Source organism: Enhydra lutris, unplaced genomic scaffold, assembly GCF_002288905.1.
Source record: "Enhydra lutris kenyoni isolate GAN:26980312 unplaced genomic scaffold, ASM228890v2 scaffoldscaffold85, whole genome shotgun sequence".
NCBI classification, from domain to species: domain Eukaryota; kingdom Metazoa; phylum Chordata; class Mammalia; order Carnivora; family Mustelidae; genus Enhydra; species Enhydra lutris.
Genome location: NW_019154169.1, coordinates 4,688,737 through 4,755,999, shown reverse-complemented (window position 1 = coordinate 4,755,999; position 67,263 = coordinate 4,688,737). Strand labels below are relative to the sequence as shown.

Here is a 67,263-nt window from a genome sequence, read left to right as displayed (position 1 = left end):
TACCCACGGTCAGTATTTAGTTTCAGTATATGGAGTTTCTACATCAGATAGTTAGAGCTAGTTCCTCCACAACTTCCTCCCCATCCAGTTCTCAGGAAACGCTGATAATTCAAGCCAGGCCGTCAGAACTGCCAGCCTGCTCCTAAAAGGCACAGGGCAATCTGAAAATATTTGTAGTTTAGTGCTACCATCCAGTTATTCTCATTCCCATGCTTTTCCTCCAAAGGCAAGAATGGTGGGGCATCTGGTCACTTATCTGGGTGCTTCAGCAGCTCCCAAGGGTTGAGGGAAGAGCACACAAATATCAGGAAGAAGAAAGGTAACTTACATGAAGTGTTAGTGAATGGGCAAGTCATGAGACTGGAACTTTTCTATGTGGTCAGGCTTCTAGTCAGTGTCTTGAGACCAGAACCAGACATCAGGCAGAGCCGTCCAGATCCTATAGGGATTTGAATAGGTAAGTCTCTGAGGAATCTGCATCCTGACATCACCAAGCTCTACTGACTGCCGCCATTGAGAAGGAAAAGGGAAAGGACAGCTTGTTCAAAAAACAGTAATGTTCTAGGAAGGTGTGTTCTTCCCTATTTCTTTTGCTCAGAAAAACTAAAACTCTGGATTTTATAAAACAAGCATAAGAAAACATTGAAAGTTTGAGAGAAGACACACTGGTTAGGAACCTTGGGACCTGAGGAATGATAGGATGGTGAATTCCCAGGCTTTCACTGGATACTAAAGAAGAAAGAAACTAGAAATGCCAATGGGCACAGACAAAAAGAGTTCAGCAAAACTCTGATCTTCTAGCCAAAGAACCAAGAAAGGGGAAACCCAGAAAGACAGAAGTCTTTCAGGCAGTAACTGCTCTGCCTCAGCTAAATATCACAGAAAAACCTTCTGCTTCACTCCCACCCCTGAGAGCAAAGGCTGTGTGGGACCCTAGACTTCCAACTTTGCTAGGCTGTAATGAACCCAGGCCAGTCCCCCATACCACATCTGAGTGGTGCCAGAGAAGGCTGAGTGAGTGTGAAGCTGGGCCCTCCATCCCCACTGAACTATTCCTCCCCACAGGGTCAGTGGAGACCACATGGGGAGCCTGAACATCCACACACACACACACCCCAGTAGTGATGAGGCACCATTTCCTTACTAGAGTGGTGTAAGAGGAGGTCTGGAGGAGGGTCAGCGCTTTCACCGTCACTCAGTGGTCATAAGCCCACCTCCTACTGTGGAATCTACATGGAAGCAGTGTGGAAAACAGCAACGGATTGACCCTCCCTCTCCCAGCCAGGGTGGTATTAGTGAATGCATAATGGGGAACCTGTTCTTCTATCCCTGCCTAGCAATGATAAGAAAGTTACACACACACACACACACACACACACACACACCAGATGTCAGGAGGGGCTGAGTGGTGAACCTGAACTTCTACTCGGACTTGGCAATAATGAGGCAGTGCCCCATTCATTTCATTGGAGCAGTGAAAAACTAAAGCATAGTTGTTGTTGTTTTTTTAAAGATTTTATTTTTTTATTTGACAGAGACACAGCGAGAGAGGGAACACTAGCACAGGAAGTGGGAGAGGGAGAACTAGGCTTCCTGCCGAGCAGGGAGCCCAATGTGGGGCTCGATCCCAGGACCCTGGGATCATGACCCGAGCCAAAGGCAGACGCTTAACAACTGAGCCACCCAGGCGCCCCTAAATAGCACAAATTTAAATAAGATCCAGTCCCATAAATAATACCCCAAATGTCCAGGTTTCAATTGTAAATCACTTGGCACACTAAGAACCAGGAAGTTCTCAAACTGAATGTGGGAATATAATCAACAGACACAAACACCAAGATGACACAGATGTTGGAATTATCTGACAAAGATTTTAAAGCAGCCATTATAAAAATGCTTCAGTGAGCAATTACAAACATACTTGAAACAAGTGAAAGAGAGTCAGCAAAGAAAGAAGATATAAAGAAGAATCAAAAGGAAATTTTAGAACTAAAAAAATACGAGTGAAATTAAAACCTTAACGAATGGGCTCTTCAGCAGAATGGGGATTATAGAAATAACATCAGTGAAATGGGACATAGAACAATAGGATTTAACCAATTTGAACAGGAGAGAGAAAATAAACTAAAAAAAAAAAAAATAAATGAACAGAGCCTCAGGGGCATGTGTGGCTAGTATGACAGAAGATCTAACATTAAAGTCATTGGAATCTCAGAAGGAGAGGAGAAAGAGGGTGAGGCTGAGAAAACATTTGAAGAACTAATATCCCTCATTTGATGAAACAAACAAACAAACAAACCCATACATCAGATTCAAGAAGCTGAATTAATCTCAAACAAGATAAACCCAAGAAATCTATGACAAGACACATAATAGTCAATATGTATGTAGGGATAGAAACAAAAATTTAAAAATTTTGAAATAATTAAAATCTTGTAGAGTATATTCTTTAACTACAATGGAATCAAACTAGAAATCAATAAGAGGAAAATCTCCAAAGAGTTGGAAACTAAACAGCACAATTCTAAATAATCTATGGGTCAAAGAGGAAATCTCAAGAGAAATGTAAGAAAAAAATACATTGAACTGAAAGAAAACGAAAATAGAACTTATCAAATTTTGTGAGGCACAGCTAAATTCAGGAGGGAAATTTATAGCATCGAATGCTTACATTAAAAGACGAAAAGCTTCAGGGGCACCTGCTTAAGTAGGCTCAGTAGGTTAAGCTTCTGAATCTTGATATCATTTCAAGTCATGATCTCAGGGTCATGGTATTGAACCTACGTCAGGCTCCACACTCAGCAGGGAGTTTGGTTCAGATTCTCTCTCTACCTCTCCCTTTGCCCCTCCTCTAGCTCGCATGCTCTCTCTCTCAAATAAATAAATCTTTTTAAAAAAGAAGAAGAAAAGCCTCAAATGAACAATATAAGGTTCCATCTCTAGAAGCTAGGAAATAAGAGAAAAATAAACCCAAAGCAAGCATAAGGAAGGAAATAATAACTACAAAGGCAGAAATCAATGAAACAGAAAACAGAGAAATAATAGAGATAATTAAATGTCTATTTCATGAAAAGATCAATAAAACTGACAAATCTCTAGTAAGGCTGACAAAAAAAAGAGAGAAGACAAATTGTTAACATCAATTCGTCATGATAGGTCCTGCAGACATCAAAAAGGTACTAAGGGAATACTATGAACAAGCTATGCACATAAATTCTAAAATAAAGATTAAATGGATCAATTCCTCAAAAAATAAAAACTACCACAACTCACCAAATGTCAATTAGGTAATTTTTGTGTTTTTTAAATATTTTATTTATTTATTTGAGAGAGAAAAAGCACAAGCAGGGCAGAGGGAGAGGAACAAGCAGATTCCCAGCTGAGCAGAAAACCTAATGTGGGGCTTGATCCCAGGACCCCAGGATCATGACCTGAGCCAAAGGCATTACCAACAGAGCCAGCCAGGTGCCCCTCAGGTAATTTGAATAGCCCTATAACTACTAAGATAATTTAAAACGTGAAAAAAATCTCCAGGCACATATGGCTTTACTGGAGAATTCAGGCTAATGTTTGAAGAAATAACACCAATTCAACATAACTCTTCCAGAAAATAGGAGAGGGAACACTTCTTAACTCATTCTCTGAAGCCAGGATTACCCTGATACAAACAAATAAACAAATATAAAAGATAAAACAGTATAAAGGAAAACTACAGACCAATATTCCTCATGAATATGGGGGACAAAAAATTTTACCAAAATACTAGCAGATAGAATTCAGCAATATATGAAAAGAATTATACACTATGACCAAGTGACTATTATTCCAGGGATGCAAGGCTGATTCACTATTTGAAAATCAAACAATGTAATATGTTAATAGGATAAAGAAGAAAAATCAGATGCTCATATAAATTGTTGTAGGAAAAAAAATTTGACAAAATTCAACACCCGTTTATGAAAAGAACTTCTGGAAACCAGGAATAGAGATCCTCAACTTGACCATCTATAACTAACCTTAAAAAAAAAAAAAAAAAAAAACCAAGGGTGATATGTCAACACTGAAAGACTGAATACATTCCCCCCTCAGATTAGGAACAAGGCAAGGATGCCCACTGTCACCACTCTACTCAGTATAGTACTGGAAGTTTAGCCAAGTTACAGAATACACGATCAACACAAAAATTAGTCACTTTTTAAATATTGACAATGAGCACATGAAAGCTGAAATGTAAAATACAATCCCATTTATAATGTCTTTTTAAAAAGAAATAATTAGATGTAATAAATTTAACAAAACCTATATAAGACTTGTATACTGAAAATGACAAAGCAATGCTGAAACAATAAAAGAAGACCTAAATAAATACCAGATTCATGAACTGGAAGACTAAATACAATAAAGATGTCAATTCTCCCAAAGTTGACAAGCAGATTTCATGCAACTACTTTCAAAATCCCAGAAAACATTTGTGTAGCTATAGACAAGATTACTCTGAAGTTTATATAGAAAGAGAACTAGAATAGATTATTTTTTAAAAGATTTATTTATTTATTTTAGAGAAAGAACATGTGCATGAGCAGGGGAGAGGCAGAGGGAGAGAACCCTCAAGCAGACTCACTGCTGAGCATGGAGCCTGATAGGGGGCTCGATCCCAGGACCCTGAGATCATGACTTGAGCTGAAATCAAGAGTCAGTCATTCAACTGACTGAGCCACCGAAGCACCCCTAGATAGAACATTTCTGAAGAAGAATAATGGGGTGGTCACTCTACCCTGATTTCAAAGCTTATTTTAAAGTAAAGCCAGTAATTAAAACTGTGTGGTACTGGTGGGGGGAATAAATACATAGGTCAGCTGAATGAACTAGAGAACACACATGTGGCCAACTAATTTTTTATAAAGAAGCAAAAGGAATCCAGTGGAAGAAATGTAAGTCTTTTCAACAAATGTTGCTGGAGCAATTGGCTATATCCATAAGCAAAACATGAACCTCAACCCAAACCTCACACTTTATACAAAAAGGAGTTCAAAGTATGGATCACAGATTTGTGTACAAAACATCAAACTATAAAACTTTTAGAAGGTAACATGGGGAGAAATCTTTGGGAATAGGGCCTGATGAAGCATTCCTAGACACGACACCAAAAGCATAACCCCAAAAATCTATAAATTGAACTTCATCAAAATTAAAAATTTGTTCGGTTTTTGTTTTGTTTTGTTTTGTTTTGCTCTGTAAAAGACCTTGTTAAGACAATGAAAGACCAACTACAGACTGGAAGAGAATATGTGCATATCTAGAATGCATATATATAAAGAACTCTCAAAACATTAAAAAAAAAATCAATCAAATTAGAAGATGGTGTTAATCCTAAAAATAAACCAGTAAGTTGCTTTACCAGCAAAAATTAGTTTATTCGGGAATAACAGAATTGCAGTGTACAAGCAAGTTATGGTAAAACCACAGGCAAATGCAACAAACAAAGGAGAGGAACGTTATTTTATGGACAAGGAAGAAGTTAAAAGGAGTTGTTGGGAACAAAAGTCTGTTGAAGAAAAACACACGTCCAGGGTGATAAACGTTTCTCATTGGATGAGTTGCAGTGGTAGTTGATTTCTTGTAGGAGGTGAAATGCACATCTTTTCTCCACTTGGGGCCTGTAAATTGAGGATTCTTACCTGTTGAGAATTCTTCTTTTGGGGTTTGTAGTTAACCACGCTTTGTGTAATTGACATTGAGTTGTATGGCTCCCCCTTTCAATTTCCCCTTCTAGCCTCCCTGCTCTGTTTTAGTGAGGTTTTTCTTCAATAATTTTCACAATGGGCAAAAGACATGAGGAAACATTTCCATGAAGATGATATATATAGATGGAAAATAATCATATAAAAAGATGTTCACACTGGGTATTGAATGCGACTGATGAATCACTGAATTCTACCCCTGAAACTAATAATAAAAAGTAAATAAATAAAATAAAAAGATGTTCAACAGTCACTAGCCTTTAGAGAAATGCAAATTATGACCACAATGAGGTAAGAGTACCACCCACCTATTATTGTTAGACAGCTAAAATAAAAAACAGTGGCAATATAAAATGCTGGAAAGGATGTGCAGTAACTGAATCTTTTATATATTGCTGGTAGGAGTGTAAAATTCTCCACCCACTTTGGAAAACAATCTCAAAACAGTTCCTCAGAAGGTTAAATGTAGAATTACCGTATAACTCTGCACTTCCACTCCTAGGTATATGCCCAAGAGAAAAACATAACCATCCAGAAATCTGAACACAAATGTGCATAGTGGCGTTATTCATAAAAGGCAAAAAGTAGGAACAGCCCAGGTGTCCTTCAAATGCTGAATGGGTAAAGAAAACGTGGTAAATCCACATAATAAAATTTTTGTCAAGAAAAAGAAATAAAGTACTGATAGATACTACCACACAGCTGAACATGGAAACATTAAGTGGAAGAAGCTGATCACAAAAGGCCACATATTGTGCGATTCCATTTATATGAAATGTCTAGAAAAGGAAAATCTATAGAGATGCAAAGTAGATTTAATGATTGCCTAGAGCTGGGGTGGGGGTCCTGGGAGGAAATGGGAGGTGACTGCTAATGCGCATGGGTTTATTTTGGGGGTGATGAAATGTTTTAAAATTGATTATGGTTGGAGGTGCCTGACTGTCTCAGTCAGTAGAATATGAGACTCTTGCTCTCCAGCTCATGAGTTTGAGCCCCATGTGTGGCTTGGCGTTTATTTAAAATAAAACATTTTAAAATTGATTGTGTTTATGCTTGCACAACTTTGTGAATATAAACCACTGTGAGCATAAAACCGCTGAAGTGTGCACTGTAAGTAAGTGGATTGTATGGGCAATTAGAAAACGGGCTAAAGTCTTGAAGAGACATTTCACCAAAGGGGATACACAGATGGCTAATAAATACATAAAGAGATGATCAACATCACTAGCCATCAGTGAAATGCAAATCAAGACCGTGGTAAGATATCACTACATAGCTATTAGAACAGCCAAAATAAAAAACTAGCAACAATACCATGTATCAGTGACAGATACAGTGAAACTGGATCATTTATACATTGCTGCTAAGAATATAAATGGTACAGCCACTCCAAAACATTAGGTTGTGGGGTTTTTGAAAAATGAACAAAATACATCTACCATATGACTCATCAATTGCATTCCTAGGCATTTATCCCCCCAAAATGAAAACTTATGTCCACATACAAACCTTTACACAATTGTTCACAGCAGCTTTATTTGTAATAGCCAAAAACTGGCAATAACCAGCACGTCTCTTAGTAAGTGAAGAGTTAAATTGTGATCCGTCCATACCATGGAGTAGCGAGAGCAGGGCATAATATTGATAATGATTCTGAAGGGCATTATACTAAGAAAAAAAAAGTCAACCTCAAAGGGTCATGCACCATATGATTCCTTTTATGTAACATTCCTGAAATGACAAAATGATAGAGATAGAAAACAGATTGCTGGTTGCCAGGGGCAAAAGGAAGTAGGTTTGACTACAAGGAAAAGCCTTGTAGTAAGGGACAAATTCTGGATCTTGCTGGTTGTGGTAGTCACATACATCTAGATATGTGATCAAAGGACTTGGAACTGTACCCACACTGTACTAATGCCACACTCCTGGTTTTCATACTGTACCATCATTGTGTAAGACATGGACACACAGGAACTCTATTCTATCTGTGCAACTTCCTGTGAATCTATAATTATTTCGAAATTAAAAGTACTATTTTTGCAACTTCCTGTGATTCTATAATTATTTCAAAATCAATAGTTAAAATCCCCAGCAATCTCAATGGGGACTCCAGCTGGGGAACAGGGTTCCAAAGGTCTCTGACAGGAGACCCACTTGGGACTTAAATCCCTGATCATCACCTAGAAGGAGGGCCTGAGGCCTCCGCTGGCATACTCCAGGCATTGCTCAGTCTTCTAACAAGAGGAAACTGGGCAATAGGCTCACAGATGTGCCTTGATTTCTGGAGACCAAGGGCTAATGGAAGAGGCCAGGGTGGAAGCAGGACTCTGTAACTTTGGTGCCTTTACTCATCCTTCCATCTTTTCCTCCAAAGACGTAGATGGTCTCCATTTTGGGTGACCAAGCGTTCTAAAATACTTTCTGCAACCGGTGATTCCTTCCTGTTGATGATTCTTCCACTGAGGCCTGTAATTGACAATTCTTCCTGTAATTGACATTGGGTGGTATGCCTACTCTTCTGTGGTGGGTGACTACCATTTTGGGTGACATCCCCTCGCACCGGGGAAGCAGTGGAACCAGGCAACTAGGTACCCCCTGTGAGCCATGTGACCCCTCTAAGCCCCCTCCCCAGGACACAATTTGAACCCAGGAGATGGGTTCAAATCCCAGTCCTGCCAGTAACAGCCATGACATCCCTTAGTTTCTCTTCTAAGAGAGATGATGGGATTGGATATTGGCAGGATTGACCTGGTGGGTATGCCATGAGAAATCATGAGCACAGCAAGTCCTTTGCATGGTGGCTGTCGTGGAATGTGTGCTCTGTCACAGTGAGCTATTAGTATTATGGATATCATCCCTTGTTCGGCTTGACCAACACTCCATGGTGGCTTTGAGTCACACACCTCTGGTTTCTCGGCCCTAGCCTGGACTTGATGGAGAGACCCTATTGTTTCCCTCCCATTCCCCAGGGAAGATATTCCAGGAAGACCAGCCTCTGCGGTGGGATCTTCTGCTTGTCTGCCACCTTGTCTGTGAGGCCGGTAAGGCTGAGCTTGTCTCCTGTCCAGGGAGCAGGCAGGAGTTGGAAACCAGGAGGGTGGGATAGAGAGAGGCTTGGCTGCTCCTGAGCAGTGCTGTGAGTCCCCTGCTCTGGCCCAGGGGGAGGCTTTGGAATAGCCCGCCCTGGCCTGGAGCCCTTTCATCATGAGGATAAGAGAGCTGCCTGCCCCAGACACTGTCCTCAGGACGGGATTGGGGGCCACCAATGGCTTGTCTCAGCCAGGGGGCACCTGGGAGGTTGGCGGGAGAAGAGGGAAAGGAGATCCATGTTGTCATGACCCTGGCCTGGTGCCCGGGCATCCTCCTTCCTACACAGGGTGGCCTGTCCCTGCCAACACAAGACCTGCTCACCTCTACTCGAGCCCAGACAGATGTCTTCTCGTGCACCTGTCCCCATCTCTCTGAAGCACTGTACCATGGGTTCTGACTCTTCCTCAGCTCATCATTTCCCAAGGGAGAGGTGCCAGCCAACTTTTCCTATTGACGGGGCTGGAGTAGAGCACACTTGTATTCTCCACCATCTTGTTCTTTCCACCATCTTTGGCAGCTGAGGAAGTGGCTATCTTGGACTCCTTCTTTCCCTCTCTCCAGCTTTAGCAAGCTCCATCAGTTCCTCTTACGAAAGAGGTCCTGACCTGTCCCCTCTCACCATCTCCACTTCCTCTCTCTTGGCCTTCTGAGCCCTCTGCCTGCACCTGCTGAGCTCATTATCCCCACAGCTACAAGCAGGGTCCTAGAAACCTCAGCCCCTCCGAAACATTCCTGCGCATATCATCCTCCCTGACAGCCCAGTTCACTCTGAGTAAAAGCCTGAGTCCTAACCTACAGGGCCTTCTGTGATCAGGCACCCTTGGGCAACTGCTCTGTTTACCAGCCACCTCCAGGCATGCTGGTTCCCTCCTTGTTCCTGAGCATATCAAGTACCTTCCCATCATGGGCCTTTGCACCTGATCTTGGCTTTTCCCTGGATCTACATTCCCCAGAAAGGGACAGAATTCCCTCCCTTGCTTCCTTCTGCTCTCTACTCAAATGCTCTCAACTCTTTCTAAAACAGCAGCCTTGCCCAGCGCTTTCCGTTCTTGCCTGCTTAATTTCCTTCTTAGCACTCTCACTATCTGACCAACACTTGTTTATTTGATTGTCATCTGTCTGTTCCACAGAATGTCAGCTCTACAAGGTCAGAGAGTGTTTCTTCTTGGTCCCTGTGATAACCCTAGAGCCCAGCATAGTCCTGGCACAGAGTAGGTGCTCAGTAAACATGTTTTGCTGGAACAGATGAATTCTGGGGGAGTCCAGGAGAGGGGTGGAATGTGATACTCCTGAATTTTGGTCCTCCTTGTGTGTCATCACCAAAAGTTCATCCCTCCTATGAGATGGTCTTTGCCTCAGATCACTTCATTTTTCCTAAACTTTAGAGGTTTGCCTATGACCTTCAGGACTTTTGTCCTGTCTGTGAAACTTTATTTCATACATCTCTTTAAATCAATCACTTGACTGATTTTTAAGCTTAGTCTCCTCCTAAGCTTTTATTTAAAAAAAAAAAAAAAATCACCCGTTTGGCATGCTGGTGTCCTTTTGTTCTGGTAAGTGCTGAGTTGAACATACATATTCAGGTAAAAGTTGCTCTGCCCTCCTCCTGGGATCAGCGGGCTCATCAGCATGGTGCTTAGGTGGCGCTTTGGGCAGCACAGGGTTACCGGAGTCTCTCATTATTGACACTGCTCTGCTCCTCAGGGCGAAGTCCTTAGGAGCATTCCTCCCAGGCCAGACCTGCTGGAGCCAGGGTCTGTTGTCAGAAGACAGGTGTGTCAGGGCGGGGTCCCCGTGCGTGTGCGCAGGAGATCTGGTGGGGACTACTCCCGCAGCTGCTGGGCAGCCCCTACTAGGCTCTGCCCAATCCTGGACCACTGCTTGGCCTTATTTTCAGCGCCTGAAATTTTGCCAAATATGTTCCCACTGAGAGCCTTCACACACAGTGTCCCTGTGGGATTTCCTGTCAGTGGGACACCTCCCTGGCTCCTGAGACCCCCCAGACACACCTCCATTCTGTGCTCTGAAAGCCCCCCTTGCCCTGGTCCCGGGAGCAGGTGTCACGGGTTGCAGTCTGGCGTTGTGCATGAAGTCCTTGATTCAATGTCTTCCTCTCTATAGGATAGAGTCCCGCCAGGAAAGAGCCCGGGCAGGCCTTGGGGTCGGTCCCCTCCTGGCCACTCCCAGCCCCGCTAGCACCCACAGCTCTTGTCCTGCAAGTCGACCTCCCATTCTAGCCAAGATGGCCTCACCGCCTTCCCTGCCCATGTGGTTTGGTGAGTCCTGTCCTCAGTCTCCACTGTGGCCTCTGTGGTATCCTCTGCCCTCTTCAAAACCCAGGGGAAAACAGCCCTGTTGAGGAACCACTCCCACATGGCAACTCTACTCTCAGGGATCCCTCAGTGCTCTCGGGCCAGTGAGCTCAGGTGTTTCTCACCAAGATGGCGGGGCGCATGGTGGGAGAGCTCTGGGCTCAAGTCAGGGCTGTGCAGTTACCACCTGGGGGACCTCAGCTTCTCTAGGTTCTCAAACATCCGTGCATCAGAATCACCTGGAGGACTTGTCAAAACAAGTTTTGGGTTCCTGCCGTCTGGCATGGGACCTTAAGAATGGGCCTTTCTTAATTTATTTATTTATTTGAGAGAGAGCACCCATGAGCGGCGGGCGGTGGTGGGGAGAGGAAGAGGGAGAAGCAGACTCCTCACCGAGCAGGGAGCCCAACGTGGGGCTCAATTCCAGGACTCTGAGATCATGACCTGAGCTGAAGGCAGACGCTTAACCGACTGAGCCACCCAGGTGCCCAAGAATGTGCCTTTCTAACGAGTTCCCAGTTGATATGGATGCTGCTGGTGTGGGACCCCACTTTGAGAGCCATTGTCATGCTAGTTAGGGAAGGGAAGGGGAGATTGATAATGTAGATCAGGTAGAACCATGGGGCACATAACAACTCTTAGTTATTAATATCATCCATACCAGAGAGTCTGGCCCTCTTCAGATTGCCAACAGGGGTTAGGGAAAAGAGAAGAATGGAGTCTAGGGCCTGGCCACTTTATTTCCTAGCTCTGAGGCCCTAGGAAAATCCCCTAGCTTCTCTGAGCCCCAGTGTCATCTTCGCGGCCTTGTCCCTTTCCTTACCCCAGATGGCCTGAGCTTCCTGAAGGGGCTCCGTACACAGCTGGTGCCTACTTAATGTTTCTTAAACCAAAAAAAGTAAAGTTGGGCAGGCTGAGGCTGTGAAATATGGCGTGAATGTGAGGGATGGCGGTCAAATCAGCACAGGCTCACGAAACACCCCGACCGGCGGGGGCGTGAGGGGATGTGAGTGAGTGAAGGGGCCAGACCCAGCCCACAGCTGCCAGTCAGGGTGGTGGCCTTGGACTCGGGGCTAGAATTCCTGGGCCTTCGTCCCTGCACAGGACCTCGCAGAGGGCGAGGAGAGGGGTGGCAGGCTTTGCTAGGATGGATCAGGATCTAGACAAGTGGTTGGCTTTATGGCATTTATTTCGCGTCCCTCTGTACAGGCCCTGGGGCCGGGTGTGGGGACAGGAGACCAGGCAGGGGGTAGCAATAAATAACATGGACGGACAGACAGAGCTCCCCTCCAGACAGATGAGGTTAAAGGAGGTTAGAGAGGAGCCACAGTGTGGGGTGGGTGCTGGCAGGGCCGGGGACAGCTGGGAAGGAGGGGAGGCCAGGCCCCCAGGACCTCACTGTCACCTGCCCCCTTCCTTTACGGCCCAGCCCCCACCACTCTGGGGAGCAAGGGAGCCCATAACCAGTAGGGGCCAGTGAGGGTCCTGAGGGAGGGGTGGCCGCACAGGCAGCCCCCAGCTCCCTCACTTGACACGGATTTCAGCATACTCGGCCAGCTCCTCCGTCAGGGTGTAGCTGTCCTTGGTGGGTCGTTTGCCCAGGTCCGAGTGAGAATAGCTCAAGTCCAGCTCTGGGGGCTCCCCGCGAAGGCCCAGCAGCCTCCTCTCAGATCCCAGTCGCCTCTCGCTCTGCAAACAGAAAGAGCCCAATAGAAGGGTCTTGTTCCACCTTTTCCAGGGCCAACAGCTGCAATCACATTCACCCCCACAGCTCCAAAGTCAAGTCCCAAAGCTCCGTGTAGACCTCCTTTCTCAAGGCCCGCCAGTGCAGCCTGGGGCCTTTGCCCATGCTGGTGCCCCCACGCACGACAGCCTCTTCATTGCTAAGCCTGAGAGTCACCCACAAATTCAGTGTGTCCAGGAAGACCTCTTCAACATAAGGATTTGGGGCACAGGCGATTCAACCCATAGCCTCTTGTCAGATTAAAGTCACCTGGTTGGGATCCCGCCTTTCCAAATGTGTAAGTGCCTGGTTCCATATGACCTTCCCCCATGTTTAGGTTTGGGGTGATTTCCTTCCTCAGTCTGGGAGATCCTGCAGGGGTGACTTCAGCTTCCCTGTCCTGTGCTCCACCCCGCCCCCACCCCTACATGGGGCCTTTGGACACAGACATGGGACAGTGGCCACAGACAGAAGGGAGCAGCAACAGGACAGAATAGACAAGGCCAGGAGAGCTGGGCAGGGCCAGACTTAGCCAGGGAACATCCTGGACACCTGACGAGAACGCACACACATGCACGCCAACCCCGAGGCCCACAAGGGCCCAGAGGCGGGCACACTGAGGTCCCTGGATCCTACCTCCTGGGGCGCTCATTCCAGGGTAGAGACCTCTCTGGACTATTGGAGAAGGAAATGCAGTCATAGACCCGGGTGGGGAGGAGGGGGCTGCCCTCTGCTGAGCCCCTCAGCCCCCATCCCAGCCTCAGCCTGAACACCCCTCCCAGCCCCGGTGCAGCCCGCCCTCCATGCTTTCTCCCTTTCCCTTCTGAAGGGGCCAGCCTCCCCACTGTCCCTTGGCCCCCCAGGCCCTCCCAAGCCCTCAGGGTCCCCAGCACCCAGGTTTTCCAGCTAGTCTGGAGCCACAGGGCTCCGGTCCTCACCTCATATTTCTCTGGTGCCCCAGAGATGCGGAAGTCGCTGCTGAACAGAACCGGGGGGTTGTCCCCCGCCGAGAAGCTGGGGCTCTCTGTCACGTTCTTTCTGCAGGGCAGGACACATCAGCCCCAGCAGGAGTCCCAGGCCTCCCTCTCCGCTCCCTTTCTGCACCCCATCTACCTGAGGAGTTTGGCTCAGCGGACCCCAGGACAGTTCCCACCCATCTCTCTAAGACGGCATAGATGGCCCTTCAGAATGACCAGCCTCTTCCTGTCCCCTGTGCCCATCCCTCCATCAGGTTCTTGGCCTCTGCAACTTTTGGGGACCCCAGCTTAGTTTCTTGGGGTTCTTCTCATGTGCTCTGGCTCTGTCCTCCCCTCTTGCTCCAGGACATGGAGCAAAGGGATGAATTTGTTTTCAGGGAAGCTGATGTGTGTGCCACAAGGAGGGAGAATAGCAGAGTTGCTGTCGGGGGTGGTCTGGGGCTGGGGAGTGTCCTTTTGCCAGAGATGATGTGTGTAATCACCCAGGCCCTGGAACCGACGGTGACCGGCCCCGTGGCTATGAGCCAGGGGTCGCTGGCTCTCCCCCACTGCACTGGAGTGTGTGCAGGAGGGTTCCTACAGGGCAAGCGGCTGTGGCCACAGAACGTGGGGACTGGGTAACCAACAGGGGAAAGTGCCCGGCCCGGGAACTGGCCCACCCCGAAATGTTAGCAGGAGCCCCTCTCCTCCATGCAGCCAAACATGCACAGAGCAGATTCACCCTCCCGAACACAGACAGGGCTGCCCTCGCTTGGCCACCTGCTACCTCTAACTGATCTCCCCACCTCCCCAGCCCTGGGAGAGTCCCCAACCCCCCAGATGAGCCATGGCAAGCCACTCACTTTCTGCGTGTCTGGGTGATGTAGCAGACGATGGCAATTAGGATGGCAAAGGCTACCACAGCTCCCACGGGGCCGATCTTGGCCCACATCAGGCGGTCTGAGGACAGAAGATCCAGGCACCCTCAGGAATGCTGGTGGTAGTGAGGACACTCGGGGTCTTGGGAGATGGGCTGGGGCAGAGATGATGGTGAAACGTTTCCAGAGCTGGCACAGCCTTGCACTGCCTGACTGGCCCAGAGGGCTTAGTGGCCAGAGGGTCCAGGAGAGGGCCCATGAAGCACAGGCAAACCCAGGGCAGCCTCTTCTTACCAACTGGAAAGGGCATCTTTACCACTTGCTCCACCTGTGTCGCCCGACCCGAGCTGGGTGGCTGATGGTCAGCCTCGGGGAGGGAAGCCTGGATCCAAGAGAAGCCCCCTCCACCCCTGTGGCTCCCCGCCCCCCGACCACAGCACTCACGGGCTCCCTGAAAGGGCAGCTCCAGACTCTTGGTGCCATAGAGGTTGTGGGCCGTGCAAATGACCCGGGGTGGGGCCTGGGCCTGCCCCCGCAGCGTGAGGATGCTGGTGAGCAAGAGGCCACTGCGCTCCGAGTACACAAACTCCCGCTCTGTCTCGTTCACAGTCACGTTGCGTGAGGGCAGCTCGAAGGCCACGGATGGCTCCGGGTTGGATTTCACCACGCATAGGCACTGCACCGTGTCCCGGGCTGCTGCACAGTGGGACTCCAGGAGGATCATGGGGGCAACTGCAGGAGCAAGAAGGACCAGGACTCAGGGGACTGGCACCAACCGGAGGCTGAGCCTCGGGGGACTCTGTGGTGGAGCAGGTGGTAGCTGTCTCAGAGACGAGCTGCATTTCCCCCTTCGCGCTACCTCTGGCCCCCTCTCTTTGTTCACCTTGTCAAACAAGTGAAATCACGAGGCTCCCTGCTCAAAACCCTCCTTCCGTTGCCCCCAGGTCACTGACAATGATATCCAAATTCTTTCCCTGGCTTGGCAAGGCCCCACGGGACCCAGCCGCACGGGTCTTCTCTTGCCATGGCTCCTGACCTGTCACACTGGCCTCCTCGGTCTTTCTAAAGCTCATGGAGCTTCTTCCCAGCTCAGGGTCTTGGAGATTCTCCCTCACCCTGGAACACTCCCCTAACACCTGTTGAACTCAGTCCCTCCCTCTCTGCCCGGGGCTCTACTCAGGTGATATCTTCTCTGACCACTCACGGAAATTGTGCCTCGCTTCACTAACCATTCACTCCCCGTCCTGTTTGGGTTTTGCTCCCCAGCACTTATCCCTACCCATGTGAGATACCCACATGGCTGGGCTCTTGCTGCTGTCAAGACCGGTTCTCGCTCTGCCTACTCTCCATCCCCATCCTTAGAACCCGCCTTTCACATAGCGGAGTTCTGCAAAGACTGGCATGGGCTACTGAATCCTGCCGGCTCCCCTCCCTGGCCACCTGCAGATGCCCCTGCTGACTCCCTCAAGCCCCCTTGCACCCTGACTGTCCCTCCGTCCTGGGCTCTTCCACTGCCACTGACACCAAGCCCCACCCTCCATCCAAGGTCATTGTGCTGAGCTTTCCTTTGCTGCTGTTTGTATTACAAAAATGGTACTGGTCTGGGTTTTGTGGGGTTTTTTTGGGGGGGGTTGATTTCTTTCATTTTCTAAAATATGATAATATAATAGAACATCGAATGTTGCTTTTCAAAACTATGTTCTCTCCCCTCCTGAAGAATCCAGCACTGGAGTCTGCTCACTCTAGACTGAGCTCTGGTTCTCAGTTCTGACCAGAACCCCCCTGCACATGGCCAAAAGACCCTCGGGCCACCTACCCCCACTTACTTCCAATTTCCGGTAAAAAAAGAATATGCAAGTAACAGTGATGGGCCAGGAAGTCACATGACCCAATTCGAGCTCAAGATGGTTCCAGCTGGAACCTCAATGTGTACTTGCATCTAAATCTAGTAATTTAAAAATATATAGCCCGAAATCTGTACAGGCAAACATGCGCTATGTCTTATTGTAGTGTTAACGAATTAACACCCCGCAGAATAATGACAAACCCGAACCAACAGCTGTTACATTTTTTTAGAAACCCTTTCATTCAAGACCGCACCCCTCTGCTCCAGGGACAGCGTCTGCCCTCAACCCCTTGCCACCACCCTGCCTCCATGTTGCTCAGTACCTCCGCAGCTTTCCAGGCAGCCAGGGAGACCTGGGGAACCCTGACTGACGCTATACAAACCCCCAGTCCCACAAAGAATGGGGAGTTTGGGATGGGACAGCTTTGGCAGAGCCTAGCTCTGCCATTTACTGGCCCTGATCAGGCCACTTGGCTTCGCTGGGCCTCCAAGGTGGAGTTTTCATCTGTGCAAATAGGAGTATTGGTCCTTTCTCTCAAGGGACTATGAGAACTTCCAAGGTTGGCTCACAAGTGTGTTCTAAAGGCTTAACATCCTTCCCAAGGATTCAGGATGAGATAAATGGAACCATTCCAGCAGGGGGAGCACGTGAGCAAAGCCTTGGCCGCAGGAACTCCGGGAGGGCCAGGAGCCTGGAGTCCAAGGGAGAGATTAGTGGGAAATGATTTTCGGAGCAAATGGTGTCAGGCACTGTGGGCATTCAGCATAACTTCCAGACTCTTCACAGCCTTCTTTGGGGTCAGTTATGGTTATCATATACCCGTTTTTCAGTGGAGAGGCTCCGCAAAAGTGAAGTCACTTGTCTGGGATCATGCTACCACACGATGGAGACAGAGCAGGGATTCTGACCCAGGTGGGTTCAGCTCTGTCTGGTGCTGGACACCAGCTCACACTTCGGTTTCCTTCTTAAACTGGGATGAAGAACAGTCCCTCACAATCATGTTGTGATGAGACCAAAATAGGTCAGCGTGTGCAGAGGGCTCAGACTAGTCCCCTGCGTGCGAGCACTCAGTAGAGGTGAGAGCCTTGCCGCATGTCCCTCACCATGCTGGGCCCCAGCTTAATGGGTCAGAAGGACGCCCCACTCTAGGAGCACCTGCCATTGTCAGTGGGCACCAAATCCCTGGTGAGAGGGGACATGGACTTCAGGGACAGAGAGGAGCCTGAGGGATGCCGTGGCCAGAAGCCTGAGGCTGCCCTGCCAGGGCTCAGCAGCGGGGGCGAGGGCTGGTGGCGGTGGGGCACAGCTGCTCCTCGGCTCCAGCAGGCTGAAGGCCTTCCACTCCAAATCCGTTGGTTTGTTTCCAAAAAGAAGCCTGATTAAGTAAGTCCTTGGGCGCCGCGGGCTGCAGAGCAGCAAAGCAGCCAGAGGTTTAAGAGCTGGGCCAGAGAAAAGTCCAGAAGACTCCTGGCTCTGACCGACCCTCCGAGCTGCATGGTCTTGGGGGATTCTGACCTTTGTCTTCTGCTCCGTCAAAGAGGGGATGATGATAACGTGTACCTGCCTCACAGGGTGACCACACGGGCTCAGGAGAAGAACACTGCAGGGCTCGGGGTCCTGCCCAGAGGAGACCATGAATGACCGTTTGCTGCCGCCCCTCTCACTGTCCAGGAGAGCCTGTGACTCCAATGTACGTGAGACCCTATGGTGTTCAGGCTCAGGGGTTTCCACCCGATTCTCAGGGGGCTCTCTGACCCTCAGACTTATGAGACCACTGGCTTGGGGTGTGACAGGGAAAAGGGGTGTAGCAGAAGGAGGAAGCTAGCCCAGGAGGGCGAGGATGGAGAAAGCAGAGCACCCCACGACGCATGATCGCCTTGGGTACTGCGAGCGAGCAGGAGCTGGGAGGGAGCGTGCCCCAGAGTGAAAGGTTAGCACAGCGGTGCATGGCCATCCCTTTGCCTTGGAAAGTGGCATTCGAAATAGCCTGTCTCTGTCACCTACTGATTATCGCCACATTCAGAGTACTGAGTCTAGGTGGTGCTCACTACCTTCTGGCAAACCTGGGGGGTGGGGACCACTGGAGGTAGAATAACGGAGGCAGGGACTGGTCAGGTCTGGAAACTATGCCAGAAACCAGGCAGGAGCTGAAGAGGAAGAAGAGGAGATGGCCACATGGGGGTGACATTCCAGAGGGAGTTGCTGCAGGAGAGGGAGTGGAAACCACTCGCTGGGGGCTACAGCCCTGCAGGGCAGTGGAGGGTGGGGGTGGAGTGGGGGTGCTGGCGGTGTCTCCGGTGAAGAGGTTGGGACAGCTGCTGGTTGCCAGTGGAATGATAAGCTTCATTTCCAAGACTTCCAAGCTTTCTACATGCATCCCTCCCATCCCATTTCTCTGGCTAAACTCCACCTGTTTGTCAGCTTGGTGTCCTCTTGGTCCTCTCCCCCACGTTCCCCACAGTCACACTGCCCTTGGCACATAGCAACAGCTCAATCAGTGTATTCTGATGTAACAACAGGATGAGGTCAACTACAGCGGAACAGTGGAGCCAGACTGTCTGGATGTGAACCGTTCTCTGGCTGTGTGACCTTGGGTAATGGCATAACCTCTCTGGGCCTCCGTTTGCTTCTCTGGAAACTGGAGACAGTAACAGCACCTCCCTCCTGGGAATGTCATGTGGTTGAAATGAATGTTTCCCCGTACAAAGCTTCCAGCAATGCCTGGTACGTAGCAATGCAACACAAGGGTTGGATGTCCTGGTTACTGGTGATTGCAAAGGGGGCAGAGGCCACAGGAACCAGAAATCTCCTTGGTCAAAAGCGCACCCCAGGATGTGGAAACACAGTACTCTCAGGTGGGACTTTCAGTTTGTTGCTGTGGATTCAGCTTCCCTACCTTGCCCATTCTCATCTGCTGGGGGAAAGCTGACCCTTGGCTGGAATGCATGGATGCTTCCCAGCAAACCAGGCGCCCCCACTGAACCACCCACCGAGGCGGGGAATGAGGAACGACATGAAGTCCAGCCCGCTTCCGGCAGGACAAGGGGAGAGGAGCGGGGGTACTCACACTCCACAGACAGGTTGAAGGTGGTGGCCCTCTGGCCATACTGGTTCTCAGCCACACACCAGTACTCTCCGTCATCCTCGGGAGTGACGGCAGGCAGCTCAAGCTGCAGCTCGCTCTCGTAGATGACCGTGGCCAGAATCTGCTTCTCCTTGAAGATGGTGAGAATAGGATCCGGGTTGCTCTGTGTGGAGCACAAGATGGAGACCGTCTCTCCCTCCACAGCCACCATCGTCCCGTTCACCATCGGCTTCCGGGGTGCATCTGGGAGAGGCAGGACGGCGGGGGGAGCAATGGTCAGAAGCCAAGGGTGCCTCTTCTGCCAGCCAACTCCCATCCCCGATGTGACCCCATATATCCCAATATGAGCACACCGGCTCCGATGGTTCAGATAATCCCTGTCTGGCTATCCTATTTATAAGAACAGAGGCTCTGTGGCCAGCCCGCTGTGCTCAAATCCCAGCTCCACCCCTTCCCAGCTATGCGTGGACCCATGTCCTAACCTCTCCGGGCCTCATTTCTCTTATCTGCAAAAGGAGCTTAATAATAGTCCCAACCTCACAGGAGTCACGGAGAACCTAAATGACAGGAGCCGTGTTAGCCTGAGCAAGGTGAGATGAAGATTCCCAACCGCGTGAGTGGACACTGTGTTAGTAAATAAATGTAGTTGGCAAGATGGGGATATGGGCTTTGGAGAAAAACAAACATGGTGATGAGAAATCAGGGTAGTTGGAGTTTTAACTAGGACGGTGAGGGAAGGCTTCCCCGAGAAGAGAAGAGGAGGGTCAGGGCTAGCCGTGGGGATGTCCGGGGGAAGAGTATTTGTGGAAGGCACTCAGAAACTGCTGAATGGATGCTGGCGGCAGCTCTCATTATTATTATCCACAGGCCTGGGCATTTTGCCTCAATAAATATTTGTGAATGAGTGAATGAATGATGACCTCTCCTTGGTTCCTAACAAAGAACCCTATCTGACCAGCGGGGGACTCCAGAACATAACACAGTGCCGGCAAGGGGCTGGGTGAGATCTGGGGTCCCTTGTCCCTTTGCCTGCAACTGCAACGGGGATCATTGGGAAATGCGGATTTCCAGGGCCCAGATCCACTCCCAGACCAGGCAAGGCTGGTCGGAGTTTCACCGGCATTCCTGCGCGGCAGGGACCCATCTGTCTTCCCACCTCACCCGGGGGGAGAAGAGTGGTGCGCAGTAGGTGTTCATCAGATGCTTGTGGGACGCAGGAGGGAACGCCTTGACCTGCAGCCCTCCACTCCACCTTGGCCTCCACCTTGGTGGTGCTCGGGTGGGCCCACCCCCGCCCCCGCTCCCGGCCCCGCCCCCGCCCAGCTCGGCAGGCGAGGCGTGGGTTTCCCCTCCTCTGTCCTTCCCCTCTTCTGTCCAGCCAGTGCCGGACGCGGGGGCCACTCACACATGACGCTGAGCCCCACGGTGCCGTTGTCCTGGCCATAGGCGTTCTCTGCCAGGCAGGCGTAGACACCGTCCTCCGCGGCGGTCACCTCTTCCAGATCCAGGAACAGGCTTTCGGCCACGGCCTCCCGGAGCACCGTGCCGTCCCTCATCCAGGTCAGCAGCGGCAGCGGGTTGCTGTCCGCCCCGCAGAGCAGGCTGACGTGTGAGCCCTCGATGGCCTCCACCGAGGCGTTCATTTCCACGATCACCGGGGGGTCTAAGGCCAGAGACAAGAGGAGGGGGCGGAGGTCAGCAAGCTCGGGCCGCAGACCGCGCCCCCGCCCTGCCCCCCGCCCCGTCCCCAGGCTCACACTTGACGTCTAGGCTGGCGTAGCCCTCGAACTGCAGGGTGGTGTTGGGGAAGGAGGCCTGGCAGCCCAGCCGGTGGCCGTTGGCCTCCCTAGTGGGCACGAAGTGTAGCAGCGACACCTGCACCCAGGTGCCCTCGTCCTCACGCAGCCGACCCAGCACGGTGGGCTCCCCCAGCCCTTCGTGGCCCAGCCAGCTCAGCTCCGGGCTCAGCTCCGGGCAGTTGTCCGGCACCATGCAGCTCACCTCCACTTCAGAGCCTGCCACCACCTCCGGGGGAACCATGATGTTGGGGGTGTCTAGATGAGGGGCAGGGAACAGAAGGGTCGAGGAAACGTTCTTGGTTCACGGTCCCCTCCCCAAAAGAATTCCCTACAACCTTCTCTCTTCCTGGATACCCTTCACCCGGAGGCCCTCCTCATCCGACCACAGACGTGTAATAATGAAAATCACAGTATAATGGGCTGAATACTTGACAGTAGTTCCTTTGCCAGTCCTTCCGCCAAGCTAGAAGGTGGGTAACGTTAGTTTGCTCAGTTTTTAGATGATGAAACTGGGGCCACAGCTAGTGTGGAGTAGAACTGAGCTTCAAACTCACTCCGGCTTCATCCTCAAGAAATTTCTCTCCTTTCCCATGTCTGCTTTGGTTTATTTTCCTGTCACATATGTGAGTGTGCGTGTGTGTGTGCATGTGTGTGTGTGTGTGTGTGTGTGTGTGTGATGTCTTGGAGATCTATGTCTGGCTGTGCCAGTGGGGTCTCTTTCTGCACTGGGGCTGTGATCTGGCTCATGAGGACTCCATGCAGATGGGGAACCCGAATCTAGGGGCTCCATGCTATGGGCCTCTTGGAAATTGGGCGGCGTGCCCTGCTCTGATTGCTAAATCTGGCCCAGAACTGCATGCTCTTTGGCCTAAATTTAGGATTTGTTTTTAAAAATCAGAATCAGCAGCCAATGTTTAGAAATTAGGAGACTGCACAGAAAAACATGCAGTTCTGGTTTCTCTTAAAAATTCAGACTGAGAGCAGTATGTCCGTGCTGTCCCCCAGCACTGGCCACCCAGAGCTAGGCGCAGCTCGGAGCACCCCACAAGGATTCACTCATTGAGCTGTAAGTGCTAGTCTTAACCCCATCTCACAGAGGAGGAAAACAAGGTCCAGCGACATTAAGTAACATGCTCATAGTCACCCAGACAACCCAGGGCTCCAGAGGCCTTACCTCTAACCCCTGGGTCCCACTGCTTTCCTTCCAGTTGTTTTTAGAAGAAGAGGAAGAACCCTCATTTTTTCCTCTGAGGGCAGCAAGACTGTTTGGGGGCCCTCCTTTGTCTGCTTCTCTCATCTTCCTCCTCTGTGTGGGTGTGGGGGGTGTGCACTCCCAGCCAGCCTGAGAAACCCCGGGCCTGGCCATCCCCAACCTCCCTGGAAAGGCGGCAAAGACTTGGTGCCACCCCCGCCCTCCACGCATGCGCTCTGCGGACTCACTGATGATATCCAGAACACTGTGCTCCGAGAAGGTGTACTGGTTGTAGCCCCCTAGGTCCCCGCGGAAGTAGTACTTGCCACCCAGCTCCGGGCTGAGGCTGCTGAGCAGAAGGGTGCAGTTACGCAGGCCAAGGTCCCCCAGGAGGCGGCTGCGGCCCTGGAAACTCTCGTGCACGACTTGGGTTCGAGACTTGAAGACCACCGGGGGGTAGTTTTTTGGGTAGGGGCTGTTGAAGTACCAGACGCCATGCACCACGGCCGGCCGCAGCTCATCGGGGAAGTCGAAGCGGCAGGGGATGGAGACACACGTGCCCTCGAAGGCAGAGATGGATGAGGGCATCCAGGCACCCCAGTGACCACCGCGAGAGGCTGTGGGCATGCAGGACCACTGAGGTGGAGTGACATGTCCTTCCTGGGTCATCACGCCCCACCCCTCAATGCACACAACTCCTATCACCTTCCACCACCCCCCTGGAGGCTGCAGGGACCCACAAAAACAGCCCCAGCCCACTCAGAGGCCAAGACCCCAGGATCCCCTGCACCCCTAGTCCTTACCTGAAATCATAATCCAAAACAGAGGCAGGGTCGTGAGGAAAATCATTTTGTCCAGCAAGTGAGCAATAGCTGGAGAGGGGAGAGGAGAGCACTAAAGGTGCGGGGAAGAAGTGAAGGGTGCCCCTGGTAAGGCTTCATTCAGGAGGGGGCCTGTTCAGAAGTTGGCTACTGCTGGTATCATTATTCGGAATTACAAACATTTCTAATGTATTGACCATGCCCCAGGCCCTAATGCTTGACTCCGCTGTATTATTCATTCAGTCTCTTTGAGATAGTGGCAGTTAGAACCCGCATTTTATAGCTGCAGTCCAGAGAGGTTAAGGAATTTGCCCAAGGCCACACAGCTGGTAAGTGGCAGAGTTGGGATTCAAACCCCATCTGCCAAGCTCCAGGTCTGCACACTTCACCACCACTTCATAATGACATGCAGATAATTATCTTCATCGTCATCGTGCCTCCCCCCGCCCCGGGGCATCTCCAGAAAGTAAGGACAGAGCCAGGGCTGGACCGGCTGTAGGAAGCAGGGGAAACCAGGGGGAAAGAGAAGTTGGAACCCTGCCCCTCACCTCAGTCTCCCTGAGTTGGGAACGCCTTCGGGTCTCACTTGAAGCTGTCAGCCAGCCGACCTGGAATGAGAGCCAGACAGGTGTAGCCCCGGCCAGCCGCCCTCTCTCTGCGTCCACTCTGAGTGGTGGCCTGCTGTGAGGCTGCCCACGTGGTCTCTGCTGCCTGGGGATGCTGGGGATGCTCCCACACAGCCTGGAAGCTACTCTGTAGTCATGGCCCGCCCGCCCCAAGTTGTGATGGTGAAGAACTTTGGGGAGGAAGGGGGAGCAGCAGCGTGTTGGGGTGGGGGGTGAAGCAGCCCGTGTGGTGAGTGGGGTGAGGGAGCAGATGTCCCACGGCTGAGGGCTGGGGGTGGCGGGCAGGGACCCGGCCCATCAATGACTGGGTTTCACAGCATCAGCATTCCCAACATGCCGCGGGAATTCCTGCCGCCCTCTCCCACCCCACAGATGGCCCCTGCTGTCCCCACCCTCAGCAGAGGCCAGGGCCTGGTACAAAAGAGCCCTGTTCCCTCAGGGTCAGGGTGCCTCATCCTGGGGGGCTTCTAGAGGTAGGTGGGATGAAAGGAGAGTCGGGTGGTCCTGGCTGGGCTCGGAGCAGGGCCAGGAAGGACCCTGGGGTTGGGAGTTTGTGAGTCACTGGCACCCGGCTGCTCTGTGGGTCGCCCCAGGGTCAAAGCCATGGTTTCAAGTGGCTGCCTTGCCTGGCCTTCACCGCCCTCTTCCCACGGACACGGACGCATGCACAGTCAGACACATGCAAATACCGGTCTGAAATGTGACAGATCTAGACCCAACCAGAAGGAACAGGCTCACACAACAGCGACACAGGCACATACCCGGGCAGGGCAGCGAGCCCCCTGCACCCACAGACTGCCCCCCACACACAGTCCGGAGGCACCCCCCCACTGCCCTGCCTCCCACCCCCACACCGCGGGGATGACGTGGGCACGCCGGCAGACACGTGCTCACAAAGACGCACAGACCCGCACACACACACACACCAAGGGGGTGGCCGAGGACAGACCCACCCGGATGCAGGCGATGGACACACTGTGACAGGAAAGGATGGGGCCCCCCAGGAGGGCCGGTTACAGGGTCTGGGCACACCTGGGATGCAAGCGGGAAAACCACCTGTTTGTAATGGGGGCAAAGACTGGTTCTTGTCTTAGCTGTTAGGGTGAGCTGTGACTCTCTGAAGGCCCACAGTTCATAAACACATACACTGTACGTCTGTGGTCGTAAAATTTCACGGTGGGATGGGATTAGGAAAGAGAGCTCTAAAATTGTGCCCTAGTGGAATATAATGAAAACAAGGCCGAGGAACGCTGATGTAGATGGAGGCTCACCCAGGGGTGGTGCGTGCGTGCACACGTGTGCGCGCACACACACATACACAGACACACACACACACCTGTCATGCGCCCCGTTGCTAACACAGCCTCACTCACAGCTCTCAGCCCCCACAGCTCTCTGCCCCTGCCCCCTCACAGATGGCAGGATCCCTACCCATCCCTCTGCTCCTCTTCCAGCCCCAGACCACCGTCTCCCCAAGTCTGCCCCAAATTCAGGAGCCCCAGGGCAGCTGTTCCTGCAGACCCCAGGGATGCTGAGAAGACCCCTGCATTCTTCCTCTCTGTGGTTCCTTCCCTAAGCCCGGTCACTGTCCCTGCCACGGTCCCAGCCCATTCCTTGAGCTGTCCTGAGCAGCACCCTGCCCCATCCTAAACTATTGGCAGCTCCCGGTCCCCATCCATGGCCCAGAGCACCTTGCCTCGCACGTGCTTCTGGGCCCCCTTTGCCCCACCCTCTCAGCCCCGGTCCTCCACTCTCCACCCCGTCGCCAGCCCCTCTCGGCTGAGTACTCACTTGGATGTTCTTGCTTCTGTCCCTCTGCTCCACCAGCCCCGCTCACAGTCCCCTGGCCTCCCAGGGTCCAGGCCCCCACTTGCAAGCCTGTCCCCTCCCCCCGGGTGCCAGGGGCCGCCTGCCTCCAGGGCCCAGCTCCTCCCTGCCCCCGAGGGAGGGGGGCACAAAGGGGCCCTTGTCACCACTGCTGGAACTGGGCAGCCTGACGCCTGGGTTCTACTAGCTCCTTCCTGGAGGGGATGGGGGAAGGCAGCCTCACTTGCTCTCCCTCCTCCATCACTGTGCACCCTGGTCCTGGGTCCCTGGGAGGGTCTTCTAGTATCTCTGGAAGTCTCAGGCTAAGAAACAAAAGCTGGTTCTCAGTGTCTAGGGAATCTTGGTGGCCGGGACAGGTATGACCTCAGTCCAAAGAGGCCACCGAGGAGCTGAGCAGGAGAGAGGATCTGCCCACTCTTGGCTTCAGCGAATCCTCCACCCTCTCTTGAATCACGTCCCTGGACCACGTTTGGTGCCCACATCCTGGTCTCTTTTCCAGACTCTTCTTGCCATCAGAAATGACCTTATGCATTGATTGTCTCCTCTCATGAGAACATGATCTCCAAGAAGATAAGGGCTTCGCCAGCTAATTTCTAACCTGTTTGTAGAATGGCCCCTGGCAGCAGGCTAAGCTTCATAACCACAGGGTGGGCGCACACATTGTTCCTCAAATAGCCAGCGGCACCTTCTGACTGGCGACTTGTGCACTTGCTCCTTCCTCCTGGACAGGCCTCCCCACCCCATCCCGCACCCCACTCTGCCACGGGCCACAGCCCTGCACATCGATTAGGCTCTCAGCTCAGATGCCACTTCCTCGGGAGCCTGCCCTGCCGCTCTCACCACGCCAAGCCCCTCCGTTCAAATACTGCCCTCTCCTTCCACAGCCCTCTGTGCGTTTGCCGACCACACTCCAGAGGCCCTCCTTCCCCACTAGTATGGGAGCTCCCAGAGGGCTGGGTTTCTGCCTGTCTGTCTGCTTCACCCTCTGTCCCCTAGAACAGTGCCTGGTGCCCAGGAGGGCTTATGAAGCGTGATGCTTGACAGATTCCCCACTCTACAGTGATCCTCCCTCCCTCCAGCCCAACTGTTCCCCTCAGTCTTGACCTTTGCAAGGTGCTTGTGTGTGGGGTCGGTGGAGGGAGCCATGGTACTGTGATTAAGTGTAGTAATGGTTTGACCATGAGCTGCTCAGTCACATTGGGGTATCTTCTGTCCTTTAGGCCAGAGTGGTTTTTGGGGAGTTGGGGGGGGTCCTTTCTCCCAGGGGAGAACCCGGCCGGGGTGGGGAGGGTGAGGGGCAGGGAAATCCCTCAGACCCAAGTGTGCGGAGTCAGAGAAGGCTGGATGGAGGGGGAGGGGGAGTGCCACCCCCACCTCAGGCTTCATGATGTCAGACTCTGCCCGTGCCTTTCCCAGACAGAGACAAAGGCCCATTGAGAGTGGGGTGGGGCTTGAACGCCTGGGTCCTAGAGAAGAGAGGGCCCTGGTGCCTGGGCTTTGGAGGAGGCCACTGAGATCCTGGGGTACTCCTATGTCACAGCCTTCAACCTCAATGCCAACCCCCTTGGAGTCATGGGCCTGCAGAGTTTGGGGGTCCATCCCCTCTCTAGGTGTAAACCGTAGGCTGTCCCTGGGGGCAGGACACACAGGCCAGTATGGGGCAACTGTCACTGAAATCTGCAATCCCAGGTCCCCAGGCCCCAGGAGGATGGGGTACTGGAGGCCCTGTGCCTGGCCAAAGGGGGAGCCACTGCTCCGATCCAACCGAGCCTTCAAAACCAGGCAAGTGTGACAGGGTACCACAGACTGGGTGGCTTACAAAACAGAATTTATGGTCTCACGGTGCTGGAGGCCACAATCTGACATCGAGTTTGGCAGGGTTGGTCCTTCTGAGTGCTGGGGGTGGTGGAAGGATCTGTTCTAGGCTCCTCAGCTCAGCTTCTAGATGATGGTCTTCATGTTCACACAGTCTTCTCCCTGCAGACAGGCCTCTGAGTCCAAATCCCTGCTTTTTACAAGGACAGCAGTCCTCTTGGATCAGGGCCCAACCTACTGACCTCATTTAAACTTGACTATCTCTATAAAGACCCTACCTCTAAATCAGGTCACAATCGGAGGTACTGGGTGTTAGGGCCTCCACATTTAAATTTGGGAGGGTGGGGGACACACAGTTCAACTCATAACTCATGAGCAGCGACATGGCCCGATGAGCTGAACACTGAAGACTCTTCTAGTTCTTTGGGTGTGACAAGCCCGTCTCCCGGTCCCTCTCATGGTCTAACCCAGGCCTCCCCATTGATATTCCACACTGGGCCCAAATAGCCAAGGCCGTTTATCGCCTTGCTAGTGCTGACGTTTTCTTAGGCGCTAAGAAGACAGTGAAATGCATTGTCTCTGTTTCTGTCAAAAGTGGGGAAATGGGATACATTGATAGGGACATGGTTTCAAGAAGAACAGGAGGGAACTTAACCCCTTGGGGAGGTGAGCAGTCTTCTCCCACGTGTCTCGCAGGGCGGTATGTCCTTACTGAGCGGATGCCCCTTACCGTGGTCCTCTGAAACCCAGCCAGCACCCCTCATTCGGTCACTATGCCTGCCCGGAAAGCCAGTGGTTCTCAGACTTTTTGGTGTCAGGACCCCTTTCTACTATGCAAAATTATCGAGGACTCCCCCCAGAAATTTTGTTTACGTGGGTTCTATTTCTAGCTGCTCCACATCTTAGAAACTCTTAGAAATGGAGACCAGGATATTGGGAAAGCACAAGGCACACGGGCACATAGCCTGTTCCTGTCAGAGGGATGAGGTGGATCCCACGTCACAGAGCCTGTTGACCTGCGACAGGAGTGAGAAAGGCACATGACATTCTAGTTGTTTCCACCTGGTGGAGCCCTGCTGGGGGTTCCCTGGACCTTACTTTGAGAACCCTTGTGAGGACACTGAATTTGCCACCCTTGTTTCAAGAAGGCTTTAGGGAGAGGACACCTGGTTTAACTTCTAGCCCCTGCTGTTGCGACATCGGTTTTAGGTCTTCTGAAGAGGGGAAGGAAGGGAAGCGCAGGAAACAGATCTCCTTCGCCAAACCTCAGTGCCGACCCCGGTACCCACCAACCCCGCACACCTGGACCAGACAGGGACCAGAAGAAGCCTCTGGCATAGGCTTCAGGCAGGAAGAAAAGACAACAGACACTCTAGTGTGGAAAACAACAGACAGAACCATTTTATTCCAAGTCTGGTCACAGAGGGTTGGAGGGCAAGGCAGATAAATACGAGGGTCGGGGAGGATAGGGGGGCAGGCCGGGGAGGCTCTATGTCTTGCAGCAAAACCCACACTTTGATGGCTTACAGCAGTTGCAGCAGAACAGGCAGATGGGGAAGTGGGAGTCTCGTCTCAGCCTCAGGAGCGTGGGCTATGGGGAAGAAGGGAGAGTGAGCAGACCTGGGGCCCAGGCAAGGGCTGGGGAGGCCTGGAAGGGCCGCTGCAGGTACTCTTACCGTCAAGCCAGGCTCGGCTTCGGCTGTGTCCTGGGCTTGCAGGGCTGTAAGCTGTCTTGTCTGCGGGAGCAGAAGGGGTGGTGAGGATGGCCAGGGCCCAGCGGAACTCTCAGACTTGTCCCTACACACCAGCTCCTCCCCGAGGGTCAGTGTCCTGGGGCTCTGTGGGTATCCTAGGAGCTGCCCCGCCGTCCGGCCTTCTCTCTCCCTTGCTCACACAGCTCTTCCCATAGACACCCCAGATCTGTCTCCTCTCTCCACAGCTACTCTCCTTGGGAACGTTGCCCTCCCTGGCTTGCTGCCACCCCCACCTGGAACAAGGCTTCCTGGGTCTTGCCCCATACATGTGTTCCCCGTGCCTTATCAGTCGGCTTAAAAGCCTGGGGGGCTCCCCTTGCACGTGGAGCAAAGTCAGTATTTCCACAGTTGTCCACAAGACTCGGCACGTCCCCTCCTCCATCTCCTCTCCAAGTACCGTCCCCTTCACTCATGACACCTTCTGATCCTTGGGGATGTTCACCACACTTGCCCTCTCCCAGGCCTTTGCTTGCTGTCCCTTTCTCTTTTCCTCCCAGTCCTAGGTCAAATTTCTTTTTCTCACCAAATACTCCCGCTTCGCCGCCAGCCCTTCATCCCGTCTGAAGTCCTCCCCTGACCCCTCCTGGTCCCTCTAGTATCATCATCATTTTCCGTTATCCGTGGAGAGCATTTACCAAGACACAATGATCTCATTTATGTTTTGATGGTTCAGGGAGTAATTCCCTGACTGGGATGTAAGCTCCGCAAGAGGAAAACTCTACCTTGTTCGCGGGGCACTCCCCACTGTCCAGAATTGGGCTTAGCAAGGAGCAGGCACGCCACCCGCTGTGGAATTCATCTGGGGCCTCCAGTCCCTGATACTCAGGACCCCCGCTCTGTACTTTGGGCAGCTCCCCATCCCCCCTTGCCCTGCCGTGAGCTCTGCCCCATGCTGAGGGATCTCCAGCTGCCCTCAGCACTGCCCCCCGCAAGGGCCTGGCTCTCCAGTGGTCTCGGTCGCTGAGCTGGACCCAGGCCCTGCAGACTCACCTGGTGCGGAAGAACCGAGCCACTGGCCAGACTGGCCAGGAGGAGGAACAGGAGGCCGGCAGCCTGGATCCGCGGGCTCAGTACCATCATGCCGTCTTGTCTGGCTGTTCGGCTGTCCTGCTGTTAGGTTCAGGACCGGCTGTGGTGTCTGGTCCCCCGTTTCAGTGGCTTTTATGGGTGCTTCTGGAGGAGGCGGGGGTGGTAAGCCCCCCCCGCCCCTTTTGTCCTAACTCATTTCCAAGAAGGTGGTGGCGCCGACAAGACGGGAGATAAGCGGGAACAGAGTGACAGGGAACAGTGTTATGTCACCCTTAGCAGAGGTGTGTCTGGGGGTGGGGCAGACGGGCCACCTGGGAAACACTTTCCCTGACAGGGCATCACCCGGTTGACCTCAGAAAAAGAATTTCCCCCTTTGACCCAGAAGTTGAACAGGTCGATGAGCAGGAGTGAAGTGACCTCCTATTCCCCACCCTTTCTCGATGTCCTCATCCGCTGGGAGGCTGGCCGTCACTTACAGGCCACCCTGGGGGTGCCCAGTGTAATTCCTACTGCTTCAGGCTCCCCTCTCACAGGGCGCAGATCCCAGGAGGAAACACTGGGCAGCCAGACGCACGAGTTTATGTCGGCACAAGCCCCCAGCGTGCGGGTGATTTTCTGAATATCAGAATTTCTTTTGGAACTTCTGCCTATAGGAGCTGGAAGTATTCGTTAGTTGCTAACACTGGACGCCACCTCTTTTATGCCAGATGTACTGACCCACGTCCGACGCACCTGTCCTCCAAGCAGCTCCTGCCAGCCCTGTGCTGGGCTCTGCTCTGCATTCAGGGACCCCCGCTGCCTCCTTTGCCACTAATCCCCCGAGGCCTGGCTGCCCAGACCCTGCTCCCTCTTAGCACAGCGCCCACACGGTCATCTTCGCTTTCTAGGAGCTGCAGGAAGAGACTGGGGCACTGCTCAAGCTCCCCTGGTCGGAGGCCAGGGCTAGGGTTAGAGCTAGGCTAGAGCTAGGGTTCCAGCCTGAGCTGCCTGACTCGGGGGCCTGTGTTCTCACCATTTGGCTCTCCTGTCTCCCCTCAAGCACAGGAGGGCACAGGGGAGTGTGCTAGACTGGGCCCACCCTGGCGCTGGGAATCCAGCAGTGGTGGGAGTATTTCAACCCTAGACATCGGCTGACTCTACAAACCTGGGCCTTTTTTCTTGAGAGCTGGTTCTCCAGCATGTCACCGAAGGAGAGACGAGGCACGTGGCCTGACCTGGCAACCTCACTCCCACAAACTCTGAGCCGTCTCTGGGTGCATGTAGTCCAGGGAACCACAGCCCTGATTGAAAGGCAGGCCTCTGGCCAGCGGCCTCCCTGACTCACTTGGGGACCACCCAGGCAGGGTCAGCTCCAGCCTAAGGGCCTGTGGGCGATGCTGCCAAGGAACGAACACTCCTCCCGGCCCTGACCTGTTTGCCAAGGCACACTTGAAACCACAGAAGTCGGGGGAGTGGGGTCTGGGAAGTGCAGGCCGCCCCCTGCGCCAAACATCTTCGCTCTAACGGCCTCAGTCAGAGGGGTAAAGGGAGACAGGGCCCGTCAGGGGCCAGACCAGTTGGGAGCATCTGGGATGAGGAGCAGGTGGAGAGGTGGGCCAGGTGAGCAGGAGGACCGGCCTCTGTCCTGGGGGTTGCACGGGGCCGCGCTGCACACTCAGCCCCGGGGAGACGCAGCGGCATCCCCCAGCAGCCCCAGGCAGCACAGCATCGCAGCTGAGGCCAGGTTTCATCACTAGCCGGGGCAGGGGTCACAGTGCAGGCGCCAGAGCCACGGGGTGAGGCGACAGGCTGCCGGGCCAAGCCCAGCTTCCTGGCCATCTGCCCTTCCTGGGGGTGGGGGGCTCAAGGCCAGGCTCCACCATTGGCTGGTACAGAGGGGAGGGCTTCAACCCTTACGGGCAGGGTCAGAAGCCAGTGCTGTTTTTAGTAACAGATGACAGGAGAGACCCCAGCCTCTCCTCTGAAAACATGAGACACGTCCTTGACCCTAGTGCCCCACGCCCCCACACCACATATGCGCACCTGGAGCCTCAAAGGGGATAGTCCTTAATTTCTCCACCCATCTGACCCACGGACAGACCGGGGTCCACAGTCACACACACCGAGGCCATGCTCCCAGAGTTGCCCTCGCAGAGCTCTGCCTGGACGGTGGGCTCCCTCCCCACACCCAAGATGGACAGAGACACAGACAGACAAGGCGGGGCCACATGGGGCCAGTTTATTGCAGTTAAATACCTCTCTCTCTCTCTATTTTTTTTTTTGTCCACTTTTCCATAAAGAAAATTAAAACACACACACACACTCAAAGAGGAGCAGGGATCCAGAAACAAGAGGTGGGGTGGGACATGGCCTCCCTGCGTAGGTCCAGGCCCCGGGGATGGCCCCCTAAAGACTCCTCTCCTTCCCTAAAGCACCCTGTCTCAGTACCTCTAGAGACACAAGGAGGCAGCGGGATATGGCAGGGTCTCTGTCCTCTTCCCTCATGCCTCCAGGCAAGACCACTAGAAGTGCTGGGGCTTCATGGGGGCCGGAGAAGGGAGACAGACAGAAGGGGGAGGGAGGATATCGTTTCCCAAGTTGAGGAGAGCAGTGGGTGCTTATCCACAGAAATGCATTATTTCTCCCCGTTTTGTTAAAAATCTACTATAAAAAAACGCAGCTGGGGGAGGGGCGTCTGTCCCTCTCTGTGCTAAGGGCTGGGGAAGGGGCGGCAGTGGCCGGAGGGGCCCCCGCCGCGCAGTGGTGTGGGCGTCACTGCCGCGCGCTCTCGCCCACCATCTCCAGGTTGTGCTGCTGCAGCTGGGCACGGAGCACGGCATTCTCATTCTTCAGCTCCTCGATCTGGCACACATAACACGACAGGGGGACCCGCCAGGGGACGAAGAGCCAGGGGCTGGCTCCCCGCACCTGGGCTGGCTCCGCCCCGGCCTCGCCCATCGCGCCCCTCACCTGCTGCCTCAGGAGCTCATTGTCCATCTGCAGCCGCTCGGCCTCCTTAAAGGTCTCCTGCATGCGCTGGTTGGTCTGGCGCAGCTCCCGGATGTAGTCGCAGGCCTTTGACAGGATCCCTCCTTTACTCTGGGGGGTGGGCAAGGGCGCCAGTGAGCGCCACCCGCCAGCTGGCCCTGGATGGTGCCTGCCCAAGCCCAGGGGCCAGGCCCGGCTGATGTTCTCGAAGGGGCAGGGCCCCGGCCCAGGCGGTATGGGGGTCTGGAGGGCCAGGGTGGGAGCGGGGGGGGGGGGGGGCACCTACCGCTCCCGTCTTGCTGTTGTCTGCGTTACAGTCTGGAATGATTTTGGAAAGTTGGACGATCCAGTTGTTGATCTTGTCCCTCCGCCTCCGCTCCACTGCAAGAGGTAAGAGGAGCGTCGGCGGCGGTGCTCCCGGAACCTTCCTGCGTGCCAGGCGCTCTCCCACCATCGCGGACGGGGACAGCCCAGCAGCGCCCAGACGCAGGCACCTGCGCCCCACGTCCTGCTGCTTCTCGAGAGGAACAAGGTCTGGCCTCAAGGGCCACGCACACACCTTTAGGGCAGAATCAACAGCTGGGGACGGCAGGTTCATTTTGTTGACCAGCCTGGCATATTTTAAAAATCGGAGCCAACATTTAAATTAATGTTACGTGAAATTAAATTTCACGTAGTAATTGGCATCTTCTGAAAAATGGGGAGTTGTGGCTTGTGTTCTTGGGAGGCGGGAACAAGCCAGCGCCCCTTTCCACAGGACCCCGGCGCCTCCATCTGCTCCCCCCACAGCCGCTGCCTTCCATTTTTCAGTGCTCAGGCCTTCCTTTGGGCTCCCCAAGGTTGTTTTTCCTTTATCTTTAAAATCACAGTCTGACCATGTCTCTCCCCTAGCTAAAATCCCTCTCCAGAGCCCGGGCAGTGAGTCCCAGGCTGCCCAGGCTGGCACTTGTGGCTCTCGGGGGCCTGGCCCCACCAGGCACTGAGTCCCCCAAAAGCAATGTGAATTCTACCTCGAAGGCCAGAGCTGACAGGCCAATGGAAGACGACTTCTGAAAAATCCAGACTTGTGATTTAATTCTCTAACACTCAGCAATCTCACCCAAACTCTGTCAGCTGACCTGAGTGGCAGGTACCCCATCCAGATGGGGCACGTGCCTTCCCTCCGCTTCTCATCGGGCTCATGTCACAGCCTTACGAGACAGCTGCTCGGGGTCTGCCCTCACTGGCGCCTCACACCAGGGTTCAGGGCCCACAGAAGCAAAGCTGGGCTAGAATCTTCCTCACCTTCCAAGCACAATCCTAGGCGCTGGTGTGGACACACCCAAGAAGGCCCAGACACCTTCCCCAACCATCACACGCCCTCCTCCTCCCTCCTGCCAGGACAGCTCACAGACAGATGCCGCCTATAGGTGGGATGTGCAAAGCGGGGCAAAGGAGTATCTTCTCGGGGCTGGGCAGTGCTGGTGGGGGTTGCCAGAAGGGGTCTGGGCGAGAGTGAAAAAGAAGGGTGGGCCAGAATCACACCCCTCACTCACTCCTCATGGGCTCTGAGGCTGGTCCCTGCTGTTGACCCCCCTGTTCTCACAAAACATGCCTGGCTGCTCATCGGCTAATCCCATGCTGGCTGCTGGCGCTTGGCTCTGCCTGCCCATCTCAAGTCCCCTCCCAAGTCCAGGTACCCCTTGCTCCGGCTTGGATTATGACACCCTCCTCCAGGGAGGGACTCTCCTCCTCCCTGGTCCCTCTTCCTCCCGTGCTCTCCAGGACTCCACTTCAGCCACCGGTCGCCCTGGGGTGAGTATGCAATGCCCGGGTCCCATCACTGCTGGGGAGAGTTGCAGCTCCCCACGGAGGATGGCCACGTCCTACAGCCTGGGAACTCTGCGGCTAAATACCTCAGTGGAACTGAGAGTCTGCCCGGGCCTGGCGGCGCTGGCCACCCCATCCCCGAATAGAGCAGTGTGCTCTATGTCCAGGGTTCAGCAGAGGAGCGCAACAGCGGACGGCCTCTCGGCTTCCTGCTCTCCCCTCATGCGATCTGGCATTCTCAAGCCCGGGCGCCGGGCTTCCCACCTTGGATTCCTCCCTTCCAGCCAGCAGAAGGCAGGGTGTGTGGGTGGGGGGCAGGCACATCTTCTCCAGTTTGCATTCACTTTAAACTTACTGCCTGCCCGGGGCACCTGGGAAGCTCAGCATCTGACTCATGGTTTCGGCTCAGGTCACAATATCAAAGGGTTGTGGGATTGAGCCCCAGGTTGCGCTTGTACTCAGCAGGGTGTCTGCTTGAGATTCTCTCCCTCTGCACCCCCAAATAAATAAAAACAAACAAACAAACAAAAAAAACCCCAAACCAAAAAACCTTTCTGCCTGCCCGACTGTGTGCAGGGGGGCACCCTGCAAGCCCGGAGTCTGCGGCGGACTCTGGGTCCACCCCGTTGGTGCTTGCGGCACCCCATGCGATGCGCGTGAACAGGGGACACAGATACCGCTGGCGTGTTAAGACTGAAGGTTGCACCATGTGCCTGGGGGCATGCCAGGGTGAGCCAATGCTTTCTGCATGGCGCTGGGGCGTGGTGGGCCTTCAGAGAAAGACTTGGAGAGGGAACATGTGGGCTGGTTCTGAAGGGAGGGGCATCAGGCAGACAGGCGTGGAACATGCAGAAATGTCTGGATATACTCTGGGGGGGGGGCAGCTGGGGGTGGGAAAGGCCAGGCTGTAAAGGCCTCGAATGCCCTGCTGATGGGCCCAGGCCCTTTCACCGAGCAGGTAGTGCGGTGGGCAGGCCTGTGGCTAGGGAAGACCATCCTGGCACATTTGAAACAAGATGATCCGTCAAGACCAAGGCCACGTCTATTCCAGAGACAAGCTTCAGTTACACCCATAGGATACTGAAAACTAGCCAGAAATGAAATCTTCCAGGAGAGGGGAGACACGGACAAACTCACAGACATGCTTAGAGATGTAATGTTCCTCTCTCAGTAACGGAGAGAACAAGCAGACAAAAAAGTCAGGATAGAAAACCTGACAAATGGGGCGCCTGGGCGGCTCAGTGGGTTAAGCCTCTGCCTTCAGCTCAGGTCATGATGCCGGGGTCCTGGGATCGAGCCCCACATCGGGCTTTCTGCTCAGCAGGGAGCCTGGTTCCCCCTCTCTCTCTGCCTGCCTCTCTGCCTACTTGTCATCTCTCTCTCTCTCTCTCTCCGTCAAATAAATAAAATCTTAAAAAAAAAAAAAAAGAAAGAAAGAAAAAGAAAATCTGACAAGCGTCAACCAACTTGAGCTGGCCGACCCCGAGGGAACACTCCACACTGTGGTAGAGACACACATTCTCTCCAAGCACACATGGAAGCTTTCACAACACAGACCATATTCAGGGCCATAAAATGAGTCTCAACAAATCTCAAAGGACTGACATTATATACTAGGAGTGCGTTTCTGATCAAAACAGAACTAAATTAAAAATCAGTGACGAGAAAATATCCCGAAAAGCCACAGACATTCCGAAATTAAGCAATGTACTTCTAAATAACCCAGGGGTCAAAGAAGAAATCATTAGGAAAATTGGAAAGTATTTTAAACTGAATGATAATGAAAACCAATATATCCGAAGGGATTCGGCTGAAGCAGCACTGGAGTGAAATTTGCAACTAGAAAGGCTTGTGTTGGGAAAAAAGAAAGGTTTAAATCATCTTGAAAGGCTAGGGAAAAAACTCCAAGCTAATTAAGCCCAAAGTAAGTAGATGGAACGAATTAGCAACATTGAGAGGAGAAACTAATGAAATAGAAAAAGCAATCCCACACGGCATTTGAAAATCAGATTTCACATAAAGATCTGGACTTCTGGCTCCTCAGAGGTCCCTGGTGACAGTGGGCCCAAATTCTGACCCGGCTGCAATGGGCTGGCCCCACAGGCTCCAGTTCCCCACAGGGCTTGGAGATGGGCTCCGACGGTCCCAACAGTGGCAAAGAGGGGGAAAAGGAAGAAGAGAAGCCGATTTGAGGTCTACTTCAGCACAGAATCTTGGGATTTGTAGACGTGGGGGAAGGAGCCCAGGCAGAGTGGAGGGTGGCCCTGACTTTTGGTGCTGGCTTGGGTAATTCTAACAGGGGTGCCTTTTCCCTCTGGGAAAGGAAATGTTGCATGGAGCCTTTGGGGGTAGGGGTGGTGGGACGGACTTTGTTTTGGACAAGCTGAGTTATGAGGTGTCTCAAGGACACCCAGATATGAAGATTTTGAAGGGGTGGTTCAAATTATGGCTCTGGAGTTCAGGAGAGAAGAATGGAGTAGAAACAGCTTTGCACACAGCCGGGGCCAGGGCAACGGAGAGCCCTGGGAGGACTCCCCTTGTTCGAATCACTCTTTTCTGGAGCAATGATGAATGCCTACAACTGGGGACAGGTTTGGGGGACGCTGACCATCCCCGGGATGAAGCCCCATCCCGAAGGCTTCAACTCTCCTGAGGCCAACGGTAGACAGGCCAGACCTTTAGGGACACCAACAGTCAAAGCAGTTTCCAGCCTTGCCCAATGGGAAGAATCACGTGGATAACTTGTTCAAATCCAAGCTCCTGGGCCTTCCTGTGACTTACTCGTTCTAAACCTTGAGAGAACAGCCCTGGAGATCGTGACTGTTAACAAGCGTCCTGGAGCTACTGGAAAGCTCTGCTTTAAGCAGACCGGGAGGGAAAAGCAGAGTGCAGGAAAATGAGAGTGCACAGAGCGGCGAGGAACATTCCCGAAAGGAACAGGCAGGGTCAGAGGCTTGGAGCACAGACAGGAAAGGAAGCCAGTGGATTTGGCAATGAGGTCGTCATGGGTGACCTCAGACGGACCTCTTTTGGTAGAGGAATGAGCCAGATGGCCCAGGGTCCAGGGAGAGTGGGCAGAGGATGGATCAAAGACATGTGCCAGGTTGGGAGACAAGAAAATGGGATGCAACAGGAGTGGAAGGACAAGGTTATGAGAAAGACTGCTGACTGCTTTTTGCAGGATGAGAAAGATTCAAGACTTTGCAGGCGAGAGGCAGAGTGTGCAGAACAGGGTGGAGGGGGGCCCCGAGTCACAGGCCACAGCCTTACCAGGTGGCCCACTGCGCGGCCACAGGCTTGTGTGTCTGCAGCGGCAGAACTGGCCATGAGCGTCGGGGCAAGTCGAGCCAAGGCCATTTCACACACAACTCAACAGGTGCAGGGACTGAGAAGCAGCCCGACGTCACAGAGCCGGTAAGCAGCCGGGCCGGGACTGCGTGGGTAGCCTACTGGAGGCCCCTCAAACACACCGCACCCCAAAACCAAGCTTGGACCCTCCCCCCTTCTCTTCCAACCAACCTGACGCCACCAAGAAACCTTGATTCTCCAGCCTTGGAATCTTCTGCCCCAGGCACTCCCCTACTTCATGCCCTGTCCTGTCTCGGGCTGACAGCGACAGTCACCTCCTCTGTCGTCCTGTCGCCTCCGTACACAGACCCCTCTGCTGGCTTCCCCTCCGACTAGAATAAAAACCCTGGAGTAGGGATGCTGTTCTTACAAGGCCCCGCGTGACCTGGCCAGCCCTCCCGCAGCGCCACCAACTTCCTCCTTCCTTCTCTGAATTCTGCTCTTCTTCAAACACACCCAGTCTGCTCTGGCTTGGGCCTGGGGGTCTGCACTTGCTCATCCCTCTGCCTGGGACTCTTCCTCAGGGACCCGGCTGGCCCATTCAGGCCTCTGCTCTAACATCACGTCTCAGAGAGGCCCACAGAGCGCCCTGCCGCTATCACTCCCCAGCTTCTCGTGGGGCCTTATCTCCTCCTCGGGACCTGCGTGACCTCACATCACACCACAGCCTTGTGTAATCTGTCTCTCTCACCAGGAGGAACACTGTGAGAGCCAAGACCTCATTTGTTCTATCACCCCCAGGACCCGAGGGCCTAAAAGCCAGGCAGATATGGGGTGCAGATGTATTAGAGGCCGAGCCCAGCAAGCTGGACACCTTCAGGACTCTCAAGGCCACACCCTGACATTTAACGCTAGCCTTAGTCCTCCTTGGTCCCCCACCCCCAAGCACTTCACAACCTCTGTCTCGACCAAATCATTACTCCCCGAAGCAGCCTCATCCCATTCTGCCTTCCCTCCAGCCAGTGCTCTCCTCTGCCTGACAGGTTCCCCCAAAGGCCAACTCTCTGTGAAAGTCACCAGCCTCCTTGATACCGCAGACCAGGCTCCAGACCGGCCCAGGGTGCACGCCGCCCAGCCTCCATTCCAACTTCAGGGAACACTCCCAGAGGGATGACTGTCTAGGCGTAGTGCTCCCCTGGACATGCATGCTACCATGACAGGGAGGAGGGAACACAGCAGAGGACGAAGGGACAGTATTAAGAACCAAAATGACTTCAAGGTGGGATCTGGTGTTTAATGGAAGGACTTGACGCACCAGCCTTGGCCAGCCAGGGGCACAGCTTCTGGGAGCTGCAATTTCTGACGTGCTCCCCAGCAGACCAGAGTGGCTTCTAGAAGTTAGGTGGGCAGGGGAACAGGGGAAACTGACAGACAAGAGCATGACAGCTGCCACATGGGAAGGCAGGAAAACCAAAGCAAACCAACTTTTCAAGAGAGGCAGAAAATCCCTAAGACGCTGACGGTGAGTTCAAGGTCACTAGCCAGCATGAGAAAACAACCTCCAGTTCACACCTCCTGCCTATCTGTTCTTGACAACGAACTTCTACCTGTTTCTACATTTCCAGCATTCACCAAACACGTCTTAAGCACTCATGGCGTGCTGGCGATCTATGACACAAAGGACCAGGCCTGGTGGTGCCTGTGGGGCCCAGAAACTCCACTCGGACTGTACCTTCGTTGTGCTGGGCCCTCCTCCTTTCATCTCGTGGTGTTCTGGTTCCGTCAATTTTCCTAGAAGAGGAAAAAGATAGGCACAGGTTCTTTCAGGTCCCATTTGTCTACCCATCTATTAAGGAGTCAGACTTAAAAATTATCCCTGCAAAGTAAACTTCAGTGCAAAAAGAGGAAAAATGCTAATTCCCTTACTTACACTCAAGAAGCAAAAACAAATTAGAAAATATACTGACTGATTATTGTGTGCACAACTGTCTGGCTCCCATTCCAGAAAACCTTCCTTTCCTTTGGCCCCCTCACACCGGCCGCTCCTGGGGTCCCCTGCACGTACGGGGAGTAGGGGTGTGTCCGGGGTGCAATCGTCCTCTGCGTTCCCGTCTGAAGCACGTCTTGTGGTGTCATCATGACATAGAACTGGCCTGCGGGGAAAGCGGGGGTTAGTGCGAAAACTGGAGGGGAGGGGCAGTTAGAAACAGCTGGGGGGGGGCTTCCCTCCCTGCTAGCCTGCTGCCTCCCCTGCCTTCCGCCCTGGCCCTTCCTTTACCTCCGGCCTGCAAGCTCTGGTCTGTGGTCTGTACGGACACAGCTGTAGTATCTCCCACACTGGATGCTGGGAAATAGGCAAACCGGGCCTCCCCACTGACAGCCTCAGCTGCCGGGCTGCCGCCATTGCTGAAGGGATTTTGGATTACGGCCTGGGGAGTAGGAGGACACAGAGGCCACCCTTAGCCATCTTTGTTCACCAACCCATCCCCTTCTTGCCATGTTGGACGTTCCCCACGCCCTCAGGACCATGGGAAACCCCTCTGTGTGTGCCACTCTGCCTTGTCTCCTAGCCCGGGAACTGAGCACAGGCCCAGCAATCATTTGACAGCATGATACACTCTCACATCTAGGAACTTCCCTGTTACCATCATCCCCATTTTAAGGAAAGAAAAAATGTATTTCAAAGCTCTTGACCAAGTTTCACCTCGAAGAACCGGCTGACCCACCCTGCCGGATGGTCTAAAGGTAGCATCAGTGTGCCACCTGCCCCACCCTCTGGGGATTCCCAAGAACAGCGTCAGTGTCCCCTCTCCATCCCCCCAGGGCTTGTGGGCACCTACCAGTGGGAAGGGCGCTGCGGGACCTGGGGGCACAGAGGCAGCAGTGGGGCCAGGACGCTGGGATGCCCCATCCACACCCACCTGGGTCACAGCCTGCTGCCCCCCCGCAAAGGCAGCCGTAGACACGACGCTGACGGCGCCAGCCGTGTCTCCCTGGCCATCCAGCTGACCATCAGTCACCTGGACTACGCGGTACGTCACCTGCAGAGGGCGGCAGAGCAGCGAGATCGGCTCTGGGGTCCCGGCCGCAGCCAGGTCTGAGCCCCTCCCAGCTCGCCGGTCGGACCCTCGGCTCAACCCTCCACTTGCCCGCGGGCTCCGGGCCCGCAGCTTCACCTGTCCTCCATTATTCTCTGTGCGGAACTGGTACTGGATGTTGTGGTCGCCAAACGCCGCCTGCTGGACGCTGGCGATGGCCACCGCAGTCTGCTCCTCCGCCCCAGGGCCGTCCCCGCCTGCGGTCGAAGGGGGGGGCATGGTCAGTGGTCACGCGGCCAAGGCGCCCCCAGTCCCCTCCCCGGGCGCAGGCCGCGGCCGCAGCCGCGGCCCCGGTGAGACCCGCGAGCACTCACCTTCCTGCAGCTCGACGCCCTCCTCTGCCTCGGGTCCCTTGTCGTGACTGCGAGGAGCACGGGAAGAAGAGGGGGTCAGGGCCGCCCGCGCCCCCGCCCCTTTGCCCAGGTGCACGGCCCCCGTCCCGTCCGGCCCTGTCTGGAGCTAGGACACCGCTAGGACCGGGGGCCGAGGTTATTAGCGCGGGTCCCCCCTCCCTCGCAGCCTCCATTTTGAGCTGGGCCCAGCGGCCGCTCGGGATCATGGCGGCCCCGGCGCCAGGCCGAAGGGCCCGGGCCAGGCGCGCGGGGGCACGGACCGGTCGGGCACTCTTACCTGGCGGCGGCAGCAGCAGTGGCCGAGGCAGCGGGATCCAGACCCGGGTCCAGCATGTCCATGGGGGGGGGGGGGGGGGGGGGGGGGCGCGGGGCCCGGGGGGGGGGGGAGGGGAGGGGAGGGAGGGGAGGGGGCGGGCGGCCGGGGGGGGCCCCCGAGCCCGGCGCTCACGCCGCGCGGCAGGAGGGGACGGAGGAGACACGGGAGCCGCTCGCGCTGATCACGGGGACAAACAGTGGGGTCATGTGAGGAGGAGATGCCGCCGCCGCCGCCGCCGCCGCCGCTGCTGCTCCTGCAGCCGCCGCCGCCGCCTCCGCCTGCCCGCCCGCCGGCTCCCGGCGGATCTCGGCTCCGGGACGCGGCGCAGCCGCCCCCCGCCCGCTGCACGCGGCCCTCGGGCCTCCTTCCCTGAGCAGCGGCCGCCGCCGCCGCGACTTTTTTTTTAACCCGGCCCGCCCTGGATGGCTGCCGCCTCTCCCCTGGATCGCCGGCTCGCGCGTCCGCCGCCCGGCCTGGCCCAGTCCGGCGGCGGATCGCTGCTGCAGCCGCCGCTGCTTTCTATTTTTTCCCCCTTTTTTTTCCTCCTTTACTTGAGCTGCGCGCGCGCGGCGGCGGCGGCGGCGGCGCGAGCCCGGGGCCGACGCGCGCGGGGGGAGGGCAGCCCCCGGGGAGCGCGCGCGCTGTGTGTCTCCGATGGCGGGCGGGCGCGCGCGGGCCCGGGTCTCGGCGGGGCGCGAGGTCGCCGTTGCTGCCGCCGGCGGGCCGCCCGAGTGGAACGCGGGCCCGGATAGAACGCCGGGGGACCCGGAGGAGGGGCTCTGGTCGCCGGGGACGAGGCAGGCTGCGGGGTTTGGAAACAGTAAAGTAGGTCGGAGTTGGGAGGCGAACCGGGTTGAAGGGGAGAGGAGCGCGCGCGCGCGCTCCCGGCAGCCGGTCGGGGGTGCGCGAAGGCGGAGGTCCGGGGCGCATGCGCACGTCCGGGCGGGGCCGGGGCGCGCACGCAGGGCCGGGCGGAGTCAGCGTGGGGCACGTACTCCTGGCCTGGGGTGGAAGGCAAAGCCGGTGCTTTCCTCCTGGCCCAGGATGCAAGTCCTGGGAGAAAGCTGGACGCGCGGCCTTTTGCAGACTCGCAGGCATGCAACGCGCACACATAGACACACGACACAGCAGCTGCCGGGCTACCCACCTCGCGCAGCAAAAAAAAACACCTCCATCTAGACACAGGCCTTGTGATCGAAAGTTTTATTAGTCTCAAGAGGGCAGATCATGAATAAGTCCCTCAAATTAAAAAAAAAAAAAGTACAAAAGGTACATACAAAACGTGAGATCAGACGATTAAGCTTTCCCGACTCAGGGCCAAGTTCTGCAAGGGAGAAAGAAAATGGGTGTGAGCAGGGGAGGCCTGGAGGAGAGGATCCAGGAAGGGTCTTAAAGCAGGAAGGGTTGTTCTCACCTTTTTAAGCCTCCGTTCCCGTGATGCCTGGGAGTCCGTCTCAGAGTAAGGGGGAGGTGCTGGAGGGTAGTAGGGCTCCTCCTCATTTTCCTCCCTGTAAGGTCTCCTCCTCTCACCTGGCCCCTTTTTCCTCAAGGCCTCTTCCAGTAGCCGCCCATCATACTGGAGGTCCCCAGACCTGGGGCCATCCTCCCGAGGGTCCCGGGACCGGTGGTGGCGGGACCTAGGGTCAGCATGAGGGCGGTCTCTAGATCTGAAGTCATCATAGTGGGGATCCCGGGAGTGTGGAAATTCCCTTGGGTCGTCTTGATCATAGAGGTCATCTCGGCTTCGGCTTCGGGGTGGTCCATAGGCTTGACCTCTCCTCCCTCTACTTGGGGGAGACCTCCTCCCAGATTCAGCAGAGCCGGGTCGGGTGAGGTCATCCAGAGCATCCACAGATCGGGCACGGGGCCGCCCGGCCCCCCAACCACTCCCTGGCCGCTCTACAGGGGGCTCTTGCTCCCACCGTCTGGGACTCCGAGGGGAGTGACGATCCCATTCCTCATCCCGGATTGGGGTAAGAGCAGGGCCTCGGGAAGGCCGGGATCTCCAGTCGTCCTCGTGGAGGGAGGTGACTTCACTCATGGCTGTAGGGAAGGGGGGATATCACTGACTGCTGGGAGGTCCGGAACTCCAGGGCCCAGGAGAGTCACCCTCTTGGCTCATATACTTTCTAGGGGGCCCTGGACTTCTCATCTTTCAAGTGTTGACATGCAGGGTGTTGTACACTTCTCACTGTGGCCATTGTAGGAAAGGAGGTACTATGTCCAGGATTTCCAGCAAGCATACCTGGAGCTGCTCCCTCCTTACTCAGAAACCCCTCAAACCACAAGGCTCCCACTCACCCCGCTCTACATGGCCATTGGTAGCACCGGGTCGAGAAGGGTCAAAGTTGGCCAGCTCTTTCTCCATGTAGTACAGGACCCGCATGGAGTCGTCCTGCTGGCTGGCCTGAATTCTGTAGCCACTGCGGATTTCTAAGGACACAAGATGGAGGTGATCAGTTTAGGAGGAGAGATGCTGACCCAGCCCCCTCCCATAAAGACACATCCAACCTTGTAACAATTGATTCTCACCAGAGGTCACACTGCTGTCTGTGTCACGAAGCAGGGGTACCTGGGAGCTGTGACCGCCAACTAGGGAAATTTGACTGTCAGTGGCCACCTGCATGGAGCAAAGCCCTCCAGACCCAGCCTCCAATCCCCTTTCTTCTGGCTCCAGGCCCCTTAGTGCCCAAATGCCTGGCCTACCCCTGCCCCAGCCCCTTTCCGGCTCCCCGAGGCCTCACCTGAGCTGTTCCTGTCGAAGTCGCCAGGGTACCCATTGTAGATGGGGCCCATGGGAATCATGGCTGGTGGGGGTGGGGTCTTGGCAGGGGAGAGGTGAGCATAGGTGCTGGGGGCGTAGATGCTTGGGACGCCTGAGGTGGCTGCTTTGCCTGCAGCATACACTGGGGAGGACACACAGTATAAGAAAGCAGCTGGGAGCCATGCTACCCTTTGCTCTGTTAGAGTGTCAGGAGGGCCATGTGCCTGCACCTTCCTCCCAACCCCTGAGCCATGGGGCTTCCCTAGGCACTTGGATTGGTTTCTGGAGGGTTACTGAGACTCAGGCCATCGACTTCATTGATTCCACACCTTGTTTGTGTTTCTTCACATAGTTTTTGGGCAGAGGGGGTTGCAAGCAGCCCATGGCCCCATCTGGCTAGCCACTCTGCTTGTTTGACTGTATGATGGTTTGCCCTCGTTTGATGAGGTTTTATCAAAAATTCCAGCTCTCTAGCCACGCCATCAGGAGAGGTGGCCACCCTGGCCCGAGTTCTTACAGAGCAATAGGGAGCAAAGATGCCCCTTTAGAGAAAGCCCATGTGCTGGACCCTCTAACCAGATTCCAGTATTCCCCTTTGGCAGCTGGGCCACCATTCCAGAAAATGCATCATCTGGGCAGGGGGAATTCCATGCCCACTCCCCTCTCATGGCAACTGGGTTCTCCAGGCCCAGATGCAGTGGGACTCATTCTGAGGCAAAAGCGTGGGAGCCTCAGCGTTCACTTCCTGCAGCCAAGCAGCCCAGCAACTCCTCAAAGTACCTCTACTGTTTCCAACCCCGGGCCACACCCACTCCCATCCCGCCCCGCCTGCTAGGCTTGACAGCTCAAGGGCAAATCCTCCTAGCCGTCTTCCTCCCCACAAGAGGCCGGGTTCAGGTGGCTGCTCTCCTGTCAAAGTCACTGGGCCTGATGGAGCAAATCACTTCCTCCCTGGGATCGTGACAGGGAGATGGGAGTCCAGGGAAGCTACTTCCTCTGATTCAATTTGGAAGCAGGAGGAGGCTCAGGGCTCAGCAGCCCCAGGAGGGGCCCCTCAGGAGCTCGGGGGAGCTGGCATTTTATAAGCTGTGGGAGTTGCTGTTCCCAGCTGCCTCGGCAGGGCTGTGGCCCTGGCAAAAGTAACAGGGCCTCTGGCAGGGAGTTAATGGGTCCTCTGAGGTATCAGGGTCTCTGGATGGAAGGAGCATGGTCTTGGGACAGACACTGGACATCCCGGGCCCAGCCTTAATCAGTAGGGTAACTGCAAACTTGGTTGCAGATCCCCCTCCTGGGGTGGGGGTGGGGGTCCCTCCACACCTGTGATTGAGACCAGTGCCCACCACCTGAGGCTGAAGCCCTCAACTAGAAAGGACAGGAGACACAGGAGGGCCAGCATCCGCCTCCAGAGGGCAGTGGATTTTTCCCAGGGCAGCAACACTTGGCGGGACGGGGCTGTCCACTAGGGTGCTCAATGCTCAGGAAATTAGCCAGTATGCATCGAGCGGCGGCCCTGTGCTGGGTGCTCGCACACCGTCCTTTAATGCTCACACCGCCATGTGGGAACCCTATAAAGAAGGAAACCATCTCGGAGAGGGAGCTCTGCTTCTCTGAGGTCACACGGTAGCTGAGGCATGGTTCTGATGTGCTTCCTGGCCCTTGGTCACGACCAGTGCTGACAGTAATGTGGCCAACAGCTCAAGAGTACGGAGCACTCATGCAGGCCAAGCCCCGCACAGAGTGCCGGATGCACGAGGGGAAGTCACTGCCTGGGCTTCCCACGTGGGGAACACACCCAGCCAGGCCTCCAGCCTCCACCTGCCCAAGCCAACGATGGCTGCCTGGGATTTCACCCTGAAAGCCTCTTGGACTGAGCAGAGTTGTGGCCCTGCTCGGGCACTCTGGGAGGAACTGGAAACAAAGCCATCCCTGAGGAGGGGAAGTGGGGGCAGTGGCAAGAGGGAGACCCCGCCTTCTCCTCTGCTTCCCTCTTCCCTGTTCTGTTTGTTCTTTCCCCTTCATCTCCGGTCCCACTTCCACCCCCAGCCCCCAGGGACCTACTCTGATATGCTAGAGATGTCCTTAGACCAGGGTGCTTGTGTGGATGTGGGATTTTAAAATTGTAAAGATTATATTAGTGCTGTAAACCTTGTTTTCTTACCTTTTCCATTTAAGAGTTTATTTTTAAAGGGAGCTTTACTGGGGCGCCTGGGTGGCTCAGTCAGTTAAGCACCTGCCTTCTGCTCAGGTCATGATCCTGGGGTCCTGGGTTGGAGCTCCCCTGGCCTCAGGTTTCCTGCTCAGCAGGGAGTCTGCTTCTCCCTCTCCTTCGGCCCATCCCGCCCCCACTCCTCTCTCTCAAATAAATAAGAAAAAGGAAAAAAAAAGGAGCTGTATGTCCCAGTGAATGATGTTGTATACTATTTGATAATTTCTCACCATGTGCATAAATGATGCTTTCAAAACACCTCAAAATAAGTGAAAGTTTAAAATGAATACAAAGTTGGAAGCATATGTAAATGATCACCTAAGACAGCAGATCCTCCTTGGCCCACTTTCTCCCAGGCTGATCACCCCATACCCTCCAGACTGAAGGCACCGCCCTGGGAAGCCGGTGCATGGCCATCTCCTGCCCCGGAACCCAAGGGGGAGGCGGGCAGGGGTGGGCACGTGAGGGGCACTTACGGGCTTCCGGGCAGCAGCACTTGTCCGGGCAGCAAGGGCATCTGACGTAGCAGCAGCAGGTGTGGGGGCAGCACTGACACCAGCAGATGCCCAGGAGGAGGAAGACGAGGAACACAGCCAAGCAGACCACGACCACGAACAGCCAGTCTGCAGAGAGAGGGGAGAACGGGCCCTGAGCAGGAGGCCTGGGAGGGAACAGGAAACATGTCCCTGTTCATGGGGGACGCAGAGTCAGGGGGAGGGCAAGGTGATACTTGAAGCTTCCTGGGACAGCTGCGACCCCTGCTGGATTCTCCAGCCAAGTGCAGGGGCCGCGGCAGGGGAGAGGCACCCCCCACCCAGACCCAGATCAGCCCAGGAGGGAACCCGCAAGCACGGGGCTCCCCCGGCCGGGCAGAAAACCAGAGGTGACCTGGCCGAAGCAAGAACAGGACGTAACTGACAGGAAGGACAGACAGCCAGCTGCCCGGATCCCACCCTCTAGAAGAGCACCGCAGGCACCAGTCAACAGGAGCCCCCTGTCTACACCCCAGGCCCCTCTGTAGCCAGCCCAGCCCACCCCAAACCCCAGAGCCAGGTCACCAGAGGCCACGGAGTTGGAGTCAGGTGGGGTTAATGGGGTCCACAGAGCGAGCGCAGTTTAGGATGGGGGGGGCTCCACCCCGTACCTTCCATAGGCCCCGCCTGAAAACCAGGTAAGAGCTCTGCCACCCCCGAGGTCCTGCCTGGAGGGACAAAAGAGAGACAGATTATGCCGGCAAGGGCCAGCCCAGCCCGCCCCTACCCTGAAGCCTCGTTCCAGGCCCTTCAGGGTGAAGGTCTGTCCTGAAGCGGTGGGGGGGGGGTGGCCTAGGAGGGTCCTAGCGCATGGTTCCTTCCCCTCCCTGCCCTCGACCATGTAGGTACTGTTTTCCAGAAGGCTTCCAGCCCATAATTCACCCACTCTCTCATGCCATGGGGAATTCTGTCACCCCAAAGTGTTCCAGAACACATCCCGTGGGTTCTGAAGGTTCAACCTCAAGTGTGGGCACCCCATCTTCTCCACATACACGGGTCCTATCACCCCCAAGGGCTCCATCTCCCGCGAGAGGGCTAGTCCTGTTCCATTAGGCAGGGTAGGCAGTGCCTTAGCACCCAAGAAAATGTTTTCGTTTTATTTCAAAATCTGAAGGAGAAAAATAGCAATATCGAATCCATAATAACGAGTGGTCTTGGCAGCAATGCAATGACAAAACATCTGATTTTTTAACACGAGGGAAGAGGCCCATGAAGGCAGAAGTGCTGACAGCCCATACAAGTCACAGTGTGGCCCGGAGTTCCAGCTCATTTCACGCATTCTGTCCCCCGCACAAATTCCGCAGCCCAGCTAGGGCCTCCCCTTAAGTGCCCCCAGTTCTCTGCATCCCACGAGCATTGTATCGCGGGGACACCCGGCTCTATGCCCGCAAAGCTCTCGCCAGCAGGGCTCACCTCTCTGCGCCACCTGCCCCTGGTTCTAGCATGCAAAGCAGGGGCTCCCAAAGCGCCTTCCTGCCCAGGAGGACAAGACCACTTTCAGAGGAACACCAAGTCCCATTTGCCTTTTTCGCGCTGCTTCTCCCATGGGTGTTCCAAAGGCTCTGTGAGGAGGGGGACGAGAGTGGATTGTGTGCTCTAGTGCCTTGTGCTTTAGAAATCGCCTGCTCGGGGTGCCTGGGTGGCTCAGTGGGTTAAAGCCTCTGCCTTCCGCTCAGGTCATGATCCCAGGGTCCTGGGATGGAGCCCCACATCGGGCTCTCTGCTCAGCAGGGAGCCTGCTTCCTCCTCTCTCTCTGCCTACTTCTGATTTCCGTCTGCCAAATAAATAAATAAAATCTTTAAAAAAGAAAAGAGAAGAAATCGCCTGCTCAGGGCGCCTGGGTAGCTCAGTTGGTTAAGCAACTGCCTTTGGCTCAGGTCATGGTCCCGGAGTGCTGGGATCAAGTCCTGCACTGGGCTCCCAGCTCCACGGGGAGTCTGCTCCCTCTGACCTTCTCCTCTCTGAAGCTCTCTCACTGTCTCTCAAATAAATAAAATCTTAAAAAAAAAAACTGCCTGCTCTCCATTTGTAACGTTAAGCAACTATCAACATCCACAAAAATGTATACACAAACTCTCTGAGATCCTCAAGAATTTTTTACAGTGTTAAGCAGGTCCTGATGCTGCGTTTTGGGAACTGCGGATGTAGGCTGTGCGTGTGGCCACACGAGTCCTCCAGGGCCCTGCCACTTGCGTTCTGTCACCCACACACGAGCTCTGTCGTGATCAGAACACCCTGGTGCACGCCCCCCACCGTCATGTGTGCTCATTCACACATGGGTTTCCTTGCATCATGCATGTGATGATGGCAACATCCAGCCCAGCAGCACCCACACAGCACGCGTCGCCCAAGACCATATGTGTTGGCTGAGAACAGAGCATCTGGCTAATGGCAGCATCCCAGCCACACGGGGCAGCGGGGCTCAAGGCCAGACGGGGCGGAGCTGCTGGTGGGTATCCCACCCTGCCCTTGAGCACGTGGCAGTGGCCTCACCATGTCAGCCACACAATGCCAGCCCTTCGGGGCAGAGGGTGAGGTTCCTGAGTTTGGCCAGGGACGTGGGTGAGCTGCGGCCCCCAGGATGGGGCAGGGAGCAGGTTCAGCCTCCCCTCAGTGAGACCCACCATCTTCCCTCCCCACTCACTGCCAATTACCTCTGAAAACTTGGGGATTTTTATTAAAAAAGGAGCCTGGGGAGAGGGAGAGTCTCCCAATTCTCTCCACTCTCAGCTTGGCTCTGGCTTATTTGACATGTTGGAGGGAAGGCTCCCTGCCTGGGGTGCAGGGCAGAGAAGCCCCAGTGACTGGTGGTGCCGTGAGAGGAGAGCGAAGCAGGCGACAGAGTGCAGAGAGTGAGCAGAAAGGCAGAGGGAAGACGTACAGAGGTGCCTGAAGAAGGGCCCTGATCCCATCGCCAACCCCTTCCCAGGCCCTTGCGGCCCAACCCACTCACCCAAGACGATGAGCTCTGCATAGGCTTCATTGTTCCCCTGGAGGTCCTGGGCCGAGACCACGGAGCAGTAATACACACCACTGTCCCCCCAACCTGTCTGGTCAAAGGTCAGGTCAGCATCTGCAACAGGAGAGGGGTGAGGACACCTCGGGGGAGAGGACTGGAGCCTCCCCACGAGCACATCAGAAGGAACGGGGCAGGAGAGTGAGGCTGCAGATGGACAGAGGGAGCATTCAATGATCTGTACCAAGGGCGGGCTACTTTTTAGGCTCGGTTGTAAACACTTACTTAACACAGGGTGTTTCAGCAAGTCTGTGAGGTGAGTCCTGTTACCTTTCCTGTCTTGTAGATAAGAAAAGAGGTCTGGCAAGATGACCTAATCCGCCCCAGCAGAGAATCCTGAATGGGGCTGATCTAGAGCCTGGGTGGCAGAACTAGAGCCATCGTCGTACCCCTTCTCGCAGCAAAGCTAACTCCCCCAACACGAACCACCCCAGAGACCGGTGTAGCCCCCAGGGCAAGGGGCCTGTGGTGAGGCAGACATAAACAGGCCAGATTCTGGAACCAGGTGCTGCCCAGGCATGGGAAAGAGTGGCTGTGAGAGGGAGCCTAGGGCCGCCCCAGCTCCCGAGTCATCGGCCCCACATTCTAGGTCAGGCGCAGGGCTTGGGACGCTCAGGCAGGTGAGGAGCCTATCAATTAGGGCAGTAATGAAAGTCAGCACATCCGGTTTCCTCTCTGCTCCTCAGGCCCTTATTAGTTAAATCCCTCTGGCCATCCACTCATGTGGGAGCAGGCGGGACTACGGGCAACTGCAGACGGGAACAGGCCCAGGTGAGCACCCCCAGAGCTCCCCAGTGGCTCTTGCTCCCTGACTCCGGCTGACCTGCCTCCCTCCCAGCCCCTCGCACCCACCGCCCTTCCCCACGGGGCTTGGAGGTCAGGAACTGGGTGCGCCTCTATCTGCACGGCGCCGCACCCACCAGGGCACCAGTCCGTTGCTGAGGGAATGAAAGAACGGGAGGGAGCCTTCTTCCTTCTTCGAAAGACCTCAGAAAAAACCTATAGAAAAAACCTCTTGGGGCACCTGGGTGGGTCAGTCAGTTAAGCATCGGACTCTTGATTTCGATTCAGGTTATGATCTCAGGGTCCTGAGATCAAGACCCAGTCAGGCTGCACGCTCAGCAGGGAGTCTGCTTGAGATGCGTGTGCGCCCCCGCTCTCTTTCTCTCTCTCTTGCTATGCCCCTCCCCCACACTCACAGTCTTTTTCTAAAAGAAAGGAAAAAGAAAAACCCTCTGCCAATGTCTTCCTCCACCATTCCAAGCATGTAACCCCAGCCGGCAAGGCCCATGGCAAGATCTGGCTACTGGTTACCACACCGGCCTCAACCCTGTTCTTCTCCTTTGCTCACCAGACTCCAGACACACCAGCCTCCTCACTGTCCCCCAAGATGCTGGGCCCACACCTGCCAGGGCTCGTGCTACTCCCTCTGGCCGGCACTGGTTCCCAGATGCTCACAGGCCTGGTTCCATCCTACAAGCATAGCCCCCACCCGACTGCTGAACTGGGTCCACCGGCAGAGGGGCTGACCTCCCACCTGGGAGAATGCGGGCCCCACGCAAGCAGAATCTGGTCTCTCTTGGCCAGTGCCGAGACCCCCGTGCTTGACACGGACACCTTGGCCAGGACCTGGAAGTAGACCCCTTCCCTCTTCATGCTCCCCTTCCTTCGCTCTTGCCACCTGTTCCAGCATTCTGGACACATACGTGGCTATATTCAAACAGGCACCTGATACACTCATTCAATATTCAATGTGTAATTCCCAAATGCAGCCTAGGTTCCCGGCAGTATCTGAGGCATCTGGTGGTGTACTAAAGAACAACGGTTCTCGAAGTCTGATCTATGGCCCCCGGGGTCCCCCCAGATCTTTTCAGAGCATCCTTGAGGTCAAAGTTATTATCATAGTAATACTAAGATGTAATCTGCCTTTTTCATGGACACTCTCACGAGTGGGCCCTGAAGTCTTTCAGAGCCTAGTGTGTGCTGTCACCATGAGCTGAATGCAGGGGCAGCTTCGAGAATCCACCTTTTCCTATTCAGGCAGATTTGAAGGAGACGTGCAGAAACATAGAGCTGAGGCAATGCCATACTTTTCATTGAGGTCTTTTGCTGTGTTCTGGAAAACAGGGTTATCTTTTTCATAAAAAGCATGTAATTTATGTCAACCTATAATGAGTTTGTTATCGTCATGTTGAATATTTTTCAAACTTCCCTCAGTTCGCTAGTCATAAAAACAAGGTTCTTGGAAGAATTTAAGAGAGAGAGAGAAAAAAAAAAGAGTAGAGATCCCCCTCCCCATGCCCCCAGGACTTTTGAGAAGCTGACATAAATCCCTGTTCTTACGGAGCTCAGATCCTAACTGGGAGAGAAAGTCAAATAAAAAATGTCAACAGATCACATATCACATGGTGATAAGCAGTATGGAGAAAACCGATCAGGGAAGGCAGAGAGAAAGTCCCAGAGCGGAGCGGGGAGTTGTACAAATTTCAGGGGGGACTGGGAGAAACCTTCGTGGTAAGGTGACCTTCCGAGGAGCCATGAAGGGGCGGAGGACGTGACTCCCCTCTGCGTCACGCATCCAGCCACTGAGTACTGAGCTGTCCCTGCGCCAGGTCCCCCACCCATGCACTCCTTCATCGAACCCTCATACAACATAGAACCACATGCTCCCCAATCTTTCTGCTTCTCTGTAACACCCCGCTGGCCCATTGATTTTCCACCTATATCCTTAAGTCAGACTCCAACCACATCTCTCCCCAGAGCTCAGGGGCAGGTCCCTGTGCAGTGCTGAGGACTTTGATGGGAACCCCCTGCTCCTACAAAAGTTCTGAGGCCGGGAGTTGAAATCTGGGCTCCGGGACTCTGTGTGTTTTGTTTGGCCTGCATAATGTTTGCAAAACCCACACAAAATATGGCCTTCCAGCTTCTTTTGATCAATTCTAAGGCCCGGGCCACCTCCTTCCTGCAAGGCACACCCTGTTCCTGGCCTATGTCTGGTCCTGACATCACTTGGGCTGGGCATTGCCCTCATTGTTTCAGGTGCCAGGAGAAGATGCCGGGTCTTCCGCAGAGAACAGGAGCCAGGCCTTCTTCACAGCCCTGGGTCTCTGCTTCCTTATCTGCATAGAGCAGAGGCAGCCCTCACCTCAGGGGTCCCAGGAGACCCCAGCAGCCTGGCAAGGCAGAAGCATCCCAGTACTCCGCATCACCCAGAGCAGGGACGAATGGACACTGAGCGTTGGCACCATTACAATTTGCCTAGGACAGCTTTCAGTTAAAACCTGGACAGATGGTGACCCAGGAATACTAGAAGGAGGTCTACTTTTCTCCATCCTCAAAGCTGAAATGCAGGAAGCTCTCTTGGCTCCCAGGCTTCCTGACAGGACGTACACACAATTGATATTTACAAATTATGGCCTGTATCAAACACAAGAGCACTTCAAGGCAGCTTGATCACCAAAAGCTGGGGGCCTCTGGAACACGGAGAGTCTACTGCCAGGAGAGCCTGAGGGTCACTCTGGAATTGTAGACTCAGCAGAGGAGGCATGATTTCAGCCAGCCTTCAAGGGCACTCTCGGTTTTTCAGGTTGTCCTGACCGGGCTGCTGGGCCGTCATGCCTGTCCAGGCCCTAGAGGTCACAGGGCTCTAGGAGAGGGGCCTGTACAGGTTGAACCCCCAAGAAGCTCTCTGACCACCGAACAGCAAGATGCTTTGGGCTGAACTGCTCAGGAAAATTAGGGGCAAACAGGTCCAGTCCCTCCCCCAAACACGACTAAAAGGCTGGGTCCCTGGAAGCCTGTCTTTCGTCCACTGTCTTTAGATGGAGTGAGGGAGTGTGCTCCAAGGCCTGCCTGGTCCCTTGGGGTCTGCAAAGGGCCGCTCCCTTCCCCGCTCTGTCCCCATCCCCAAGATTAATACTCTAATCCCAGTGAAAGGCTAAATCCATTAAGGGGGTTGAGGGTTCATCACTCGCCCACTGCCGCCCATCACCTTCCTCAAGATTCTTTAGAGCCTGGTCCTTCTAAAATCACATTCACGAAAGATCTGGAAGTGTGCACCTCAGAGTCATTATTCCACACAGCACCTGGTCCTAGCTGGCTTCCTTGGTAGCCCTCAGTCCTCCCTGAAACTCTCTCTTTATCTGCCTCTTTACAGCCTGCCTCACTAGAATGTCACCTTCTTGGAGGCAGGGACGTTCGCTGTCTTGATCACCACATACATCCCCAGCACCAAAGCTCCTGACACTTAGGAGATGCTGGATAAATACCAGAAGAATGAATGAACGACTCCCCACTCCCCCCTTTGTCCCAATAGGCACTTAGTAACTCTCAGAGTTACAGCTAAGTACATGGCTTCTGAGGTCCGCCTGGGTTCAAATCCCAGCTCCAGCCCCCTCCTGCCTGTGTGCCTAGACAGCCACTTAACTTAGAATCCCTAGCTCTGTTCCTAGCTTTGCGACCCCGCACAAGTCGCTTTACCTCTCTGGACCTCTATAAAATGACCATAGAATCTACTCACACAATTACTGTGTGGTCTAACCTGGATGAGAGCCTGGCCCATAGGAGGCCCTTTTTAAGTTGTTCCTTACATGAATTTTACTTCTTGGTGCTTGTATTCCTATTATTAGAGAACCCCTCCTTCTCTTCATTACCCAATTTTATGTTCCAAGCACTTGACAGCGTGTGTTATCTTGTTCGCCTCCCTGCCTGGAATGCAAGCTCCAGGAGGGAGGGGATTTGATGAATGCATCTACTGCTCTATTTCCAGCTTCAAAGAGCACCTGCCTATCTTAGGTGCTCAATAAATCTTTGCTGTTCAATAAAGCACAGATGCATGAATGGATGGATATAAGGAAGGATCCCTCCCTTCATCAATCCTTTCAGGCACTGGTGCTCAAGGGCTGCCCGGTGGGGACACCAGGCAAGGGCACAAGGGAGCCAGCACCACCCCCCCAGCAAGCCCCGCCCCTCCCGACCCCCTGCCCAACATACTTCCTGTGATGGTGATCCTCCGGCCCTGGTAGTAGTCTCCCAGGGTCACGGCATTGCCCTGCTTGGTGGCCACGACCCTGACAGTGCGCACGCTGTCCTGGCACTCCACATAGGGGTTGTAGCCTGGGTTACCCGCTGCCAGCTGGGCACTGAGCTGGTTGTCAGCACTGGCCGGGGAGAAGGCATCGGCGATGCGGTCCCGGCAGAAAGACTTGTACTTCCAGATGACTATGGGCGCCGCAGGGGTCGTGGTCATTTGGTAGGTGCAGGGCAGGGTCACGGGCTGGAATAGGATCACCACGTGGTAGGGGTCTGACACCGTCACCTGGATGGCGCTGGCTGGGGCTGAGGGCGAGAAGAGAGTTACCAGGGCCTCTGTGAGCTGAAGCAGGAATGAGTGTCGCCTGCATGACATTTACAAGTGTAATGGCTTTAGAGTGCCTAGCACACATTGTTTCTTAATCCCTGGAACCGGAGAGGTAAACTCCGATAATCGTGCCCGTTTTCTAGACCCATGGGGCTAAAGTGGCAAGTACAAGGTCACACAGCCAGATTTCTTGGAACATCCCGTCCATCCTTCTTCCCAGAGTGTGGCCTCTGAACCCAGCTCCCTCTTCCCTTAGCCATTCTTTCATGGAAAGGACCTCCCTCTGTGGCCTGTACAGGAAGGCACAAATGACCACCACAAAGCTGCCCACACTCAAGGCCCAATCGCAAAAACAACCAGTACAGGTCCCAAGTTATGCGGGGCTTTGTGGATGGGGTGCGGTGGTGGGCGCGGAATTGTGGAATTGTTTCACTGAACTGTTTTGCCATGGAGTAGGTAAAGCTCCCATAATGCTCCAGCAGCGTCCCACCTCATCCTCCCCAAAGCCATCTCAAAGGAACACAACAAAAGTGCTTGGGGAGAGATAAAGTCCCCTCCACACCCCCATCCAAACAAACAAACACCCGAGCCAGGTGAAAGCTTGCCAACAGGATGGTTTCACACCAAGTCCATCTCACCAGACCCTTAAGCAGATACTTCGGGACATGGGTGGGGCTGGGTGCTGGGGACTCCCCAGTTCTACACCCACCTGAGGCCTGGGCATGGTTTCTTGAACTCTCGCTCCAGGAAACATCTAATCCAGCCCTCAAGTACCCGCTCCCCGCTACCCCAAGACTTAGAAATCTTGGGGTGCGCCCAAGTCCCTATCCCGGCCTTGCCCAGTGATCGGGTGGTCCTTCACCCCTACACCACAAAGGGTCCTATTCTCCTTGCCGCTCCAGGGTTCGCGGTCCAGGGAGTTTCACTTCCTGCTATCTCTGAACAAGGGCGGGGGAGCGCTCCCTGACTCCAATGGGGACTTTCCCTCCCTCTGGCACCCAAGTGATTTCCCGAGACCCTGGGGATCAGAAAATCCTAATCTCGGCTCTCCCCCTGCCCCAGCTCTTTAGCCAGCTCGGCGGTGTAGAACTCCATCCACCCCCCTTCTATAGTGCCATCCCGCCGTTCCGCCGCACCAGAGGCCCCGCTCTCCGTACCTGTGCACAAGGTGGTGAGAAAAAGCCACACGAAAAAGGCCGCGCCCCAGCCCTGAAAGGCCGGGTTGGGGCCCATCCACCTAGAAAGCCCGCGGGCCACCGGCGCCATCGCCGCCGTCTGGGCGCGTCCAGCCCGCGCGTCCCCTACTTGGTACCGAGAGGGTAGGGGGCGCGGCGCGCACCAAGGCTGGGAGGGGTGCGTGCTCCTCCCCTTCCCGCTTCCGTTCCTTGTCCCTATTCCAAGACCACTCTGCCCTGTTCCAGGACTTTAATGAGAGGAAATAACGTGGATGAGGAGCACCCTTCCAGCTTTCGGGGAGAAACTTGCCTGACCCACTCTGGCTCTCCGAGCCATTCCACCCCCTGCGCACTCTTGGGAATGGATCGACCCAGGTACACTGGTGAGAGCAGAGGGTTGGGCCAGGGGGTGGGCGGCGGGAGGGGCTCCTCCACCTCCCTCCCCGGAAGTGGGCTGACCCAGGTGCGCTCCGGCCCCAAGGGTCGGAACCAAGTGACCAGCAGGCCGGGAGGGCGCGTGCAGACTGGGTATCCTGTCCCGCCCTCTCCTTCCCCGGGTGAGCCGAGCAGAGTGTAACTCACGGGAACCGAGGCCCAACTGGGGTGATTCACCTGTTGAGGGGGGTGGGTCTCTCCTTGCACCTGTCTCCGCTCTGCCCACACCCCTCTCCCCGGCTGGCGATGGACCCGCCTAGGTACACCCTGCGGGGAGGGGCGAGTCTAAGCGAGCTTTGGGGTGGGAGAGGCTCCCGTCCGGGGGGGGCGCCGAGTTGCTACGGGCCTCTGGTGCCTTCCACTTAAATGACTTGCAAGAACCGACTGAAGTTTCCGGAAAGGAAGCTCTGCCCTCTTAGGGACGCCGAGGGGAATCAGGCCCAGGAAAAGTTGAAATTCTCTTTCGGATGTTTTCCCCGCCTTCCCCCGCCCCTTCTCTAGTCGCGGTTCAGCCCCCGGGCATCCCTCGCTCTGGGCGCTTTGGTTCTTAAAGGGGCCGAGTGGAGGCGCGTAAGTAGGGATAGGTTTCCTCATAAGGATTGCCGGGGCCTGGGCCACCTGCGCCCTAGGGCGGGGCATGTTGAGGCGCCGGAGCGCGGGGCGTTCAGCGGGGCTCTTCTGCCCCCCGAAGGCGGCGAGGGGAAGTGCCTCCTGGGAAGCCCTAGACGCCTTTTCTGAGAGACTCACCGGAGGTCGCGAACTGGCCACTGGTGGCGGGTGCAGTGCTCAGGGATGCTTTGTTCGGCTGCATCCTGTTAGAATTCAGGTCAGATCACGTACATCTGCTCCAAACCTTCCTGCGGCGGCTCCCTTTCCCAGAAGAAGCCAAACTACAGTGGCCTGAGCCCTCCCTCACCGCCCCTCCTTTCCCTCTCCCCCGGCTCACTCAACTTCAGCCACACTGGTGCCCCCCCACCCCACCAACTCCCGCCCGGTTCTGGAATGTCTGTTCCCCTTACTACTCCCTCTGCCCGCACATCCTTCCTGCAAGTGGCCATATGACCTTCCATCTCCTTTAGGGATTTATCTAAAGGTCATTTCTTGTAAAATGTCAACTCTTAGACGTCCCTCCCTCACCTCTTTGTGTGTGTGTGTGTGTGTGTGTGTGTGTGTGTGTGTGTGGTAAAAAACACATACCATCATACTTACCATTTAGCCACTTGTGAGTGCACAATTCAGTGGCCTTTTTTTTTTTTTTTTAAGTCTATACATCAGCCCTAATCTTCCTTCAGCTGGCTAGTAGAGACTTTTTTTTTTAAGATTTTATTTTATTTTATTTGACAGATAGAGATCACAAGTAGGCAGAGAGGCAGGCAGAGAGAGAGAGAGGAGGAAGCAAGCTCCCTGCTGAGCAGAGAGCCCGATGAAGGGCTCGATCCCAGGACCCTGGGATCATGACCTGAGCCGAAGGCAGAGGCCTTAATCCACTGAGCCACCCAGGCGCCCCTTCAGTGGCATTTTTAATTACATTCACAGCCTTACCTAATCCTCCCCTACATGAATTCTATCAATTTAACAATAACTCCCCATTTCTACCTGCACCAGCCCTTGATAACCTCCTTTCTACTTTCTTTACCAAGTTGCCTAATCTGAGTACCTCATATAAGTGGAAAGATGTAACATTTGTTATGTCTGGCTGTAGAGAGCAAAATGGAGTCTCTCAGGTCAAGCAGAAGCCTGTGTCAAGTGAGGACTCAAACAGGGAAGGTACCACAGCTAGGGGATACTCCTGGGACCAATGTCACCTGACACACCAGAACTGATAAGGAACAGAACCAGAGAAGGTCTTCAAAGACCCAAAACTGATTCAATCCCTTTGAAAAGGGAAGGATTTTGGCCAGTAAACTCTGACTCTTCAGACCTGACCCCTTTATATCTGACCACTTAAAAAAGGCAGCTGCTCCCCAAAGGCTCTGCCCGATTGATCTCCGAACAGAACCGAGATCCTTCCCTGCTTGACCATCAGAAGCTGTGAGTGCAGAGAGCTGACCTGACCAGAATAAGACCCTTATCTCCACTATTTGTTGTGTGGCTTGTCTTCGGTCCTGCTTTGTGCGCTGCGTAAGAAGCCAAGTTCAATCCCATGCTGAGTTGTCATTGGGTTTGGAATCCTGAACCCGCTTCAGAGTTGTGGTTTAACTTTGCTTTATGATTGAACAGAGCTGACCTTGTGGAAAGACACAATCGCGTGTGCGCCTTCATAGTGTGCTCATGACCCTGGCTCATTCGTGTAGTGTTTTCAAGGTTCGTGCATGTTTTAGGATATATCACAATGGAAGTTTCCTCCCATTTTATGGCTGAATAGTATTTCATTGTATGTATATGCCACATTTTGTGTATCTGTTTATCTATTTTTAGACACTTGTGTTGTTTCCACCTTTTGGTTGTGGTTGTGTTAAAGATTGTATTTATTTGAGAAAGCGTGCGAGAGAGTGCGTGCACGTGAGAGAGAGCACAAGCCTGGGAGAGGGGCAGAGGGAGAGGGAGAAGTAGGCTCCCTGCTGAGCAGGGAGCCCTACATGAGACTCAAGTTTATTAACTTTACCTATCTCCAATTTGGATGAATGGATCCTCTTCTTTTTCTTTCTTTTTTTTTTTTTTTTTAAGATTTTATTTATTTATTCGACAGAGAGAGAGATCACAAGTAGGCAGAGAGGCAGGCAGAGAGAGAGGGAGAAGCAGGCTCCCTGCTGAGCAGAGAGCCCGATGTGGGGCTCGATCCCAGGACCCTGAGACCATGACCTGAGCCTAAGGCAGAGGCTTAACCCACTGAGCCACCCAGGTGCCCCTCCTCTTCTTTTTCTTGTCTGATTGCTGTGCTAGGATTTCTAATACAGTGTTGAAAAGCAACAGTGAAAGTAGGCATCCTCCTGACCTTAGAGGGAAAGTATTCAATCTTTCCCCACTGAGTGTGATGTTAGCTGTGGATTTTCCATAATACCCTTTATCAGGTTGAGAATTTTCCCTCTATTCTTGGTTTTCACAGAGTTTTTGTTAGTAAAGGATGTTGGATTTTGTCAAATGTCTTTTCACCATCAATTGAGATAATTGTGATTCTTTTCCTTTCATTCTTTTTAAAAAATTTTTTAAAAATTTAAAAAAATTTTAAAAAGATTTTATTTGTTTATTTGAGAGAGAGAGAGAGAGAGAGAGCATGAGTGTGGGGTTGGGGGAGTTAGAAATGCAGAAGCAGGCTCCCCTCCAAGCAGGGAGCCCGACCTGAGGCTCTATCCCAGGCCCTGAGATCTGAGCCGAAGGCAGATGCTTAACCGACTGAGCCACCCAGACGCCCCTCTTTTCCTTATTCTATTAATGTGATGTATTACTTTGATTAGTTTTCTTATGTTGAACCACCCTTATATTCTTGGATAAATTCCACTTGGTCATGGTGAGTAGTCTTTTTTTTTTTTTTTTTTTTTTAAAAAAAATTTTTTTTTTTTTTTTAGAGAAGAGAGAGACAGTGAGAGAGAGCATGAGCGAGGAGAAGGTCAGAGGGAGAAGCAGACTCCCCGTGGAGCTGGGAGCCTGATGCGGGACTTGATCCCGAGACTCCAGGATCATGACCTGAGCTGAAGGCAGTCGCTTAACCAACTGAGCCACCCAGGCGCCCGTGAGTAGTCTTTTAATATGCTGTTGGATTTGCGTTGCTAATATTTTGTTGTGATTTTTGCGTCTATATTCATGAGGAACTTTGGTCTGTAATTTTCTTTTCTTCTGATGTCTTTATCTGGCTTTGGTATCAGGATAGTGTGGGCTACATAGAATGAGTTAGGAAGTGTTTCCCCCTCTTCAGTTTTTTGGAAGAATTTGAGAAGGATTGATATTAACTCTTCTTTAAATATTTGGTTAATCTGTGACGTCATCTGTTCCTGGGCTTTTCTTTGCTGGGAGGTTTTAATTACTGCTTCAGTCTCTTTCTTGTTATAGATCTATTGAGATTTTCATTTTTTTTTTTTTTTGAGTTGGCTTAGGTAAAGTGTATGTTTCAAGGAATATGCCCATTTCTTCTAGGTTATCTAATTTCTTGGCATCTCATTGTTTCTAGTAGTCTCTTGTAATCCTTTTTATTCTGTAGAGTCAATAGAAATGTCCCTGCTTTCGTTTCTGATTTTAGTTATTTGTGTCTTCTTTCTTTTGTTCTTTGTCATTCTAGCCAAAGGTTTGTCAATTTTGTTGATATTTTTAAAAAAAACACCTTATGATTTTGTTATTTTTCTTTTTTTCCCTATTCTCTATTTTATTTGTCTCTGGTCTACTCTTCATTATGTCCTTCCTTCTGCTAGTTGTGAGTTCAGTTTTGTCTTCTTTTTCTAGTTCCTTAAGGTATAATGTCAGGTAACTAATTTAAGATTTTTTGTAAAATACAGGCATTAAAAGCTATAAATTTCTCTCTGCTGCATCCCACAAGTTTTGGTATATTGCATTTTCATTTATCTCTAAGTATTTTCTAATTCTCCTTGTGACTTTTTGACTCATTGTTTAAGAGTGTTTAATTTCCACAGTTGTAAATTTTCTGTTTCTTCTGTTATTGATTTCTTATGTAATCGCACTGTGATCAGAGGAGACAGTTTGATTCATATCTATTTTTTTAAATCTACTGAGACTAGTTGATGGCCCAACACATGGTATATTCTGGAAAATGTCTCATGTGCACTTGTATTTTCTTGTTGGGTAGAGTGTTTTGTATATGTCTATCTGGGCTGGTTGCTTTATTGTATTGTTCAAGTCTTTCATTTCCTTACTTATTACCTGTTTGTTCTATCCATTGTTGAAAGTAGAATATTAAAGTTTCCAACTGTTATTGTTGAACTACCTATTTCTCTGTGCAATTCTATCCACATTTTGAGGGTCTTTTTTTAGGTTATAGCTTCTTGCTCTGTTGAAAATTTATTAATAAATACCGTCCTTCATAAACAGACATTTCTGCAAAGAAGACATCCAGGTGGCCAACAGACACATGAAAAAGTGCTCCACATCACTTGACATCAGGGAACTACAAATCAAAACCACAATGAGATACCACCTCACGCCAGTCAGAATGGCTAAAATTAACAAGTCAGGAAATGACAGATGCTGGCGAGGATGCGGAGAAAGGGGAACCCTCCTACACTGTTGGTGGGAATGCAAGCTGGTGCAACCACTCTGGAAAACAGCATGAAGATTCCTCAAAAAGGTGAAAATGGAGCTACCCTATGACCCAGCAATCGTACTACTGGGTATTTACCCTAAAGATACAAATGGAGTGATCTGAAGGGGCATGTGCACCCAAATGTTTATAGCAGCAATGTCCATGATAGCCGAACTATGGAAAGAACCTAGATGTCCATCAGCAGATGAATGGATAAAGAAGATGTGATACACACACACACACACACACACACACACACACACACACACACACAATGGAATACTATGCAGCCATCAAAAGAAATGAAATCTTGCCATTTGCAATAATGTGGATGGAACTAAAGGGTATTATGCCAAGCAAAATAAGTCAGTCAGAGAAAGACAATTATCACATGATCTCCCTGATACAAAGAATTTGAGAGGCAACATGGGAGGTTTGTGGGGTAGGGAAGGAAAAAATGAAACAAGATGGGATTGGGAGGGAGACAAACCATAAGAGACTCTTAATCTCACAAAACAAACTGAGGGTTGCTAGGAGGAGGCGGGTAGGGAGAGGGTGGTTGAGTTATGGACACTGGAGAGGGTATGTGCTATGGTGAGTGCTGTGAAGTGTGCAAACCTGGCAATTCACAGACCTGTATCCCTGGGGCTAATAACACATTATATGTTAATAAAAAATAAACAATTAATTAAAAAAATAAATACTGTCCTTCCTTGTCTCTTGAAACCGATTTCAGTTGAAAGTCTATTTGTCTGATATTAGCATAGCCATTCCAACTCTCTTTGGTTACAATTTGCATGGAATATCCTTTTCCATCCTTTCACTTTCAACTTACTTGTGTCTTTGAATCTAAAGTGAGTCTCTTGTAGACAGCCTATAGTTGGACCATGTTTTCCTTATCTATTCTGCCAATCTCTGTCTTTTGATTTAAAGAAATTACTGATAAGGAAGGATTTATATTTGCCACTTTGCTGTTTATTTTCTGTATGCCTTATAGCTTTTTTTGGCTCCTCATTTACCCCATGACTACCTTCTTTTGTGTTTAGCTAATGTTTTTATAATAAAATGTTTGATTTCCTTCTCATTTACTGTATGTGTTCTATGGTAATCTTATTTGTGGTAATCCTGGGAATTGCATTACACATAAAACCCCCTAGAGTTATAACACTTTGGTTTGAATTTATACCAGCCTAACATCAATATCATATAAAAACTCTGCTCCTGTCCATCTCTATCACCTCCTTTCCATTATTGGTATCTCAAACTACACTTTATGTACTGTTTTCCCAATAGCAAAGAGTAATAATTATTTTATGGATTTTCTTATAAGTCATGTAGACCATTAAAAGTGGAATTATAATTATAATTATTATAATTAGCATTATAAAATGCTAGCTTTTATAATTGTCCATATATTTACCTCTGCTGAAGATCTTTATTTCTTCCCATGGCTTATGGTTACTGTTAAGCACCCTTTCAGGGTGCCTGGGTGGCTCAGTGGGTTAAGTTTCTGCCTTCGGCTCAGGTCATGATCTCAGGGTCCTGGGATTAAGCCCCACGTCAGGCTCTCTGCTCAGCAGGGAGCTTGCTTCCTCCCCTATCTCTCTGCTACTTGTGATCTCTCTCTCTCTCTCTGTGTCAAATAAATAAATAAGATTTTTTTTTAAAAACACCCTTTCATTTCAATTTCTTTCAGGGCAGATCTAGTGGCAACAAACTAACTCTCAGCTTTTGCTTATCTGGGTGTGTTTTAATTCTAATTGTTGGAGGACACTTTTGCTAATTATAGAATTCCTGGTTGTATTTTTTTTTTTTTCTTTCAGCACTTTGAAAATTTCAACCTGTTACCTTCTGGCCTCCAGGGTTTCTGATGGGGAATCTGCCCAGTCTCTTACTGGGGAACCCTTTATGTAACAAGTAGCTTCTCTCCCTGCTTTCAAGTTTGTCTCTTTTTGGCTTTTACCAGTTTGATTACAGTATGTATTTGTGTGGATCTTTTGAGGTGAATTCTGTTGAAGTTCAGTGAGCTTCTGTGATTTTTAGATTTATGTCTTTCATAAAATTTAGGAAGTCTCTGGCCAATATTTCTTCAAATGTAATTTTGTAACAGCTCTCTCTCTCTCTTCTTCAGGGACTCTAACAATACGGACGTGGTCTGCAGGATCATCTTCCATAGGTCCCTTACGTTCTGTTCACTCTTCAGTCTCCTTCCCTGCTGTTCCTCAGACTCAATAATTTCAGTTATCCTTCTTCAAGTTCACTGATTGTGTCTTCTCTCTCCTCACATCTGTTCTTAACTGCTTGAATGAATTTTTCATCTCAGTAGTTGTATTTTTCAGCTCTGGAATTTCTGTTTGGTTCTTTTTTATATTTTCTACATTTCCGGTGATATTTTCATTCTGTTCATGCATCATTTTCCTGTCTCTCACCATATCTTCTCAAGCTCCTTGAGCATTTTAAGACTATTTAAGTCTTTGTCTGGTATGTCTACCACTTGGGCTTCCTTGAGGATATTTTTTCCTTTGAATGAGTCATACTTTTCTGTTTCTTTATACTTTATGATTTTTTGTTGTTGTTGTCCAAAACAGACATTTGAATCTTATAATGTGGTAACTCTGGAAATCATATTTCCCCTCCCCTCCCCAGGGCTTGCTAGCAGTATTTGTTTTTGTAAGGTAACTCTATGCTGGGGATGTGCCTGAGGTGCAAACTTAGAGTTCATCTCAGATCTCTTCTGAGTTTGCATTTTTCCCTGGGCTCATGCAATGACTTTCTAAGTTCCCCTACATTATGTATGGTTGCTTACAAATCTCCTAATCCCTAAATGTCTGGCTTCCAAAAGGGGGGAAAGCGGGAGAAAACCCAGAGGCTGTCCTTTTAAATCTCCTGGGAGCTGTTTCAGCCAATGAGGGTCAAACCAATGGTGGTCTGCTTCTGTGTCTGCACTTCTGTGATCAGAGGTAGTAATATGCAACCAGAATATAGAACCCCGATATCTGGAGGACAAGGTCCTTCTTATGCATTCCCCACTTTATTTACAAAATCTCATCAAATCTTCAAAAGTGCCCTTTGGAGCCAGTACTATTAAAATCCCTATTTTGAAAATGAGGAAACCAGTTCCCAAAGAGAAAGCCATTTGATCAGGATTCCATTGCAGGAAGAGACTTCACTGCAGTTCTTTAAATGTCTGAGAAAGAGAAAAAAACAGCTTCGGATAGCTGGGAGATGACCCGGCACTAATAACAGTGTCAGTGTTCCTAGAAGCTAGCCTAGGAACTAGATAGCTAGCCTAGCTATCTAGATCATGTTATGTTGTCGAACTTAAACAATTCCACAACACAACAACATCACACAAAGCCTCTCTGTGACTATTGTGAACCAAGAAAAGGTGAGATCAATCTATAATCATGTCTGAAAAGACAAGACAAGAACATGGTCCAAGCCACAAAATACCAAACGTTCTCCTCTCCCAGGTCACATGAGTGACTACCGTCTTAGCTTCAGCGCATTCTTCTCAGCTTCTAGATAACGTAGAATTACTCTCACCAAACAAGCATTCTCTTCTACATCTCTCCTGTATACAAAGCCCTGATTTTGTTTGTCTTCAATGATTTCTGTAGTCAGAGAAGGTCACACCTCCCCAGTCCTAGAGACACAGTCTGATTGTTAAACCAATCATGGAAATTCTATTTTCTCTTGGAGATTGGTGTGGGTCTGTACACGGGACCTAATCCTGGCCAATGAGACTTTAGGAGATCTGATGGGATAATTTTGGAAATGATCTCAACTTTATGATATAAAAGAACACTCCTCGTAGTAAACATCATCTGCAGTAATCATTACCGATTTCCTTTTGCCAAAGGTTTCCTGGGCGTGTAGAATTCTGTTTCCTTTGTTGGGTTGGTAGATTGGTGGTAGTGCCCTGTAACTGTTTCTGGCCAGTGGTTTGTGAGCAAGTGACAACTGTCATTTAAGGCCAGAGCATTTAATGGTAGACACGAAATCCTACAGATCTCTCTTTCTTCCTCCTCTGACATGAAACTAGAAATGTTTGAGATGGCTTTGCTCTATTATCCTGGTTCCCTGAGTGATTATAATGCCAACCCACCGTGGATGAGGAGCTTGAGTGAGAAATAAACATTTGTTTTTGCAAGTCATTGAGATTTGGGGTAAGTCTGCTATAGAAGCAAATAGACTATCTTGAGTGAAACAGAAATCAGTGTCAGGACTGACATGCTGCTGTAACCAAAAATAAAATTG

The 67,263-nt window shown here is 52.8% G+C and overlaps 6 protein-coding genes across 9 annotated transcripts in view; all 6 read right to left on the bottom strand.

Annotated features, from left to right (window-relative positions):
• The window catches only part of LOC111161419 (CD22 molecule), an 11,673-nt gene extending 11,608 nt beyond the window's left edge, over nt 1-65 (bottom strand). The window contains exon 1 of the mRNA XM_022525045.1: nt 1-65. This exon is cut by the window's left edge and continues 210 nt beyond it. The gene's annotated coding sequence lies outside the window, so the exon portion shown is untranslated.
• A 12,255-nt stretch (nt 66-12,320) lies between these two features.
• LOC111161480 (myelin associated glycoprotein) lies at nt 12,321-25,915 on the bottom strand. The gene is made up of 11 exons (XM_022525170.1): nt 25,862-25,915; nt 23,993-24,052; nt 23,427-23,495; nt 22,872-23,240; nt 21,390-21,686; nt 21,038-21,295; nt 19,615-19,875; nt 15,145-15,432; nt 14,686-14,782; nt 13,805-13,904; nt 12,321-12,832 (listed from the first exon to the last, which is right to left on the bottom strand). Exons 3-11 carry the CDS (start codon nt 23,470-23,472, stop codon nt 12,668-12,670), a joined length of 1,881 nt encoding a protein of 626 aa, XP_022380878.1. The 5' UTR covers nt 23,473-23,495; nt 23,993-24,052; nt 25,862-25,915; the 3' UTR covers nt 12,321-12,667.
• A 3,184-nt stretch (nt 25,916-29,099) lies between these two features.
• Nucleotides 29,100-32,607, bottom strand: LOC111161441 (hepcidin antimicrobial peptide). The gene is made up of 3 exons (XM_022525088.1): nt 30,457-32,607; nt 29,389-29,448; nt 29,100-29,303 (listed from the first exon to the last, which is right to left on the bottom strand). The coding sequence occupies exons 1-3, from the start codon at nt 30,544-30,546 to the stop codon at nt 29,202-29,204; spliced, it is 252 nt and encodes an 83-aa protein (XP_022380796.1). The 5' UTR covers nt 30,547-32,607; the 3' UTR covers nt 29,100-29,201.
• Nucleotides 32,608-32,686: 79 nt separating this feature from the next.
• Nucleotides 32,687-42,356, bottom strand: LOC111161439 (upstream transcription factor 2, c-fos interacting). 3 transcript variants are annotated; one of them, XM_022525085.1, is made up of 10 exons: nt 42,288-42,356; nt 41,972-42,018; nt 41,736-41,854; nt 41,400-41,600; nt 40,838-40,988; nt 40,625-40,712; nt 40,292-40,350; nt 33,749-33,843; nt 33,445-33,573; nt 32,687-33,336 (listed from the first exon to the last, which is right to left on the bottom strand). In XM_022525085.1, exons 1-10 carry the CDS (start codon nt 42,347-42,349, stop codon nt 33,247-33,249), a joined length of 1,041 nt encoding a protein of 346 aa, XP_022380793.1. In that variant the 5' UTR covers nt 42,350-42,356; the 3' UTR covers nt 32,687-33,246. The 3 variants fall into 3 exon arrangements, with proteins under 3 accessions (XP_022380793.1, XP_022380794.1, XP_022380795.1); XM_022525086.1 differs by lacking the exon at nt 41,400-41,600 and having other exon boundaries at nt 42,288-42,349; XM_022525087.1 differs by lacking the exons at nt 40,838-40,988; nt 41,400-41,600 and having other exon boundaries at nt 40,625-40,671.
• A 61-nt stretch (nt 42,357-42,417) lies between these two features.
• LOC111161391 (translation initiation factor IF-2-like) lies at nt 42,418-43,501 on the bottom strand. The gene is made up of 3 exons (XM_022525011.1): nt 43,474-43,501; nt 43,263-43,328; nt 42,418-43,128 (listed from the first exon to the last, which is right to left on the bottom strand). The coding sequence occupies exons 1-3, from the start codon at nt 43,499-43,501 to the stop codon at nt 42,455-42,457; spliced, it is 768 nt and encodes a 255-aa protein (XP_022380719.1). The 3' UTR covers nt 42,418-42,454.
• A 13-nt stretch (nt 43,502-43,514) lies between these two features.
• LOC111161517 (lipolysis stimulated lipoprotein receptor) lies at nt 43,515-57,612 on the bottom strand. 2 transcript variants are annotated; one of them, XM_022525234.1, is made up of 10 exons: nt 57,363-57,486; nt 55,839-56,183; nt 50,784-50,903; nt 48,441-48,497; nt 47,773-47,919; nt 45,071-45,232; nt 44,859-44,918; nt 44,628-44,759; nt 43,741-44,369; nt 43,515-43,650 (listed from the first exon to the last, which is right to left on the bottom strand). In XM_022525234.1, exons 1-10 carry the CDS (start codon nt 57,469-57,471, stop codon nt 43,615-43,617), a joined length of 1,797 nt encoding a protein of 598 aa, XP_022380942.1. In that variant the 5' UTR covers nt 57,472-57,486; the 3' UTR covers nt 43,515-43,614. The 2 variants fall into 2 exon arrangements, with proteins under 2 accessions (XP_022380942.1, XP_022380941.1); XM_022525233.1 differs by lacking the exon at nt 48,441-48,497 and having other exon boundaries at nt 43,515-44,369; nt 57,363-57,612.
• Between the last annotated feature and the right edge of the window lie 9,651 nt (nt 57,613-67,263).

Excerpts from the sequence above, each read along its gene's own strand:
- LOC111161480 (XM_022525170.1), bottom strand. The coding sequence starts at position 23,472 with ATGATTTTCCTCACGACCCTGCCTCTGTTTTGGATTATGATTTCAG. Across the intron at positions 21,687-22,871 it reads CAGTGTTCTGGATATCATCA|ACACCCCCAACATCATGGTT; the intron begins GTGAGTCCGCAG and ends CCCCTCATCTAG. Across the intron at positions 12,833-13,804 it reads GGGCACCAGAGAAATATGAG|AGCGAGAGGCGACTGGGATC; the intron begins GTGAGGACCGGA and ends TTCTGTTTGCAG.
- LOC111161441 (XM_022525088.1), bottom strand. The coding sequence starts at position 30,546 with ATGATGGTACTGAGCCCGCGGATCCAGGCTGCCGGCCTCCTGTTCCTC. Across the intron at positions 29,449-30,456 it reads GCTCGGTTCTTCCGCACCAG|ACAAGACAGCTTACAGCCCT; the intron begins GTGAGTCTGCAG and ends CTGCTCCCGCAG. Across the intron at positions 29,304-29,388 it reads AAGCCGAGCCTGGCTTGACG|CCCACGCTCCTGAGGCTGAG; the intron begins GTAAGAGTACCT and ends TCTTCCCCATAG.
- LOC111161439 (XM_022525085.1), bottom strand. The coding sequence starts at position 42,349 with ATGGACATGCTGGACCCGGGTCTGGATCCCGCTGCCTCGGCCACTGCT. Across the intron at positions 40,989-41,399 it reads CCGCAGCGCCCTTCCCACTG|GCCGTAATCCAAAATCCCTT; the intron begins GTAGGTGCCCAC and ends CCTACTCCCCAG. Across the intron at positions 40,713-40,837 it reads CCAGAGCTTGCAGGCCGGAG|GCCAGTTCTATGTCATGATG; the intron begins GTAAAGGAAGGG and ends CTTTCCCCGCAG.
- LOC111161391 (XM_022525011.1), bottom strand. The coding sequence starts at position 43,501 with ATGGAGGTGTTTTTTTTTGCTGCGCGAG. Across the intron at positions 43,329-43,473 it reads GTTTTTTTTTGCTGCGCGAG|GCCAGGAGTACGTGCCCCAC; the intron begins GTGGGTAGCCCG and ends CTTCCACCCCAG. Across the intron at positions 43,129-43,262 it reads CGCCCCGGCCCCGCCCGGAC|CCTGCCTCGTCCCCGGCGAC; the intron begins GTGCGCATGCGC and ends CAAACCCCGCAG.
- LOC111161517 (XM_022525233.1), bottom strand. The coding sequence starts at position 57,471 with ATGGCGCCGGTGGCCCGCGGGCTTTCTAGGTGGATGGGCCCCAACCCG. Across the intron at positions 50,904-55,838 it reads GAGGATCACCATCACAGGAA|ATGCTGACCTGACCTTTGAC; the intron begins GTATGTTGGGCA and ends CTCCTGTTGCAG. Across the intron at positions 45,233-47,772 it reads GTGCTGCTGCCCGGAAGCCC|TGTATGCTGCAGGCAAAGCA; the intron begins GTAAGTGCCCCT and ends TGTCCTCCCCAG.